The sequence below is a fragment of the Ostrinia furnacalis genome, unplaced genomic scaffold, assembly GCF_004193835.3.
Source record: "Ostrinia furnacalis isolate ACB-3 unplaced genomic scaffold, ASM419383v2 OfSCF6699, whole genome shotgun sequence".
NCBI classification, from domain to species: domain Eukaryota; kingdom Metazoa; phylum Arthropoda; class Insecta; order Lepidoptera; family Crambidae; genus Ostrinia; species Ostrinia furnacalis.
The window spans coordinates 172,453-244,541 of NW_021136938.1; the positions used below are offsets into that span (position 1 = coordinate 172,453).

The 72,089-nt window shown below is 37.3% G+C and overlaps 3 protein-coding genes and 1 non-coding gene across 5 annotated transcripts; 3 read left to right on the forward strand and 1 right to left on the reverse strand.

Annotated features, from left to right (window-relative positions):
* Positions 1-26,068: 26,068 nt before the first annotated feature.
* G6P (Glucose-6-Phosphatase) lies at positions 26,069-34,452 on the forward strand. Of its 2 annotated transcripts, XM_028318260.1 has the most exons (8): positions 26,080-26,245; positions 27,118-27,282; positions 27,723-27,844; positions 27,974-28,043; positions 29,249-29,379; positions 30,834-31,030; positions 31,933-32,054; positions 33,619-34,452. In XM_028318260.1, the coding sequence occupies exons 1-8, from the start codon at positions 26,193-26,195 to the stop codon at positions 33,851-33,853; spliced, it is 1,095 nt and encodes a 364-aa protein (XP_028174061.1). In that variant the 5' UTR covers positions 26,080-26,192; the 3' UTR covers positions 33,854-34,452. The 2 variants fall into 2 exon arrangements, with proteins under 2 accessions (XP_028174062.1, XP_028174061.1); XM_028318261.1 differs by lacking the exon at positions 27,974-28,043 and having other exon boundaries at positions 26,069-26,245; positions 27,723-27,914.
* TRNAA-GGC (transfer RNA alanine (anticodon GGC)) lies at positions 31,738-31,810 on the forward strand. Its single transcript has one exon. It is a non-coding gene; the product is annotated as a tRNA-Ala (tRNA).
* A 5,940-nt stretch (positions 34,453-40,392) lies between the features above and the next one.
* Positions 40,393-41,728, forward strand: LOC114362716 (uncharacterized). The gene is made up of 3 exons (XM_028318230.1): positions 40,393-40,458; positions 41,134-41,274; positions 41,489-41,728. The coding sequence occupies exons 1-3, from the start codon at positions 40,393-40,395 to the stop codon at positions 41,726-41,728; spliced, it is 447 nt and encodes a 148-aa protein (XP_028174031.1).
* A 7,611-nt stretch (positions 41,729-49,339) lies between these two features.
* On the reverse strand, positions 49,340-54,920 carry CPH1 (cuticular protein hypothetical 1). Its single transcript, XM_028318256.1, has 3 exons — positions 54,856-54,920; positions 50,084-50,265; positions 49,340-49,618 (listed from the first exon to the last, which is right to left on the reverse strand). The coding sequence occupies exons 1-3, from the start codon at positions 54,868-54,870 to the stop codon at positions 49,540-49,542; spliced, it is 276 nt and encodes a 91-aa protein (XP_028174057.1). The 5' UTR covers positions 54,871-54,920; the 3' UTR covers positions 49,340-49,539.
* Positions 54,921-72,089: the final 17,169 nt, after the last annotated feature.

The window sequence follows — 72,089 nt, forward strand, 5'->3', positions numbered from 1 at the left end:
GATTAACAAAATTAATTATATTAGACAGAAACAGTGTCAAGGACGGCTTAAATATTACACTATAGTCACGCTACACCATTCTCGCAACATAAACTCATAAAATAACATAATACTGGACGGTCGGAATTTAAGAGTCTTCCTGCGACTTGGCCCACTTTTAGCTTGGTCCACGGGCCAGGTCGCCGGATTGTATTTTTAATTTTTGTTTCTTCTAGCAACTGGGCCAATCTAAGGGGCCAAGTTTATTTATTTTTCAGATAAGATAAGATTACATTTATTTCCAAGTCGCTGGAAGAGTCGAATAATGACTAAATATTTTATTTGATTTGTTAAATTAAATTGGTATGATGCGGTCTTCATAAATGTTTATTCCCCCGCATTCAGTACTGAGCCTGGATTCATAAATATTATAGAACAAAGGTACTTATACTAATTGGCTTTTACCCGCGACTTTCATCATAATCATCATCATTTCAGCCACAAGACTACTGAACATAGGCCTCCCCCAATGATTTCCACATCGTCCGGTTGGCAGCAGCTTGCATCTTTGCCCACATGAATTTCAGTTTCTATAATAATAATATGTTATTCTGGTGTACTGTAGTTTTTGTGTGAAAGAGTAACAAAACAAACATTACATCCATTCTCACAAATTTTCACATTAGCAGGAAGTAAGGCTTATTGAGGCGATTGATTGGTTGAATTTCAAGACTTTAGTTAGACCAATCACAGGAAATCTATGACTGTAATGAAATCGGGTTTTGATTGTTATGAAACATAGACTTTACGTTAAAAGGGCGTTATTGTATTTAGGATTAGGACTTCAACTTACATTTTTTTCAATAAAAGCATATCGGATTAAGAATTTTATCTTGTCATTTGGTTTTGACTTTCAACCAGCCCCTGAATTATGTGTATTCTCTTATGCCGGCCTTGCTCGTACCTTCTCCTGTGTTGTTGCGTACTAACGTTTCATTTTTAAGGCTTGGCTTTAATGGCTATGACTAAGCAAGGTGTATGTTGTACTGCTATAGTCGAAAGGTAAATAAGGGAAACTCTAGAGAATAATATTATGGGGTTCGTTACAATCATAGTGTGTCTTTGTCTCAAAAACCATTTTAAAAATTTGCTAAAACTTCACGGGCTTATTAAAAAAAAGTTAAACGCGCGTTGAGCACTGATTTAAAATGACATTTCCATATTAATTTAAACATGGGCTGAGCGCGCATTTTACTTTTTTTGTTAATAAGGCTTCACATGATTCACGGTCAATTCCTAAAAGGTGTATCAGTTGGAACATCTTCCGTTAGTTTAGTTCAATTATTAGTTTAGTTGAAAAGTTTAACTAAACAATTCGTTAACAACAGACTCCGCTCTTGACCTGTATCAGTATGACGCGCTCCACGTAACGTCTGCGCCCCAGTTTGTCATTGTATCACCTTACAAAACCCACATGTATCTAATTTACATCTGTTCAACAGCAAAACAAGTAGTCATTTTGTTTCTGAACCGTCCAAAGTATTGTGCAAATAAAAAGGCAGATTGATTAACACTTTCTAAAACATCTTTATGACAAGAGCATAAAGAATTGTTTGTTTAGGTTTTACCAATGTGAGTCCTCAATGATCAATAATGTCAAAATTAGCATACGCAAATCATTAGCCACCACATCGTCTGACTCATCCTAGGATACTGACGCCCGTATTCACAAACATTACTATGAGGTCTCACAGTGCGCGTGGATGCACAGGGTGACACACGAACCAATCACAGAGCTCTATTCAACGCTGTGCGTTCGATTTGCTGCTTCACTTAAGCAAGCATCGTATGTGAATACGGGCGTGAATGTCCTTGATAGATCATTACACCGCGTAAAAACATTAGATCTATATCATCAAATTCTATTCAGGCGTCCAGAACGAGGAATAATAGGTATCTGTATAAGGCACGGTGCTTATATGGACTCCGGGCATTTGTTTGGTGTGTAATAAATATCGCAAGTCGGTTTGTGTGCCGGCAGCCGAGTTTGTGCGCGTGGGAGAACGCGGTGGACCTTTCGGCAATTCTACTAAGCACGTGTGAAAATCGTTAAAGAATTAATCAATTAATGGGTGATAAATTACGTAAAGATCTACGGGGAGAAGGGGAAGAGAGTGAATAATTTAATCTACCCACTAATAATAATGGTTTAGTGCCGCGCTACATACACCATAATGGCAACAGGCAGCTATATTGTCAAGCCAATTTTGTTCAACAATAAGTTGTTGTGTAAACTCTTTGCTAACTTGCTAGATCTGATTAAATATTTTATGATCACATTATGTTCCTAGATTTGAGATAACATTAAACGATGCTGGGGTAAACTACCATCATCATGTTCCGTTACGTTGCACTAAGGCCATTGAAAAGATCGCCCATCGAAATAAGCCTACAAGGGTGATAATGCGCGGAGTCACGCATTAGGTAAACTCCTAAATTGGAGGCTGAAGCTATGTGATTTTAGATGGAGTTAAGCCAAATTAGCTGTACGCCGATGTCGATACGATCGAGAGTCGGACTCTGTGGGTGAGGGCCACGAGCTCTCGATGCCTGAGACTGATAGGAGGGACTCTGCAGGGATCAACTTTCGGCCACGTTTTGTTGCCTTTTACGTTTGATGTCAGATTTGACCCAATGATACGTATAGTAGATTAACTAAGCCCATTCCGTATCTGCTTTCAAGAATTAACAAAAATTACCAATTAAATTTCAATTACTGAGATGTTAAGCAAATGGACCTTGCTCTAGATTTTTCCATGGCAACAAACGTTTTATTTAGTCACTTTATATTGAAACTGCCAAGTTCGCGATTGAAAAATGAATAAACTATGATGTTCTCTGGTGTTTAAACATTCAATATTATTACTTTTCTTAGAATACAGATGTGAATCAAAAGTCGTGATAGTAAAGTAGGAAAGTTTCCGAATTGTGCGACAACATGCCACAAATGAGACGCGAAGTCACGAACGCCGCGAAACGTCTAATTGATTGCACTGGACGTGGCTGCCTTATTATCATTTCTCTTCTTAATCACAAATGCTAATAGAAATACCAATAGTAATTGTTATAAAGTCTATAAATCACAATTATAGATTCTATAGGCTACTTTTATGATTCTAATTGGGATTATTCAGTCCCAGCATCAACGTGTGTATCGACTACAATGGCTTGTGGCATCTTGAATAGCCTTCGAGCTAGTTGACGTCTCCCATCATTAATGCAGCCTCGTTTCTCATACTGAATACAGCCCTATTCAGTTCCCTGCATGCTCCGGCGCTCACGACTAGCGACTAACAATGGTGGATGGCATCCGACCTCAGATCCGAGCCTTGACCGACTGCTAGAAAAACCACGTGCAATGAAAAGGCTGCGTACTTTTTGCTTTTACTTCATTGCTAATTGCTCAAAGTTTATGTAGCTAGCTAGCACTAGGAAGTGAAGGTTCCCATGATTTGGCTTACTTTGATGAGAAAACTCTGTTTCTTCTTCAACAGGTTCCATATCGAGCCTCATTATTATGATATTCTCATATCGAATCAACAATTTATCAGTTTAAAGACGTGAAAGTAAAAGGTTTATGGCCACAACAAAGTGGTCTGACCGAGTAATCACCCTTCGCCATAGTTTTTTGCGTTAAGTATTGCTGCGGAATTATTTATTACTTTATGAGGGTACATTAAAAAGTAAGATTGAGCATTAATGTGCGACGTCGTAAATACTTTTACTGATTTCCACGTCATTAGAAACTTCACTGGAGATTGCTTGCGACTTTGTTCACGCTTAGGCTTCAGTTTTCTATTATACAGAGTTTACTGTCAGTAGTGTTTTGTATATTTTTTATTATTGTTTTAGTTTGAACAACATTTTGAAACGATTTGACTTCAGCACAAATAATTTTAGAAGCTACATGACAAAGAAGATTCTTTAATTCTTCATACTAAAATTAATATACACGAATAGTAGTATTAATTGTATGTGTATCGTGTGTAAAATTACTCTTCATACAGGCAGATGGTCCGTTCTATGGAAAATTATCGTTGATCACTGCCTGCCTTAAGGCCTATAACCTGAAATACCAGTGGCAGTTAAGATAAGCACTTACTCTTATGGGAGTCTTTTTTCAACATCATTTATAAAGTTAGATACGTTGAGCCTAGTCCCGGGCAATTAGCTTTACTTAGAGGTAGGCAGGTGATGCAAATAAAATTTAAATCATAATATTCATATTACTTTGCCAATGCGTTCTTTGTTATAGGTAGATAAAATGTACTTTACTACTAGGTGTAAGTACTATACAAAAATCGATCAAAACATACAATTTAGTATGTAGACCGATATATCTGCCTATAACATGAAACATCTCAACCTTTCCTCAGTTACTCCGTGACCATGGCGCTTGCAACAGTGCCGAAATATCGGAAAGTCAAAATTAAGGTACATGGTACGAGTAGCAATCCCGTCAGTAATAATAATTACAATTTAGTATTCTTAGCATATAGGTACGAGTAAAAGTCATGTGTAGTCTAAATTCGATGTAATAGTTCTCTCGTACATATCATGTTATTCATAATGGCCATAATATAAGGACCAGTTATAGCCAGAATAGAAGCAAAAGGTACTAGACGTATTTTATTATTAAACGGTGTGCGTATTACTGAAATATGATTTGTTGTTATTAGTATTTATGACCAGTCAGTCGGTTAATAGTCGTATCACCTTTCAAGGCTGCTCGATGGAGCCGTCATTATTAAACAATGCATATGGGCCAGCCTTTCCTTACAGGGCTCCAACATAAGACATGCCTTCTTAGGCCTTCTGGGACATGCTTTCGCCGTGATTTCTCTATTTATTTCCATTGATTAATTAATTTAATCAAGGATCTCTTCGGCTCATTAGACTGATTGATCGCTGTCATTAATTAACAGTTAAATGCTTCTTCTAACGAAAACGACGTAAATTAGCTATTTAATTCAGATATGGTTACGAAATAAATGTGTTTCATTTTTAAATTGATCACGATTTATGACCGATTGCAAAAATGAAAATGTTATGAATTTTAGCAATCATGTGTTATAATGAAGTTTCTTGCAAGAAGTGAATATATTATAATTTATTGCACAGGTAGGTATGTAAAAGGCAACATATGAAAGAGTAAGTAGGAAATTAATTTGCCTGATGAAAGTAGGTAATAATGAACAAAGGCATACACAACGGATGCGTAAGCAAGTATCACGTAAGCGCAAACTTGTGCATGCTCAAATCCTGAAAAAAAAAAGGAAAAAATTTACTCGGATCTAGGTCAAAAATGTGTATAAAAGAGATCAAAGAAAGAAAAAACATTTATTTGATCAAATAAAATCAGTCTAAGTCACTGACCGAGTCACTCATCATGAAATCTCAGAAACTACAAGTGCTAGGAGTCTCAAATTTTGCATGGGGGTTCCTTTTAGAACTTAGGTGCTCACTAAGACGGGATTTTAAAATTCAACAAGTAGTGGAACTCAGCGTGCAGCGATTAAACCGCGACCCAAGTGTAGTCTAGTAGTTACGGGAACCACCAAGCAAATGCAACTAGATGCTGTTTTCGAGTCCAGTCAACAGCTATTAATATTAGCACAATATTAGTCAATATTGCCGCAACTCCGGCGCACGCATAAATCTGCATGGCAATCGGGCGCATATCAATGCATACTCACGATAATGTTCCACTCCATCACCTATGCAACTGGGTTATTGGGAGCAGGTGTGGGTTGCGCCTTTCGAAACTATTTTCACGAACAGACCTACCATTTGGAATTTTATATACAGGCTGTGAAAATATATCGGCTCAAAAAATGAACTCCGACAAACGTTACTTCGACATTAGTTACTCCGACACTACTGAATATCGACATGACTTTACTTCGACACTACACTACACTACTCATACAGGCGAATATCCTTAAGGCGTCTATATTAAGTAGTATCGGAGTAACGTAATGTCGAAGTAACGTTTGTCGAAGTTTACTTAGGTACCTAGCCAAAATACGATATATCATGCAGCTATCTGCATGTCATAGTCAGTCAGGGTGATTCATTAGTAGGTGATAAACAAAGTTTTCCTACTGGACCAATATCTAAATTCTCAAAAAAAGATGTCCCCATAAAAACGTCGGATTCCTGATTTAGTTTTAAGTTTCGATTTCGTTCTCTTGTGAAAAGTTGATGCGTCGTTGCGAATTGCGTAAATCTTATGTACCTACGCCTGAACAAAAATGTTTGTTTTTATGAATTTTTAAAAAATAACAATAAAATTCATGTTTATAAAATTTTCTCTCTATAAACAAGCTGCAATGCAGCTTCTGCGGCTTCTGTTAGCTCCGAACAATGGCTTTGATTCAACCTCTCGCTGCATTGTTGCACCACAGAAGACAATTGAATTGTTTAAATTATGCTTAGCAGCGTTATGAATGCGAGGCGAAGCTGAATAAGCGTGTGTCTAGGGTTGCCAGGTGTCCGGATTTAGCCGGACATGTTTGACTTTTTAGGGACTTAGCTGTCCGGCCAAATATTATCTTGTCCGGCCTGTCCGGCTTTTGTTAGGCATTTTCTGTGGCTGCCCCGCCAGTCGAAAGCCGAGCCACAGAATAATATCGAGCACACATAGTCATGGGATGTTGGCTACCCCGATTCGAAGATGACATTCCCCGATCCGAATCATATTAAGTAAGGTATGTCCGACTTTTAGGGTTAAATGTCCGGCCAAATGAAGCACCGGGTCCGGCTTTTGTGTTTTTTTACCTGGCAAGGGCAACCCTGTATGTGTCACTGTATTTATGACGGCAATTTGAGAATTCCAGAAGTTTGATATGCAAAGCGCGTAGATCATAAGTCACAGCGCTGAATGGCTGTATAATGACGTTTTTATAACCATACTAGCTTTTTCCCGCGGCTTCACCCGCGTGAAATTTAGTTTGTCACATATCGTCATATTGTCATAAATTATAGCCTATGTGTTATTCTGGGTTATAAACAATAATACTGTAAAGTTTCATCAAAATCCGTTCAGTAGTTTTTACGTGAAAGAGTAACCAACATCCATTCAGACATCCAAACTTTCGCATTTATAATATTAGTAGGATTTGCCTCCTATAGACCCCCTTAAGGACATAAAACCCATAATTACCTATGTTTATTGTGATTTTGATATGTTTTTATCCACATTGATCATTATTCTAAAATATATTTTTCTTTTGCAGGTAAAATGCAACGATTCATTATTTTATTCTTCATACGTAAGTAATACTTCTAAAAATATTGTTTAGAGTAAAACAATAATACTCAAATCGATAGACTAGTTTGATCAATGAATAGATAATAGTTTAAGCCATTGAGCCATGGCTTTGCCCAAAGACCGTAGTTCCTGACGGTGGTTCACTGATTTTATTGATCAACCTTAAAATTCCTTTGAATTATCGTCTATCTGATAATCGTAGGTACAGTTAGGGCTTGTTCCCACGGAGTCATCCCGTTTTTTGCAGGATCCTATAAAGAAGTATGCGTGTTTTAATAATGTTTATACGAAAATCCCGTTTGCAGTGTCGCGCAAGAAACCGATCCGTTCGAATTTGTAATTTGAAAATACACATTGTTTGTTGACACGATAGTTCAGTTTTGCAGGATTATGCATTACTGGATCCCGCAAACCTGGATTGCAGTGGGAACAAGCCAGTACTTATATCTCATGTGTTTTTACATTTTCTAGGACACCCTGTTTTTATTAACTAAAAGGTGTCCTGTAAACAACTCTCCATAGATCGCCAAAGAGCCAAGCAACAGTTAACCCGGAAAATAAATCAATGATCGACTACACGGATTCTGTCAAGGAATCATTCCTTGACTCAGAAAATAGAATACTTTATTACTCAGGGTAATAAATTAATTTACTCTTACTTCTCAAATGAACATTTTCTTTGACTTCCCTTATCATGGTTATTTATACCACATCCAAACGGATCCTAGTAATGACAGAGCGCTAATTAATTCACTTACTCGAACTCATTAGCATTACTACATAAAACCCGATGAAAGCACGTGGGAAAATAACTATGCAAATATAATGCAAAAGTTGACCGTAATTTAAAAATTGCAGTTGACATTTATTGAGAAATGCTTTATTTTGTCTGTGTGCAAGTCAGATGAAGAAAGTACGAGTCAAGTCAGATAAAAATTTAATCAAGAGACTTGGCCCACTTTTAGCTTGGTTCTCGGGCTAATTTTTAAATATTTTTTCTCCCGGTAACTGGGCCTAGTTACTAGTACTTGTAATAATACTCTAAGATTCTAGAGTAAATTTTTGTTGACTTTGTGTTATGGTGTTTGATTTATTAATAAAACATTGAAGGTGGGTCCAGTTGCCGGAAGACTCTTACATACTCTATCAGGGTTCTACGAAGATATTATTATTAAATAAGGTCAGGATAGATAAACACAATAGATTATTATTTGAACGTTATTTGCCTTCAAAATACAAAACACCACGTTTATTCTGTCTGCAAAATTTAATCAGAAATGCAAAAAGCGTACAAAGGTCATGGCTGCGAAATTGTTTTAATTATCGCACGGTTCGTGGCTCATGTAAATTCTGTTCGATTCGTGAGAGGTGCAGGATTAATATGCAACACTGTCCTTTGTATAAATTACATTAGCATCGGATTTAACCGTTAAATGTTTATCACGTTTTAGTTGTAGCTAAAACGGTCCAACGAATAGTCTTATTCGAATAGACGTTCCAGTGTTTTTTAACCTGTGATCCGCGGACTCTTATGGGGCCACGAGCATATGTATGAAGATCCACATCTTTTTGGATCATTTAACAATCATACATAAATGCCACCAAAGGACTCGTGAATATGCATGAACGCATTNATTTCGATCATTGGTTCGTTCAAATCTTGAATATTGCACTCAGGTTTGGTCTCCCCACTACGATGTACAGTCGCGGAATGAAAAGGTTCGTCACCTTAGTGTCGGTTTTTGCTTGCACTAGGTACTGTAAGAGTCAAACCTGCCAACATAAGAGTGCAAGAAACAGTGCTGCTAACATTTAAATAAATATGACGTTTGCTAACGAATAAGGTTTTGCTTGTTTATTTTTCTATCCCATCAGTGCAATGCAATGATGACATTGACCAATTGACAATAGTTTTTTTTATTTAAAAGAAATTATAATGGTAGGTTGAACCAACAAGAAGGTTTTAGTTTATCATTCATAATCTTCTTGACAAGATAAATCGTCAAACAACTTTGATCTGAATAATTTTGAACCTTACTGACGAACAGTTAAAGATTATTTTCTCTAACTCAAGATTATTCTGTAACATAGTTTCAAAAGGTAATATGTGCTCGCGATTCGTTGAAGGATTCAATTTGAAAACTGACGAACCTTTTCATTCCGTGACTGTACATATAAAACGCATTGAACGTATTCAAAAGAGATTTCTGTGGCACCTCTCGTTCCAAACACATAAAGTGAAACAGCTTCCTTCATATGAGGAGCGACTAGCCCACTTTAAACTAGATAGTCTAAAGGACCGAAGGCTTTTGCTTGACCTGGTATTCCTTTATAAAATAATTAATGGTATTGCGGACTGCCCATTTTTGCTAGAATTAATAAATCTCAATGTTCCCTTTAAATTGGCACGTCGCGCTAGGTATGTTCCGTTTTATATTAAAGGCTGCAAAAGCAATTTAGGTCACTATGCCACCATGAACGTATACATACATAACGGAAAATCCATAATTTTCGCAGATGATACAGTCCTATTATTCAAAGCCAAAACATGGGAAGAGGTATACGGAAATGCTCAGCGTGGAATGAATCTAGTAACGCAATGGCTAAAAAATAATGTGCTGACCCTAAATGCCGACAAAACCAAATTTATTTCTTTTACTATAAAAAAACAAGTTGACTCATCACCTAATCTTGCTCTGACTGCCCATTCCTGTCTTATGCCAGGACATGGTACCTGCTCCTGTCCTTATCTAAACCGTTGTGAGAGTATCAAGTACTTGGGAGTCTATATCGACGAACATCTCAGATTCCAGGAACACACCAACTCTCTCAACAGTAGGCTCAGAAAAATGATTTATGTTTTTAGAACTCTGAGACACGTTGCTGATGAGTTCGTGNAATTTATCTAAACGAAATTAGGTAAGAAATTTTTCACAAGTGAGATCAATGGAGAACAGTACAGTTTTTATTTAAAAGGTAAAATCATAAAAACATCCCGAATTTCCACACAACGTAGCCATCCTAAGGCTCCACCGGACGGGCGTTTACGACCGGGCCGGATTAAAAAGTAACCGGGCATAGGATTATTGAGCCGGTCGCTGTCAACACGTACGGGTTTGCACTTGCGTCGTTTTGCACCGCGGCCCTTTGTTAGGTTATAAATAACAAAGTAATTTAGGAAAAAAAAAATTTTTTCTTAAAAATAATTACGATTTGGAAGCTAGAAACATTGAATTTTTGGATAGGTCCAGTTAATTCTGTAACGTTCCGTTTGATAGAGCTCGTGTAGCATTTTCAGGATCAGTAACCGGATTTCGATGTTTTGTTTAAATATTGTAGAAATCGAGAGATAAACCTTGTCTTATAGTTTCTACCCTGTGTAGGCAGGTATTTTCTACATAGATCTATAGAAGAGAGATCGTGATTATTCGCATACGAATAAATTCAATAAAACTTAAATAAATCTATACTAATATTATAAATGCGAAAGTAACTCTGTCTGTCTGTCATGCTTTCACGCCTAAACCACTGAACCGATTATGATAAAATTTGGCATAGAGATAGTTTGAGTCCCGGGAAAGGACATAGGAGTTTTTATCCCGGTTTTTGAAACAGGGACGCGCGCTTAAAGGTTTTCTGTGACAGACAAAATTCCACGCGGGCGAAGTCGCGGGCGGAAAGCAAGTAAATAAATATTTATTGCCGTATACTACCTATACTCTACTAGTGGAAGCGATTATCTTGTGAGTAGTTACTAAAAGGACCGAAAACCGAATCACAAACAAAAAATCTACCTATAATATTGCTACTTAATTTGTAAAAAATGCCTTCAATATTCACAATAAGGTTGACAATCGCTCCAACTCATTTCAATACGACAAACGACAAACGATAGCTTTAAATGTTCCTTTACTACCGAACAATCTGGATTCAATTATGCACTGGGATTATATCCCAAATTATGTTATAATCCGTCCCTTTCACTCTCCACAGGTTAAAAAGAGACGGGACGTTTAACTGTCAAAACAATAACACGCAAATAATCTGCGCCCGCGGTGTACAGACGGACACAACCAAAGTATTGTTTTATTGGTCGAAAAGCAACCTTATACAGTGGGGTTAAGGGTGAAGATTTGGAAGTGTAGCTGGAGGGACTGTACGGACTGCGCCTCGCCTCATTCAGTATTGATGAACATACGGCAAGGAGGGAGAAGGGATTTTTGGTAGAGTTCCGTACAACAATTTAGTAGCTCTACCAACATTTATTTATTATTATTTATTATTTATTTTATTATTATTATTATTCTTTATTATTATTCTTTCTAGTTAATAGTAACAATAATAATATCGAAATCAAAAGAAAGAGAACATAATAGAATCTGGGTTAAGTAAAACTGCTCTAAAATATTTTATTTCAGCCCTGAAGACCCAATTTCCAGTAAGTTAGTTTTTTTTCTTTACTCTACAAAAACTAAGAGAGAACGGGTTTTGACAACTCATAAAAGTATTGGATATTCAATTGTATCGACTGCCCAAAATAAGGACTGGAAATATGATAACAAGATAACAGAGAAAAGTTACAAGTAAAAGTAATTGTTGTAGATTTGACACTATCTTTGGAATATTCTGTTGGCGTTTAAAAAAAAAGCGAATTATTTTATAGAACTAAACCTTTTCATTTTCCCGTGGCTTAGTTATAAAATCAGAGGAAACCATGGTTTCCGTGGCCGAAAAAAAGTTGGTGGCTCGAATTATCGGGTCAGAATGACTTGCAATTGTAAGTACTTATTGATAACCCGATTATTTTTAAAGTGGAAAATATTTAATGTATTTTGATCGATTTTTTTAATTATAGTAAAGAACTACAAATAAATGCAGTCCGTCGAGGGCTAGTTTTATAAACCGTCTTCAACAAAAGGGGAGTTTCTCAATTCGGTCGGTTTTGCGTTGTTTTTAATAATAATATCTTTTTAAAACGGTTTTAACATTTTCTCACTTAACCCCTTCAGGGTCGCATCAATCGCGTCCCACGACACTCATGAAAATAAAATCATGGCCGACCCGCGCGGATTGCGCCGAAATTGGAATCAAAGACAATCCTTTTTTTTTTCTTTTTTATTGCGACGAACGCCGATCGGGCCGGTGACGGCCGGGTCGCCAACGTTAAATTTTATATGACTGGTCTGTGGGGGTCGGTGAAGAAAAGTATTAGTTAGAAAAAAATTTTTTTTTTTCATTTTAAGGAGTCTAACATCAGACAAAGATTCATACTCATTAGGATTCTTTAGCTAGGTCTACGAAAATTTGAAAGAAAGAAAAAAAAAATTTTGGTTCGAGCATATACGGGTGTTAGGTAAAGGAGTATATAAGCAGACACTAGCCCATGTTAACATGGGCATATAAATGGTATGGTGAAGTCGGAAAATTTATATTTTCATTTTAATTTTCATACAAATCGGATTTTATAAAATGTATTTTGTATGAAAATTAAAAAAATGAAAATGATGATATCAAAATTTCAAACATCCTGTATGTATAATCGAAAACTGATAAAGAATTTTCAACCACAGAACGTCCACTGCTGAATCGTATAGTTAGTCCGAGAGGGGACCGTACTTAGGACCGTAAGATACCCTACGTCACTTGATACTAATATAAGCTCCATGGCACACGTTTAAAAAAGTTGTGATAAGCTTGGAACAATTCATCTGTCCATCTTGTTTCTGGTGAAAACTATGCAAATACAACAATTTTATTGTTTTAATTTATTTATAAATAGCTGATTTACCGAATACAGAACCAGCTATTTGCAAACATGTCTTCCTTGACCCCACGTAGATGGCGACAGGTTTATTACCCGAGCGCACGTGCCGGGCCGCGCCTTATCTAGGATTAGAGGCAAAAATGTCTGTGCCTTAGCTAGTATTTGATGTAAAAGAAAAAAGATGTCAAAACTTTTTTGAGGAAATGAAGAACTTCTGGAGGCGGGAAAATGAAGCGTCTTTTTAGCAGTTTCGTTTTGTATTTTATATTTTTGCTGTCCGAATAGAACAAGTAATGTTTTCGTCAAATGAAACAACATGTCTTTAGGTTCTCTCAAGAAGTCCGCGTGAGATTTCAGTAAAGTGCCACATCACATCGTTGACTGAAAGTTATGGGAAAGGGGTTTTATTTAATTTCATTAATCTATCTCTATACGAGGAAGCTCTAGTATCTCACCTGATGGTAACTGATGATCAGGCCGAAGGTGGAAGCGAGCTTCACCCGGAATCCTCAACCACGGAGGAACTGGCTATCTTACCTCTAACTGCCGGAACACAACAATGCTGTTAACATCGCCTACCACCAACCAAACCGAACAGAAAAATCTGCCCCCACTGGGAATCGAACCCGGGACCTTTGGGTCTGAAGCAGGTGGTCTTGCCATTAGACCACAGAGGCGGTTTATTTGACAGAGGCCATAAATAAAACAGAAAAATACTTAAGGCATGGTAAAATAAATTGTATCAATATTAAGATTACAACCACGACATACAACTATAAAAGCTAATGTTTAAAGCTCATAATACACTATATTGCTTCCTGTAACCTCAATAGAAACTCGTCAAAGTCAAACCGCCATTTTAAAAGCTAAAAATATGACGTTCAAACAAAACTGTCCCAAAGTTATTGCGGTTTGTCTCCAAATTAAGATACGGTCGCAATAATGTACTACTGTAAAGTGGTGAACTCCAATAAAACAATAAAATCGTTTTGTGACAGCCATTGGAAGAAAGGCGGGAAAGGGCATAGAGTCTATGCCACAGACAATGTGTTTGTTCGCGGCCTTGGGCGGCGGTGTTTGACCAAAAAGGTTTGTTAGGATGACAAAATATTTTGGGACGTATTGTTGTGCGTCCTTGAGTTATGGACGCGATGAAAAGATTGTGGGGTGTCCACTAAATGAAGGACATTAGAGGATTTCTAGATGTTCTTTCTCAAAATAGAGCCATGTCCTAAAATACCGCGCGTGTCGTCTTCAGTTTAAAAACATAGAAAGATATTTTGTTTCCTTATAATTTAAAGCATTATGTGTTATGTAGAATAGAATTGAGTTAATTTACTTTAAAAGTGGTAACAAAAGATGGGACAGCTAATCATTCCATCCAAGATATTGTATGGATGACAGAACATCATGGTAACCAATGTTGTAACATAGCTGATTTTTTTGTTATACCTACATAATAACAGTTCCAGATCTGGACGAAAAATATGTCTCAAAAAGTCCCAAAAAGCTACTTCAATGTGGTCACATTACTACTTTTTTCAGTTCTATAATGGGGTGGTAAACTATTTCCCATCTGTGGTTAACGACATTTTACTAAATAACGCAATAACATTGTTTTATGGCTAGAAATTATGGAAATTATAACTTTACTTTTAGGACTAACTAACTTTGTTTTTTAAATAAAACAAAAAAGTTAAAAAAAACTCCAAAGTTACTGTATACCAGAACTCACGGCCAATGGGGCAGCAAGGTTCTGGAGTGGAGGCCACGTACCGGAAAACGCAGCGTGAGACGTCACCCACAAGGTGGACTGACTACCTCGTATAGGTAGCAGGAAGACGCTGGACGCAGGCCGCTACCAACCGGGCGATGTGGAAATCATTGGGGGAGGCCTATGTTCAGCTGTGGACGTCCTGTGGCTGAAATGATGCTGATGATGAACTCATAGAAATTGTAACATGAGATTTTGATCAATCTCATGCAAAAATTTTAAGTTAAAATTTGCTTTTCCTAAACAATAAAACCGCCCAATCACTGCACAAGTCGCCTCTCCGCTCATCGAGCACGCTAAACCACTTAGAACGTGTTAAATCCGCCGTAATCCTGTTAAATCCGGCTAAATCCGGATTAATAGTCTGTCAGATTGCCGCCGGGGGCGCCACCTGCGCCCTCGCTCACCCTTTGCCCTTTTTTGCAGTTAATCAACAGCTGTTATTCTGTTAGCGATGAGATGTATGATATCGGGTGTAATTGCTGTTGGGTTTGGGCTTTGTCACTCGTTATTGAATTTACACTGACTAAATCTTGATTTGAAAACGCCATGAGTTGGAGAGATGTTGGAAAGTCATGTATGAGCTAAAAACAGCAGACTGGAACTGTGTTAGTCAAGTTGCTCTATAAAAATAGGTAAAGTACCTACTTTTATATTCATTTTACAGGTTAGTATATATGTTACGGTTAATGTGATAAATTGAAAATTATTAATAATAACCGGTTATTATGAATAATTACCGACAGTCGCGGTAAAAGTGATAAATTAATCACATTTAACAGTGATTATTTAATAATTCAACCTTAGTACTAACACATTTCATAAAATAGAACAACATCTTGTAGTATACGTGCTCGTGTACAGCCAAACTTTTGAACGTTTTAATATCATATATTAATATAATTTGGCATAATGAGTTTGGAATGTTTCTTGCATAATATTAATTTTCTATGATGCCTATACCATAATGTTTTGATTTAAAGTGAAAAATAGGTTAAGGTGCGGCGGGGGTGGCCCTTGGGCCACCCCTAAGCCGCCTATTTAGTTTTATACACACATAAATGACCTCATATTAATCACATTTACCAAATCATGCGGTAATTATTCATAATAACCGGCGATTATTCATATTTTTCACATTTATCACTTTGACCGTAACATATACATAGTCATATTTCATTTTTCAGGCTAAGTTGTCGTGAGGAAGATTCAAGATCAATAAGAAGTACCCGTTCCTACGAATTTAAAAGTTAATGTATTCCAACGGAAATCCAGATTTGCTGAATCCAGTATTAATGCAGGATTCTGCAAAACTGGACTTTCTGGATATTCGAATTACAAATTCGAACGAAATCCTGCAAAAAACGGGATGTCTCAGTAGGGAACAAGCGCCTTACTGATTCAATTTTAACATGACGAAACCAACTGTACGTAGTCCCCTTAAAAAGGTTTTTGTTGACTGCAAACTGACTGCCAAGCGTGCAAACAATAGTTAGTTACGGTATGTTTACCTAAATTAATCAAATAAAACTAATCCATATAATAAAATTGGAATGCCAAATTAAGCTTCTTTGTGGTATTAATCTGCACCACAAACATTTTAATTTACAACCAAATTGCTATCATTGATACACTCCAAAATCAGCGGCCATAATCGTAAAATACAACAAGGAAGCAGCAATTAAGACTATTTTAATTTCAACTTAAATCCATTAGCTAACTATCTTTGTAAATGCCTCGGCTTTTTTAGTGAACAAGGATATCCAATTAGAAAGAGACAACCCTAATTTCAATGGTTGTCAAACATTTTTGAACACGTTTTTTATTATCTTCATACTTAAGATTGTAAGTTTTAATTTGTAATTTTAATGTGTTGTGCCAAATAAACAATTTTTTATTTATTTATTTAATGACACGGTTTTTGAATTGAGATTTCCAGCTTGAGCGTGCTTATCTTCTATTGAAAGATGAATTTAACTTGAAAAGTTTTTATTGATTAGAAGATTAAGCACGCTTATATTATGCAAAAAATGACACTTCAGAAACCGGGCCAATCTTCCTAGACAATAATTTAACGTGAAAGTTGTATGAATGTTTCCATATCTATAGCTCTCCAGAATATGAATAACCATAGTAAATCCACAAAATTACACGTTAAGATTATACTCTTGTTTGTCATCCATCTGTCATCTAGGTATTTTGCACGGGATGGAAGCTAGCTTCTGATTAATGTAGCTAGGTTCAAATTTAACTTTTCTCCTTTAAACTAGGCCTTCGTTAGTAAGTATAGCTTTTGTCATCTAGTTCTTTCACAAAACTAATAATAATATTTTGTCATTTTTCATTTGAGGCTTGTATCGCCTATGCCAGCATACAAGCCTCTTCAAGGCGAGAGTGAATAAGCACTTACAGGGCAGATATGTATCATCCTAGACTGCATCCCACTTAACATCAGGTGCGATTGTGGTCAAATACCTGCCTTGTTATGCATAAAATAAAATAAAAAAACAGTTTGAGAACCACTGCCCATCTATTTGCGTTTAAAAAACTCCCGCTAATTTCGTGTTTATTGGGCGACTGTCACCGTGACGTATTGGTCCGTTTACGGGGCTCGTTTGAAGTTGAGAGCGCACTAAAAAGGTTATGCGATGTTCTATTAATAGCTGATGGGAGTGGGAACGGAATGGCTCTTATGATTTGGTGACAAGTGTAATGGTTAATCTATATATATAAAAATGAAACCCGTTTCGCGTTGTCACGGCATCACGTGTGAACGGCTGAACCGATTTCGATAATTCTTTTTTTTTAATGTTTGTGGAAGTCCAAGGATGGTTCTTACGGAAAAAAATATTAAGAAAATCTCTACGCTAAGGCGGTACGAAGTTCGCCGGGTCAGCTAGTTAAGGATAAAAATATGGTAATGGAATATAATGTATGTGTTCAAAACAATAAAAAAGTGAATTTATGAATAATCCGGCTCGAAGGACCATTATTTCAAATGGAATAAACAAGAGTAGGAAAACAAAAACAAAAGTTATAAATTAAAATAAAACCTTTGGTTGGATTAGCGTTCAGCGGATAATGATAGGAATAGGAAATCACTAACTTGGCAAAAGAAGTCTAATATCTACCTACTTACTGCCTCCCTTGAAATATTACTAATGCTCGCCCATGGCTTGTCGTCGTTTCAGCCGAAACGCCTCCGCCAAGCATTTCCACAAAGACCGGTCCTGTCTGTCTTGTACTTAATAACAATTAAAATATCATTCTGGTGGCCAATAAAAACGCGAATATCAGTGTCATTAAAAGAGAACAAGAAGAACCAAAGTAGACAAACTCAAATCGATAAGTTCCTTGTGATTCGAATAAACGTATATCTTTTAGCAAAGTTTCAGTTGATTTTACAAATAATGTGTGTGGCTGTATGTACGAAAAAAAAACCGCCAATCATGACGTTTCATTTCCCGCCAAAAGTCAATGATTTTTTTTGAAATTGTAACCACAGATAACATACTAGTCTGTGACTAAACTTTAACCCCCACCAAGAAGAGTTGAAATAGGTCGCTCTAAAGTAAGAGCCCGTTAGGCCCCCACCCCCACCCCGGGGCGGGCCCGATTATACTTTAATGCAATAATTTTGCGTGATCATACAGCGTTTACGAGTTTCGGTATACATTGGAGGAGATATCTGAGAATAAATCTCAAGGTGTAGGGATAGATCTCTGGGATCGGGATAGGAATCTGCCGTGTGGTGACGGCAGAGTAGAATACATTTGTCACCAACCCCTACTCTTCCCGCGGGTGTCGTAAGAGGCGACTTAGGGACTACACATCAAACAGAGAATGGGCAGCAGCGCTCTCTGAAAAACATCAATCTTTTAAACTGCGATCTCCAACCCGCCTGCCAAGCGTGGAGATTATGGCAAAACCCCCCACTTTAGTGGAGGAGGCTCATAGTCCAGCTGTGGACTGTAAAGGGCTGTTGATGAGAGAGGGATAGAGCTCCTAAGATGTAGCAACCCTGGTGCAAAGGCTCACTAAATTTTTTAAATTGTTTTTACCTGTGGGAACCTATAAGTGGTTTACTCGTTGCCTATCTTATGTCATTATTACACACTGTAAAACCCTGGTTTTCCTAAATAAATAAATAAAAAGACCAAGTCTGCCCGCGACCATGACTCGTGCAACCGAGCCGAAACGTCGGGAGGGTAAATATTATTTACCGTTAAAATAGATATTGTTGCAATAAATCCCGTGAAGTGATAATTTTATAAAAAGACCAAAGTCAAAAATGTTTATCAAATAGAGAATAGAGTAGTATGGTAGAATCGAAAAAGGTCGTGCCCACTCCAGAATCAGATAATCTTAGAAATAGTCACACAATCGCACCTCTGATGGAAAGTGATGATCAGGTCAAAGGACTGGGAATCGAACCCGGGACCTGGGTCTGAAGCAGGTGATCTTACCATTAGACCACAGAGGCGGTTGTTATTTTGTATAGACCAGGGCTCCGATTACGGTAATTTTTAACGTCTACAATCCAGACACGCTTCTCGATTCTGCGATACGATTGGTCGTTCAACAGCGTACGTCAGCTGTTTTGACCAATCGTATCGCAGAATCAGAAGCGCGTCTGGATTGGAAACGTTAAAAGTTACCGTAATCGGGGCTCAGGGCTCCGATTGCGCTTTTAACTGCTACGCGACTGGACGATGAACGAACTTCAGCTGTTTGGACAAATCCGTATCGCGGTGTCCTTTTGACAACTAGTTCAAACGAAGGTGTATAAAGTATATGAACGGGCGCAACTGCGCCTTTGAGTAAAAGCTGACAGAAAGCTACTCTCACACTCAAGTCAAACGCTCCACGAATTTGCTGTGTTTTAGTGTTTTTAGTTTAAACAATAACTTTTAATGAAATAAATCCGTTGTTTCGTCTTTGTTTGCGTGTGAATTGCACATCAGTTGGAATGAAAATTGAGCGTGACTGGAGTGTAGACTGGAGATGAAACGTAATGAATTGGAGACAATAAAAATTAGCGCAATGGGGGGCCCAGGATAGTATGTCTAGCTAGTGGTACCTAGACCACAGAATAATAATAAGTACTTGCCTAGACTTTTTTTTTTTTGGCTTTCGCGGTTTGCTTGCCTAGACTTACCTATAGGTCTTGATATGTTCAGATCCATGCCCGTCAGTTTTCCCGCGTGCAGCGGTACCGCCCGGTCGGCGCACAGATTAAATTCTCCCAAATTTTGGCGCGCGCTTATGCTACGTACAGACGGCGGCGGAGGTTTCGCTCTGAAATAATATTTTCAGAAAATAAGCGTCCATTATTTGGTACAGTTTTAAAGCTTCGCTATTAAAGGAGCGGAAGACCGCAGTTATTTGATATGGTCTACGTTTTAAAATTTTATTGGGCAGTGTAGGAAATGGGAATTAATAATGCTATTTTGTGTTTTTGGGCACTATCTACCAACGTCACACTGAAATTAAGTTGTTCATGATACTATAGGTCTAAGACGCTTAACTTAGTCAGTGTCTGATATATGGGAGCGGCACGGGAGCAGTGGCGGGGCAAGACCTAAATTTGATGTGGGCAAGACAGATTTCGCGAGGCCTTGTTCTGTGGCGACCTGAAGACGGATTTTATGAAATAATAAAAAAAAACGGGTCAATGGTCTATTCATTGACAGTTTCTGATTTCTTGATTTAGTGATTATTTTTAAAGGAATATTGCGCCAAAGAATAATGTTCGTCACTTAAAACCGTGTTGTTGCTTAATTTTGAGTCTGATTATGGCTGAATTTGTTTGGAAAAAAATATATTTTTATTTTTAACTACATTGTTTAGCTATCAAGAATTTATATTTAATAGTCAATGTTTAAAAAAACGGGACTATTCCCACCTCTCGTTCCCACCACTGCAACTCCTGTGTAGCCAGGATCTACAGCTTGACCGCCACAAAAACCCAACCAATGAAGGTCAAGTTTGTCCCGGGGGAAAGTTAAACTGTCATTGGACCCGCAACGAAATTAATCAGAAGAACATAGGAGGAGTTCGAAATTAAGGTTCGACTTCCCTCCATTGCAAAGCGGATGACAGGTGACAAACAAAGGTTTAAAAACCTTTAAGAAAAAGATTATGCACCACGGACAATAAATTAAATTAAGGGGGCCTATCTTATGAGCAATTAGCAACTACCTGCCAATAATATTTTTCACAAAATCGCTTAAAAGCACGGAAATTTTTCCTTGTCGCGACAAGATCGGTGTAATAAATTGCGGAAACAGATGTATGTTGTATTGAATTAAGCATTATATCACGTTCATGTTTCCAAAGATCACACTCCCACAAGATATGATGGGCAGACTGCTCATGACAGACATCATCAGTGGAACACTCGCAAAAAGGAGACGGAACTAGTTTGAATTCGTGAAGTTTATGTTTAAAGTTGCCATGTCCCGTGAGGAACTGCGACGAGCAATGGTCGATTTCTAACCATCGCCTAGTTAGACGTTCGCGTACATTCGGGAAGAATTTATATAAGTGACGTCCTTTGACTGACGTATCCCATCTTTTAGTAACTGATCATAAAATGTTTTTCCAATCGCTCAAGCTCCCGAGGATCTACCGATAGGTCGGGTGACGTAATCTTGAAATTCTTTTAGCCGGCGCGGAACTTCCGGAAGGTCGGGTGACGCCACGCCTCTTTGAACCGTGTTTACTTTGGCAGTTATATTCTATATTTATTCGATTCTAAAATATATTCCCAAAAATTTTGAAAGTTGTTTTAATTTGTATCACTTGGATATGATTTGTATTAGAAAGTGCTGTGAGTGTGACGCTTGAACGGAAGGAAGTCAACCTAACCTAACCAACTGCGTATTTCTAAACTGCGTATTTCTATACTGTGTAGCCGCGAGAGCTCTTTGGCGCGCTGTCTTCGGCGAAGTATTGCGCGCGCAGATTTTGACAGCGCGAAATACCTACTTTAGCAGAAATACCAAGCCTTAAGTGTAGACACTGTTTATGTATAAGTCCACTATTGCATGCCGTGGCAACCTATAATTAAGGCAACACTTAGATTAAGTTAAATACGTTGTAAATATTGATTGTCTTCCAGTGTATGTCTTGTTGGTTGTCCTATTAAATAAATAAAAAAAATAAATAAAAATTATATTGATACCTTCAGGCACCGATCCAGCCTAAAGATTGTTGTGGTCACATTACACGAAAATCTATTCTCGACGACCTCATATTGATTACTAGAAACTTAGTAGAAACTAGTCATTAAACATTAATGTTTTTGTTGTTTTGTAATTATAGGGTGGCGTAGAAAACATGGAATTGGCAAAGACATACTACTGCTCTGCTCTGAAATTGAACCCAGATAACATGCGAGCACTTCTCGGCTTGTTTTTGGTAAGTTACCCTACTTCTACCTATTGATATTTATTCATCGTTCGTTTCAGCCGAAAGACGTCCACTGCTGGACAAAGGCCTCCCCCAAGGATTTCCACAAAGACCGGTCCTGCGCCGCTTGCATCCAGGTACTTCCCGCGACCTTCACCAGATCGTCGGTCCACCTAGTGGGAGGCCTGCCCATTTATTCATAACAACAGTATAAGCTTGTGGGATATGATGATCAACCACAATAAGGAAGCTAGATGTTAGTGCTTCCTTCCGAGCGGGTGTTGTGCTCGGGGACCAAGGTCCGATTTACACCATCTTGGTTTGCCTATATATACTTGGCAGGATATAAAACTCCGTCACCGCGATGCAGGTTTGTATGAGCGGCGGAGTGTGCCATAGTGAAGTAGTAACAGCGCCATCTGTTGGTCACTAGTTTGTAGTGGGCGTCGCCACACCACTCCCCCCGGAAGAACCGGAGGTGGATGACGTCAGGATGAGCTCAGCAGTCTGTGCGTGATGAGCTTACAAGTGCCAGTGTGCTCAAGTCTGCGGTGAGTCGAGACGAGCAGGTTGCGGTGCTCTATCCACGGTGAGTCGGGATAGTGAGCGGAGGCGTCTTCGATGGTCGGGCGTGGAGCTGGGCCAGAGCTGTACCCGTGACCAGTGAAGTGACGGTTGCTTGCTGCCGAGGAACCAGGAAGGTCGGTTGCGATCTGCGATAGTCCCTGAAGGCTGGATGCTGGCTTGTTGAAGACTGGAGCTGATGACGGAGTGGCGGAGATGGTGAGGATGGCGGAGGCTGNGGAACTAGTTTGAATTCGTGAAGTTTATGTTTAAAGTTGCCATGTCCCGTGAGGAACTGCGACGAGCAATGGTCGATTTCTAACCATCGCCTAGTTAGACGTTCGCGTACATTCGGGAAGAATTTATATAAGTGACGTCCTTTGCCTGACGTATCCCATCTTTTTTGCCATTCATTAAGTAAATCTTCTTCAACGACTTCTCGGGAATCAAATAATCGACTTATTTTAGAACGATCGCGGCTATTTAAGAAATCGGAGGTTATATTTTCCCTTGATGTGAAGTACATAGCCGCACGCTTCTGTACCTCTAAGTCTATGTATAATAGTCAATGTTTGCATTTATTGTCGTATTGTGATATTGTCATCTCCACCTTGTATACATTTTTTCAAAATTTTTGATGCGCGAGGCCCCTTGTACCGCGAGGCCGTAGGCGGTGGCCCACGTCGCCCACGCCTTACGCCGCCACTGCATGGGAGAGGTGTCAGGTGACATTTATATTAAGACGTGACAGAGCATTCAAATCTGAAGCACATTCGAGGTTTTGCTGATGTTTTACATTACAAAAACACCTTCCCGTGACGCTTCCATACCTCATGCAGGCACTGACCTATAGGTAGTTTAAATTACGAGTACAATATGTAGGTACATTTTCCTACCTAGTAACTTTTACACCCAGTTAGTTACTTTTACTGAGTTTACTTTATTCTTTCATCGCATGAGTAACACCTAAATTCCACCACGGTGTGTTAAGACCTAAAGAACTGCAATGTCTGACATCAAAATCAGACCAATGCGATCCTTCCGAAGTAGGTTAGCATGTTTTCTTTCATCTATACTAATATTATAAATGCGAAAGTAACTCTGTCTGTCTGTCTCGCTTTCACGCCTAAACCACTGAACCGATTTTGATGAAATTTGGCATAGAGAATAGAGATAGTGAGTTCCGGGCAGGGTGAAGAAACTTCCATACAACGGTCATCGAAGTGAAACTTGCTTCCAAACAGCGACATCGGTGAATAAATTCAAATACTTTTTAACTACCCTAAAACGCACTAGATGTCGCTGTTCCTGTTTCCTTCATATTTTCATTTTTTTCTTAATTAAAATATATTTGAGAATATTGTTAATTACAATGTGAAAACTTTTTTTAAATGAAATTAATTTGTTTTAATTTAAAACTGAACATTGACATTTTTGTTATAATTTACATAATAGAGTAGTAGAAATTACTATTTAACATATGGCAACTTTGTTTTTCCTCCAAAATGGCCGGTGTTGTTTTTGTTAGGTTGAATTGAATGCATTATTGTTTTCTTAGCCATCGTTTATGAGTTCTGTGGCCCTATTAAAGTATTGAAGAGTCGAGTCAAATTCAAGTTCATTCCTTCGTACCTGCTGCTGTTCTGGTTCATCGGAGTTTTGTTCGTTCCTTCGTGAATCGCGAAGAAACTTTCTGTTATGTTCACAAGTGAAATTCAAGTTCATTCCTTCGTACCTGCTGCTGTTCTGGTTCATCGGAGTTTTGTTCGTTCCTTCGTGAATCGCGAAGAAACTTTCTGATATGTTAACAAGTGATCTGAGTTTTCTCAATGTGCAAATGCTTTTTTAGTGTTGTTGAAAACTTTGCGAAAAGACGCTTTTGGTGTATAATATTATGTGTGTTCATAAATAAAGTAAAATTATTAAATTCAAAAGTTTTTGTTTACTTATTTGCATTTCCATGTGCAATGTAGAATTTTTCCAAATACATTGTTTTGAAAATACGTACACCATAAAGATAAATATTTTCAAAATAATGGATTTGAAAAAATTCTACATTGTACATCATAAAAACAATAATTCTTTGAAGGTTATTAGGGCCTATGTGTGCGTGAACTGTGTGTATGTGTGCGTGGACTTTATGTATGTATGTGTGCGTGTACTATGTATGTATGTGAGCGTTACGTACGTAGGTTAAGTACAGGGAATTTAACACCAGGCTATCAATTAGTAGGCTCAAAAATTTGACAGAGAGGGTTCTCTATTTCCTATGTATTACTTTTCTCTATGGTTCCGGGAAAGGACATAGGAGATAGTTTTATCCCGTTTTTTGAAACAGGGACGCGCGCGATTAAGTTGTTCTGTGCTGTGACAGACTAAATTCTGCGCGGGCAAAGCCGCGGGCGGAAAGCTAGTAAATTATAAAACTCTACATTTTCAAAATGTGTAAAATAATTTATAATCTATTAACCTACGGTTTAATTTCAATTTTGTCTTAATAAAGCGAAGAGACACAATCTGCTGCCGCGACTGTACGCTCACCATAGTATAATATTCAATTATTAAACACACAATCCTCCCTTATTCGACCTGAGTGGCGCCACCTACGTTCTCTATCGGTAAATTTAATAATGTTAGAATTTTGCTTAGCTTAGAGATGAACCAACCAAGTTAGAAGCTTGGTAGACTCTTTCAAAATTGTTCTAGTTGAATACGTTTTTTAAAATATTCATTAAATCAGAAGCAAAAAAAACATAATAATTAGATTTTGTTAAAAGGTAGATATTTACTAGTTTATAATGTTTATCAAACTCTTTCGGGTAGATACCTGAATACAAAGCATTGCGCAACTATTTGATTTTATTAAAAAAATTGTCAAAATTAACTGAACAAATTAAATAGAATAATTATTTAAATGATGAAAACAAGATTACATTTTAACGTACAGTACCATCTAGTGGTCTTCATATTGTTTACTAGTTTTGCTATTAGATACTAGATGGCAGTACTGCAATGCTATAAAAAGCATGCTTTAAATAGTTAATCTACTCACTAATAGATGTCATTGAGTATGCAGTGAAATTAAAATAAAAATAATAATGATTATTTGTTTAAATTGTTTTAATGTTGACTTAATTATTTCACCTAAGGCGATTTTAATTAAATTATATTGTATATAGTTGTCGTGATAGCTTGTAGAATTGGAGCCTTGTTAGTGAAATGTCAAATCTGTCAAAAAGTTTGACACTGACAGTTTGTTATCAGCAAAATTTGTTATGGTTTTTCGAAGCAAAATTACCGTGTTTTATTAATGATTTGTTAATTAAAATGATTGTGTAAGTCGTTATCATCCCACTCGGCGCACGATGGACCGGCTGTACGCACTCGGGGTGTCTTGTATAGAGTTTCTGCAGGATTGGTAAGTACGCAAGTTGCTATTGATTTTTTGTAATAATACTGCATTAGCGTAGTTTTTTTGAGTTAAAAATTGGTTTTTCACACGCAACTAAGGAATTTCTTAACTGAAACTGTAAATTAAACCTTAAATTAATTGGTATTTTATATAATGAGTACCTAGTACCATTATGTCCTTGTAATATTCTGTAGTTAATAATAATAGTCATTGTTACTCGACTTTTTTATTTGGTAACAGGTATTCTATTAATATAAATTAGTCACGATTGTATTTTGGCTTAATAACTTTCCTCTGACCTTTTTACTCGTCTGACTTACAGTAGATTTCCTTCATTCTATTAACCTACTAAATATTAGTAGGATAATAGGATAGGAAGTTACAAACTTTCGCATTAATAATATATTAATGCGAAAGTTTGTATGGATGGTGTTAACATGTTTGTTACTCTTTCACGCAAAAACTACTGAACGGATTTTGATGAAACTATACAGTATTATTGTTTATAACCCAGAATAACATAATTAAGCTATAATATTGATCCAAAAGCTAGTCATTAAATAAAACTTATTACAACTTTAAAGGTTAACCTAAGGTAGACTGGAGGAGAATGTCGAGTGGCATTAAGTTCGCCTTATGTTCGCCCTATGTACTGTGATTTATGTGCATAAATAAATAACTTTCTCATTATATTTTCATGAGCAGATTTTTCAATTGTTGGATAACTTTTAACTAAAAAATAAGTTTGGCACATTGACAGTTTCAGCATGGGAAATAGTATGTCAAAATGAGAAGTTTATTCTTCAGCTAAAAGATAATAATTCTACCGATTGAAAAATCAGCCTTTATTAATTAAATGAATAAACATTGACTACCAGGTTTGCGGACTCAGAAAACTACTTCGAGTGGGTGAACGACCTGTCCAACCCGCACTATGTCATGGAATACCTGTTTCCGTTCGTGTCCACGCTGGATTCAGTGTTTGCAGCGCAGTTACTGCTCTGTATGTCCTTTGGGGGTTGGTTGAACTCTGTTATGAAGTGGTAAGTTAGTAATTGAACAAATTGTAAACCCAGAAATTGAATGGGCAATTTTAATACTGTACTGATTTTGAAAAATATTATGTAGGCACGTTAAGGTAAACATTGGCCTCTTAAGTAGTTGTATTAGGTGCTATTTTGAAACAAAAAGTCAAGCAAATAAGGTTAAAAATTGATGGGAACTATATTCCCACTTTTTGTTCCTAGCACAAGCAACATCTGTTGCTTAACAGGAAGCTCCAACAACTTGTAACAGAACTAGGCTAATTTAAAGAAATAAACGAATTTGAATTTGAATATACTATAATCCCACTTATCTCCTCAACTATTTTAACATCCACATATTTTATTGTCTTTTATAATCCATATCAAACAATTGGGCAGTTGCAGTTATTTAGCTTGTCTTCTGTTCTTATCAGTATTTTGTGACCATACTTTCCCAGGTGGTTGCTAGAAGACCGCCCCTACTGGTGGGTCCGTGAGACCTCATTCTACGAAGGCGCCCGTCGCCCGCAACTGAGGCAGTTTCGGCAGACGTGCGAGACCGGCCCTGGTAGCCCGTCAGGCCACAGCACCACAGTCGCAATGCTGCTACTGCTAGCTATCATGTGGATATCACATATCATGAACGACAGGTGAGCAGTTACCAGTTGACATCATTAGCTAGATCCCATATAGGTCGGGAGCCCGGCAGGCCACAGTACTACTGTTGCTATGCTGCTACTGCTAGCTATCATGTGGATATCACATATCATGAACGACAGGTGAGCAGTAACCAGTTGACATTGTTAGCTAGATCCCATATAGGTCGGGAGTCCGTCAGGCCACAGTACTACTGTCGCTATGCTGCTACTCCTGGCTATCATGTGGATATCACATTCATGAACGACAGGTGAGCAGTTACCAGTTGACATCATTAGCTACATCCTATGTAGGTCGGGAGCCCATCAGGCCACAGTACTACTGTTGCTATGCTGCTACTGTTAGCTATCATGTGAATATCACATTTATGAACGACAGGTGAGCAGTTAGCAGTTGACATTATTAGCTAGATCCCATGTAGGTCGGGAGCCCGTCAGGCCACAGTACTACTGTTGCTATGCTGCTATTGCTAGCTATCATGTGGATATCACATTCATGAACGACAGGTGAGCAGTGAGCAGTTAACATTATTAGCTAGATACCATGTAGCCATGTAGACCGGCCCTGGTAGCCCGTCAGGCCACAGCACTACCGTCGCTATGCTGCTACTGCTAGCTATTATGTGGATATTACATGACATGAACGATAGGAGATACTTCCTTTTTTACGCATGGTTTTACTTGCGATAAGAAACATGTGTAGAAGAGGCTCCTAAAAAGCAAAATATTTGATGATTTATAAGTACGATTTAAATAGTCAGCTACGAAACCAGGCGAAGTTCGTCACCGAGGAAACGAGATCAGTATGCCCAGCAGGATCGTGTGTTTAGCTCCACCCCTATAGCAAAACCTGGCATAGGTCTTAGTAAAAAAGACCAAACAACATGGTGAGAAGTAGTTGAGGAAGTTTCGGCAGACGTGTGAGACTGGTCCCGGGAGCCCGTCAGGCAACATCGGTACCGGTGATATTGTTGGCTATTACGTTTTTTTTAATGATGATGTAAAAGAAAAAAAAAATTACGGTTTGGCTTCTTAAAAAAAAACCCTTATAGGATCCCTTTTGTCACTCTGGTTTTTTTTGTACATCCATTATAAAAACTCATAAAATTCATTTATTTATGCAAATAGGCTTTTAAAAAGCACTTTTACACGTCCCAATATTAACCCTACCACTGCTTCGGGACAATAAATGGGCCAGTGCTGAGAAGAAGCAGCGCAAGAAACTTAATCACTATTTTTGTTAAATAAATCTTTAACTTTAAAATAGCCTTTGTTATTATACTAGGTAGGTACTTATAAAATGTTTAAATTTAATTTATTTTTTCCAGAAAGTGCTACATCTGGTGGTGGAAGTACATAGTGTACCCAGTGTTCGCGTGCGCGCTCGGCTCGGTGATGCTCGCGCGAATGTTCGTCGCCACGCACTTCCCGCACCAGACGCTCATGGGCGCTTTAGTGGGTGAGTGTACCCTTTAACCTACTCGTAGGCACAGGCACAGACCACCGATTTTTAGTTGGCCGATAGTTTGGTCGGGTTGTTGATCAGTATGGAGATGTATGAAATTGCGCACATTACACCGATTTGGTATCGGCCGATTCTTCATACAAATACATATATTAGAATCGGGCGCAACTATCGGCCAACTAAAAGTCGGTGGTCTGCGCCTAGGCTTAACGATCAACACCAGCTAAATTTTCCGTTGTTTTTGGAATTTGAGCCTTATGCTAAAGTAATAGAGCACAAGATTTAGCTTGCATCTCAACTAGTAACTTTGTTGGCGTACCTAATAAATAAATGTCAAATATGATGTCAAAGTAATATACAAAAATCATTCTCTATGATATTGTACCCATAATAAAATTTCATATGTTATGGGTACAATATCATACTTAACAATCATCAAGACTCAAGATTTGATCATCACCAAAATGTCATCACACAACCATTATCAAGTAAACAAACTGGTAAAATCTAGTATGTACTGATATAACGCCCGGTATAGTTCTTGAGCGTCCAACCATTGCCTTACCCGTTTCCTACTGACACAATGTAACGTAAAATCTCATGGTAATACCACCTCAGTGCGTCGCCTATGAAAACCATCAGAAACCGCGTTATCGCGCGTGTCTGAACTAGATCTAAGACTAGGAAATTTGAATGTCTTGCCTACGAAATCAAACCAGGTAAAGGACGTAGCACACCTATCAACCTGGAAAGGAATCGTAGCCGTATCAACTCGAGGCGGTCAGTATTTTTTGTATGAAACTCCATACTGCAACGCACACTTATCCGAACCGTAACGTAAACGCCTTGCCTCGCGGTTAATAGCGCGCGAAAGGCGATACGGTGTTGATCCCTTTCAGAGTTGATAAATGTGCTACGTCCTTTATACGTCAGTCCTAAAGCGCCTTGCTTTGACTGCCTTTGGTGACTTTTTCCTGTTTTGCGGATTTTACACGCACGCGGACAAGAGGTGCTATTGTGTAAAGCGATCGTATTCATTTGACAGTTCAAAACGTACGATAAAATCTGTTTATACACAATAGGGATGATGACTGGGTACCTAATGAAATCAAAATTCTATTTAGTCCGTCAGACAGCAAATAAAAAAATTTTGGACACATTTTTAATTTTTTTCACAATCGAATAATTACAGTATTATATTGAGTTTAAATGTCGCGTGACGTCACTTTTGAATAAAAAATCTACTCAAGCGTGACGTAACGCGCCATTTCAACTCGATGTAGCACTGTTATTTTTTAATTAAGAAAGAAAATAAAAAATATGAGTCTAATATTTTCTAATTATCTGTCTGACGGACAAATAATTGAAATTTTGTCATCTAGCCTCGCGTGCCCAAAATCCGAATCACAGGAAAAAGTCACTTACAGTATCTTAATCTGTCTTTCCAGGTTCCCTCTTAGCCCCAGCGCTTTGTATATACGTATGCGACCCATATGTCTGGGGCTTCGGTCCCCACGGGCGCTCCGACACGCGGCGCGCGGTGGCTTGGCACGTCTTCTCGGCGCTTGTCACGGTGGCCATTAGTGTGGTCACGTACTTCAGCTTGACATTATGCGGCTGGGACCCTCACTGGACTGTCAAACTGGTGAGTAAGAGAGTTAGTTGGATTGAACAGGTTGGGTAGCCACAGTGGCCATCAGACAGTGGCTATCTGAGAGCCACAGAGGCTAATAGCGTGGGCTCTAGTCGCTCATTAATAGCCATCAGATCTTAAATACACAGTGGCTATCAATGTGGGACTCAGTGGCTATGACAGTTAGCCACAGTGACCATCTGGGAGCCACAGTGGCTAATAGCGTGGAACCATTAGGTGTCAAATAGCCACAGTGGCTATCAACGTGGGACTTAGTCATTATTACGTAGCTATTAGATAGCCACAGTGGCCATTAGATAGTTACAGTGGCTATGATAGCTACAGTGTGTTATTAGCGTGTGACCATGGGGCTATCACAGAGCCACAGTGGCTATTACAGAAGGCTTTCTTAAATACACAGTGGCTATCAATGTGGGACCCAGTGGCTATGACAGTTAGCCTCAGTGGCTATCTCAGAGCCAAAGTGGCTATGACAGTTAGCCTCAGTGGCTATCTCAGAGCCACAGTGGCTATCTCAGAGCCACAGTGGCTATCACAGAGCCACAGTGGCTATCTCAGAGCCACAGTGGCTATCTCAGAGCCACAGTGGCTATCTCAGAGCCACAGTGGCTATCTCAGAGCCACAGTGGCTATCTCAGAGCCACAGTGGCTATCTCAGAGCCTATCCTTCAAAGAAAATTTCGACGGGTTCATCCAGTGTCTAAGTAGCTCAGTTGGAAGAGCAGTCGCCCGGCAAGCGATAGGTCGTGGGTTCGATTCCCGCCTTAGGAAGTTTGATTTTTTCAAGTTGTTTATTTAAAATATTTCAAATCTCTATCCTTTATAACTCTATAGGTTTTTTTTAATTGCAATTAGGCTTTTTAACCGTCGTTACACTAAGCCGTTGTCCCCAGGCCTTCCGCTGGTGCGAGAACCCTGAAGACATCCACGTGTCCACCACTCCTATGTACGCTCTGGTGCAGGCCACCGCTTCGATGCTTGGCTGGGCGCTCGCCGTCACGCCCGCTGTCGCTCAGTGAGTGATCATCATCATCATTATCGTCATAATCATCAAAACTGTCAAGGATTTGTCACACTGGATACTTCTTCTTCTTTTCGTGTCGACAACAAACCTACACAGTGTCAGCCCAAAACTTCGCCACAAGAGTGGCGTTGTCAGTAACACTCATCAAATCCTCCTGAGTGCAGTTGCTTGGGCACTCAGGGCATGACATCAGGTGCTTTATCGACTGGGGAACAAAACCGCACCCACACTCAATGCTCAAGCCATCCAAGAATCCCTACCTGGCCAGATTGTCCTTACTACGGCCAACCTGCGTCCGAAGTCTATTTAAAGACTAGATACTGATATACTGAGTGCAAACAGCACTCTAAAGTACGGCCAACTAGCAGCGATACAAAAGGTCGATTCGACTGTCGAACTGACAATCTATTCTGTCTCTTCCCATCTCGTGTATTTGTCGTAATGTCTCGTTCTCCCGCCAAAATATAGAATAGAATAGAATAGGTTTATTGACACATTAAAAGACACAATACAGAAAAAAATACACAAAAACAGAAAATAATACATAAGCTATAAATAAATATGTCAAAGTCAAACCCCTGCTATTCCAAATGACCATGACATTGGGTTTGTTTACATTTGGTATCGCTTCTCGTTGGCCGTACTTTACATCAAATTGATAACCGTTTGCCTTGCCTCAACCGCTGAACGATTGCCCTGACCGACAATGTTGTTCATACATGATGCGGGCTCGGGACTATACCCACCTCTCGTTCCCACCGCTGCAACTCCCAGTAGCCAGGATCTAGATCTATCATCAGTGCATGTCAAGTTTGTCCCGGGGAAAAAGGAGTTGTCCCAATTTCGGCCCGGAGGTTGTACGCCATATCAAAAATCAAGAAAAATCTACTGATTAAGGGAAAAATATAAATAACTATATCTAGCATATAATTTAGCCGCTCAAAATCAAAAACTATTCATGAATTATCATTCTCAAATGCATACACAAGATGGCGTATGGCGTCAGATAAAAAAAAAAGATGAACCATAGACTAACTAAACGTCAGTCGCTGTCAGATTTCATCTGTCACTCCACCAAGATACGACTTAATGTCAAAAGTGACAGATGTCATCAAAATGACATTCGTCCACCATGATGGTTTTTGTGGTTGAGTATTGCTATTTTCTTAACAATCTTTTGTTTTAAGCGAAAAAACTAAGCCATTTAAAAGAAATTGAATAATAAGAAACTGTTGTACATTTAAAAGCCCTTCTTTTTGGTAGGTGTACAGGTTGTGGGCCTAGGCTCCATACATTTTGGGACAACTCCTTTAATTGTCTTTGGACCCGCAACGACATTAATCAGAACATGATCAGATGACATGATGAGAGGCTGCGTTCACTTTGATCTGACCGCAGAACTTATCCAGTGTGTTATATCCTTTATATTATAATCTTCATACATTCTATTCTCTTTCTTCTCTTCATCAGATCGTTTTTTAACATACAAGAAGATTAAAGTGCCACTTCTCTGTTCTATTATGTTTAATTAAAATATATTTCAATTTCTTTCCAGGTTCCGTCACTACACCAAAAACCGTTCGCTCATACTGTCCGGTTTGGCTATGTACCTACTCTACTGTGGCACAAGACACCTCCAAGAAAACATAGACAAAAACAGCACCCTATGGTTCTACTCTATGCAGTTTTTACTAGCAGCTGTCAGACCGTTTTTGTACCTTCGAGTTGTACCCACAATATCTATGTTACCGTACCCTAGTGTAGGTACAGGTAAGCACAAAAGGGAATAGGCAATTTTTAGTATAATAGTCCATTTTTAACTTACTCAAATAAGGGGTTTTTTGATTCGGTTGTATGTTTTATTTAGCTTAAAATAACAGACTAAAATGTCTTTTTAGATTAAAAATATTGCGGCAGTTTTTCAAAATGTTGCTTTTGTGCTTTTTCACTATTAATTTTTATTGATAAAGTGTATTGTAACTTTATTTTGATTGTTATTACATATTTAAGGTTCGTTATTGTAAATGATAGCAATAATGATTTTATACCAGTAGCTTAGTTGTTATTTCATTTTATAGTATATGCCAGTCGACGGCATCTCAATTTCAAGAATTTTGAGCCTTTTACGCCTTTAGAATAATGCTTAAAATCAAATGACAAAAATTTGGATGTTACATTTATTTATTGTTGACTGTATAAAATAATTTTATTAATATACTCACGCAATTTTTTAACGGGTTCTTTGGTACAAATTCTGTGATATTTATAATTATTTTATGATTTTTATGTAAATATAGTATGCATATGGCAATATAAATACAAAGATGTTGACTTCTTACTACTAGACAGGCTGTGCTGAACTGAGAAAGAAAGAAAAAACATTTATTCGGTATCAAGACGAAAAATTCAAACAATTTTTTAGCGTTGCATCTCCAACAGTTTTTTTTATAATTTAAAAAATCTAATTGCCCAAAGTGGAAATTGAATGCACTAAAACTAAGTTGTTGATTAGTATCAAATTCACGACTTCTTTCTTACGCTTGTTATCGACTATGATGTTGGTATAGCCTGACCAGGAACATAAAAACCCTGGCATAGAGGCGCGTCAGTTGCATTGGAGAGTGCAACACTGAGTACAGTCGTACCTGTGTTAAATTAATAGGCTAACTTTATGTATCAGGATTCAGGATTACGGGTTAATTTGATATTTTCATAAATTAACGAAAACATATTATTATATGTAACCTGGTTTAAATAAATTAAATAAAACCATCAATCGAGCTAGTAGGATTTATTTTATTATTCATCAATAATCAAATTCAGAACTTGAATATTCAACTGCAATATCTGCTCATGAACGCTTCAAACTCGGTACTTCTTTCCCAATTCCATAAAATTCAACACAACAAAAGTGACAAAAAATTTAAAATAGGTAGTTGAAACAAACCACAGCTAATTTTCATAGTGGACTGTACTATACGATAAACATGTCAGTCAATTTGACAACCTTTGTCGGAAACATTATTCAATGAAAATATTGTCCGAATCCTTAGTATTTCTCTTCGACAAATACTTTAACACATTGTGAACCACTTTTCTTTCACGACTATAAAAAGATTTTAGCAATTTAATTCACAAAATCAGTTGCGTACATTTAAAATAAAGTTTGTTTACACTTTGACAGCAATAGACTGACGTGCAAGGTGACATGTCAATGAAGTTTTCAGTTACTGTTGCCATTAAAAGAAATTAGTACCATTAGTTTTCCGCAACATGGCGAGGGTTTTTATGTTCCTGGTCGGGCTATACCCTGTATTGTTGTACCCATAATATTTGTACCTTTGTGCATTATGGGTACAACAGAACTGATTTGAAAATTTCCTTAGATAGGTACTTATCAATAACTGAGCAAGATTTCCGTTCAGTACAGCCTATCCAGTAGTACATAATCCCAACTAATATTATAAATGCGAAAGTAACTCTGTCTGTCTGTCTGTCTGTCTGTCTGTCTGTCTGTCTGTCTGTCTGTCTGTCTGTTACGCTTTCCCGCTTAAACCTCGCAACCGATTTTGATGAAATTTGGCATAGAGATAGTTTGAGTCCCGGGAAAGAACATAGGATAGTTTTTATCCCGGTTTTTGAAACAGGGACGCGCGCGATAAAGTTTTTCTGTGACAGACAAAATTCCACGCGGGCGAAGCCGCGGGCGGAAAGCTAGTGTACTATAATTTACATACGGTATATGTTTGTGTTGTTCCTTTAAATTTAAATGACAAGTATTGAAATCCAAAGAATAAAATGGTAAAAATGTCACAAAACCTTAATATTCTGCAATCGTTTTCTGCCTACACAAAAAAGAAGAAGATTTTTTAAAACTTTTATTGGTGCTCAAGGATCATTCCTTATCTATGTCACAGATTTTTTTTCCATGACGAATAATTGTATTGTTCTGCATTTGCACATAAAAACAGAAACCATTTTATAATAAACACTAATGTTGTTAAAATGCGTTTTATTTTTACGAACTTTCAGCTTTCTTCATTTCAGTTGTCTTGTCATTAGGTTATGTTAGAATTTCTGTAAATTCAGGCAATGAGGATCATTTCGATTTTTAGCTGTGAATGCAGATTTATAGGGCTAAGAAATCCTTAATACACAGTCCAAAAATTTTTGTTCTACGACAAAAATTGACGAAGTTATGGCCAAATTACTAAAAAAGTTCACAGCCCGCCCGGCGCGGGGACGATGACGTCATTATATCCGATCCGAACGCTGCCGGCGTACTGCGTGGATAGAAAATATTTTTTTCTAGCCAAACTATCAGTTTTAGAGAAAAACTTGTAATGACATTTATTCATCAGAATAAAGTAAGCTATCGATAGGTAATTTTTAAAAATAGAAATTGTGAAAAATAACGCAAAAAATCCATACGCTCATACGATTCAATGGAACGCAGAGACGCGATTGGGGTCTCCGCGGTGGTATATTTGGCGATTTATTCAAATAAAGTGTTCATAAGTGTTGTTAGAGTCATATCTTCTTCCAAGTAAAATATAAAAATGTATAAGTATTAATTTATTTACTTCTAACAATAAGGTATAGCTGAGGCAGATACACTCTGCCTAGGCTACAAGACATTGCTATGAAGATCATTTCGATGTACACGCAATACCTACCTGTTATTTAGTTTTTCTGAGTTAAACCTACGTACCTACCTATCTATTCGCCGTTCCCATGGGCGGGCCAGCTGCTGCAGGAAAGGACAGCTGCTCCCTCCTGGAAATCTATTTAATCTTAGCCTAGAAGCTGGGTATGACTCCCCCGCCCCCCTCCTCTCCCCAGGTCATAAGCTGGGCATGACTTCCCCCTCGGCCAGAAGTTGGGTATGATTTACCCCCCCCCCCCCCCCAGGCCCGAAACTGGGTATGACTTGACCCCTCCCCCTCCCCCCAGGCCAGAAGCTAGGTAAGGCTTGCCCCTACCCCCAGGCCATAAGCATAAGCTGGATATGACTCCCCTTCGGCCAGAAGCTGGGTATGACACCCCCCCCATGCCAGAAATGCCAGAAACTGGGTATGACTTGATGATTATTATGTTCAATACCAACAATCATTAAGTTACACTCACCCCAACCGCGTCTCCGCATTGCATCGAATCCTATGAAAATGTGGTTTTTGGACATAGCAATACTTATTTTTCACAATTTTTATTTTTAAAAATTACTGGTCGATAGGTTACTTTATTTTGAAGAATAAATGTTATTAAAAGTTTTTTTCTAAAACTGATAGTTTAGCCGGAAAAAAATATTTTCCATCCCATTAGTACGCCGGCTGCGCTCGATTCGGATATAATGACGTCACGCGGCCTTGCGTACGTTGACTTTTAGCGGCAAAAACGGCCTATGTTTATTACTTAATATCTTCGTAAGTAATGGTCCGATTTGGATAATTCAAAAAGATATATCTTTCTTATGTCTTAAAGATTAACGTAGATACTAGTTTTATTGAATTTTCTACAACAGTACTGATCCTCATTTAGAAAAAAGCATGTAGTGTATCTGTACCTTGTGCATTGATTCTTTATTGTTCAAAATTACCCAAGATGACTGTATTATTATTAGTGAGATTAAGATTCTGCCCAGAGATGAATAAAAACAAGTAATCTGAAAAACAATAATTTATTTACCCCGACTGTTCACGTTCAAAGTAAAACGACAATTTAAAACCTTTCCTTTTCCTTGATAGAGAAAAGACATCACGTAAAATGGTCAAACATTTCCAAGAAATATTCCTTGCTTCTCTGCAAAGCAGAACTCCCATTTTTGGACAAATTCCCATTTCGCGACACGTCTGTGTCGCTAAAGATCCTTTTTGTAATAAAAATGTTTTTCAAAAACTCCTTTTTCTGTTTCCTTTTACTCTGTGGCGTGTGGATGACAGGTGTCACTTTTTTCCCGCCTTTTTTTATTTTTTTAACTCTCAGCCGCTCGATTCGGACATTGGAATCAAATTCTGTGTCCATTTCAGAAAATATTTTGCTCGATTGAACCGGCGGTTTTGGCTTAAAATTCATGAATTTTGGAGCTCTAGCTTTGGATAATTCTGTGGATAAATCCGAGGGCTTTGTTTCAGTTAGTCCCTCACTGATTGGCGCTTGGTTTCGGCTTCCACTGATTGTTTTTGTGATATCCGAAGATTTGTGTATGGGCGCAATCCGGTCTAATGGGAAACAACACATAACTTTTGTACAAATCATGACTCTGTAGACGAAACTCTTGAAAATTTTGACCACAACAGCACTTTCATCGGACATTTTCTAATTTTAATTTACATGTTTGTAAAATATTGAAATTTGACATTTTGAATGTAGAGTCAAATGATTGACACTGCTAGATAGTGTGACTGATTTTTTTTTCAAACCAGTTTTCTTTAGAAAGAAGGTTAGCTGTAGCATTTTTTGGATTAAATATCCAGGGACTCTTATCTCTAACCATCCATATCGGTTCAGTGATTTACCTAGTGTGAATAGGTGCCTCTAACAATTTGTTATAATATTTGTATGGATTTAAAAAGTGAGTCGACATAAATTATAAGTAGGTATGTAAGTTAGGGATGTTTCCCTTTTCCTTCTTAGGCCTGGTTTTCACCAAGGCGTTGTGGAGAGAAGTGGACATAATGAAATCTGTTTGGTTAAACACTTCTCCGTTCTGCTCCGCTTTGGTGGAAACCGGGCCTTAGTATGGCCTGGAGCTGGACTTAATAATAATCGGCTGTAGGAATCATGATCAAAGGCATTCGAGTGGACATTCGATCCCGATGGCGCATTTAGGTTATCATTTGATACGATAACGGAAAAGCTTCCAAACTTAATTAAAATTGTGTTTTCATAATCAAACTATGACTAGTTCTATAGATTTGCTTTACTTGCTAAAGTTAAAGCCATACGTTTGGATGTCAGGCACTTTTATAGGTGAGTATTTCGACTTACAAGAATTGTCCATAGAAAAGTCTAAAGGAGATAGGTATGCAGTGGTAAAGAGAAAGTTATACTGGGACGTGTAAGTAAAAGTGATTTTTAGAAGCCTAAAGAATTTTCATTTTCGGTGTATTTTTTAAATTCCCTGAATCACAAGAGGGAAGGGAGGATAAAGTTCCAAAATTTACAGGAATGGCTAAGTACCTAGGTACGACTGCTAGTTTAAACAAAAACAAACCATCATCATCATCATTACGGTTCGGAACAAACTGCATTGAATCTATATTGCATGTTGTGTCAGCCTATAATTGTTGTTGCATTGTAACTTTGTTCATAATTGTAATTTTTAAGTGTACATGTTGTAATGCTTAGATTAATAAAACCTAGATAGATAGTCAGTGCACGAAAGGTGAGGCAGATTTTAGTAAGCCAGAATGGCTTACTCGTAAACGTCACATGAACTGTCAAAGTGAAAAATTGGTAAACACGTCCGACGACTTTTAATTAATTAAGACGGTTTGTGCTGTGAAAGGGTGTCTAAATACATCAGAAAAACTAAAGAAAGTGACCAGTGTTACATTTCATAAGTAAGTACTACGATTCGACGCGTATTTTGCTTGAATTTGGCTTTCAAAAATTAAATACGGGAATGATACCAGTAACAAGAAAATTTATTTCCCAATTGTTCGCCGTACAAATACACTTCCTTTTTTTATGAAATCGAGACTTTTCAGTCGATTTATCTTATTGTAATTAGGTAGGTACTTTGAATTCAATAAATAAGTAAGTACATGATGCGTTTTGTTTTTGTTAGTTATAAAATAATTAAAAACGTATTAAAAATTTCCCTACTTTCGGGAAAATCGCCTTCACTGTCTACACTCCCCAACAAAATTGACACTAATGACATAAGATTTTTGCCTCACTCTTGACGAAGCGTTTGTATGAAGACTATCCATCTAGGTTTTATTAATCTAAGTTGTAATGTAACAATGTTGGTAGACCTAATAAATAAATAAATAAATAAATAAATTTCAGCTATAGGACGTCCACTGCTGAACATAGGACTCCCCCAATGATTTCCATGTTGACCAGTTGGTACCGGCCGCGGTCTGCCTCTAGCGCAGAAAATCAGAATTCAGGATCAAGGATTCTACAAATGCTGAAAATATTTTTTTAAATAGGTCCAGTACTTTTAGAGCCTTCAATTACAAACAAACAACTAATCCCTCTTTATAATATTAGTGTAGATTTAGTACTTTTATAGATAAAAATAATGATAAGTGCGATTTCCGTTCTGCCTAAACAAATCGTCATTTTCATGGAGTCGACCCAATGAGCTGTAAGGTTCACAATGTTCTATGAGAAAGTCGTGGTGGGACCCCCGAAGTCGTTTTCTTACTCTGATCTATTGGAATATGTAAGTAAAACCATATTTAACATGTTTATTTAAATTATTTATCTATTGAGGCTTTGCACTGAAGGGAAGTCGAACCTTAACTTAGAACTCCTCCTTAAGTTCTTCTGATTTTCGTTGCGTGTCCAATGACAGTTCTTTCTCCCGGGACACGTTGCGTGTCCAGTGACAATTTAACTTTCCCCCGGAACAAACTTGACCTTCACTAGTTGGGTTTTTATTGGCGGTCAAGCTGTGGATCCTGGCTACACAGGAGTTGCAGCGGTGGGAACGAGAGGTGGGAATAGTCCCGTTATCTATTAAGGAAGAAGCCTACCTTGGAATTATCATCAGGTCATTTTAGTCTCCAAGAGTAGTTACCCTCCTAACTTACCAGAGGCAAATGGAGGATTTGGCCTACAATCCTCACGCTGGCCAGACGGCTAGTTCAGTTTTGTAGGTTCCACTAAAACTGGACTGTCGAGTGAACTCACTCACAATATGTGCGTTTGAAATTCGAATTAAAAATTCGAATGGATCGGTTTTTTGTGGGACACTGCAAACGGGATGTTTGAGTGAACTAAACAGGATCCTGATAAAAACAGGTCTGCAAAAAACGGGATATCTCCGTGGGAACAATGGTTTCATGTATTTGTTTTGCGGTATGCAGATATGCTAAAGACAATTTTTCGACTCTAGGTAGAGACGCTCCTGAAAGAATCAAAGTCATATGAAGAGAGATCGATGGGCAAGTCTAACTACAGCTGGCTGCGGTCCAGGAGTCTGGAGGTCTCTCCGTACAGCCAGGAGCTGGAAAAGTTCAAGCCTGTGGTACGGAAGGTGAGAAGAACTATGTACAGATTTAATTCTTAGTAAAGTTTCGGAACCTGGAGTATGAAACTTGAGTACCTAGGTACTTAGTACTGAAGTAATTTTGAAGCCTGTAGTACGAAAGGTTAGTTCTTTGTACAGCTATGAGTTTGTCCTAAAAAAGTTTTGAAGTCTGTTGTTATACATGAGAGACATACTGAGCCAGTCATGTTTGCTTTGACAGATGTCATCCGAGAGCTGCGCCGTTATAGCTGTCAAACTTGACAGCATGGATGTCAAAACACCCACAGAAATCCTGGTGGCGTTCAAGAACATTCTGGAAGAACAGTACAGCATCCAGATGTTTGAGGGAAACGTGAAGCGTGCGAAAGAGACGAAGAATAGTAAAAAGAGAAGAAACAAGGTCCACCCTGAGTTGCTGCCACCGGGACGACAAGCCACAGTGTCTTTTATTTTGAACTAGCAATCTGCTATTTTAAACTAGCTATCCGCCATACTTAAATTTTGAACTAGTGAGTCGCCATTTTGAACTAGCGATCCGCCATTTTGAAAGAGTGAGTCGCCATTTTGAACTAGCTGCCCGCCATACTTAAATTGCGATCCGATATTTTGAACAAGCGATCCACCACTTTGAACTAGTGATTCGCTATTTTATACTAAGTACTTATTCACCAAATTGTATTACCTAATTAGATAGTATATCTGTCAATTTCTTTATGTAGGTATTCGTACTATCTACGTCGATTTCTTATAACTTAACTTAATACACAAACTTTTTTGTTTCCAGTAACTTAGGTTTATGTAGCTACTTAAATATGGTCTACCTTTCTTTAGTGCAATGCGAAATCATACCAATCCATACCTAATTAAGTAACTCGCCATGTAATTACCTACGCAGTAGTTAGATAAAAGATACACTTGGGAAAGATGAATTACTTATTATTCACCCAGTTTAACCCTTTCATCAGCATAAACCTCAAGTTATCCCAATAAAGTTCAAAATAATAGCAATAATCTAACCACTGCCTGCCTAGGATGCGCGCCGCGATGTAATCTTATCATCGATTTCAGACGACAGATGTATGGACTTGTCGTCTAGAATCGACAAAATGCCTCTACAAAACGACATAATTCACATTCTAGGCTAGTAAGGGTTAACTAATCCTATAATTAAACAGTAATTTCCAATTATTTCTCGAATAATCCACGTGTGGAGCCCCGTGACGGCGATTAGTCGACAAGCGCGTGCGCAACACGCTGCAATATTTGGGGCGTGAACTGTTTCACACTTACACTGAAGAATGGATGGTTCAACTACACTGGGCTGCAAAGAAAAAGGATAATAAATGTCAAATAAATAATAATAAATAGTTTTACCAGTATGTTTTGTTTCATAAAGCTAGGTCAGCATGAACAACTTTCGTCTTCGAATCGTTTGCGTATTCGACAAAATTCGATACTCAACCTTCGAATTAAACGATAACGTGACAATTTTGATTCTCAAAATAAGTTTCGTGCAAACATTTCTCATACTAAGTTCACTTTACGACACGTTCACAAGGGCGCTGTTGTAGTTTTCGTACTAAATCTTTTGATGGCGATTCGAATACGCAAACGATTCGAACTCGAAAGTCACTTTTAAAGAATTTGAGATTTTCTTAGGTTCGGTGTAATTTTTAACTGACTTCAAAAAAGGAGGTTCTTCAGCTCTATGAATGACATGTCTTGTCTTAAAATTATGTATTTCATTAAACAAATTGGTTTTCAGTTATTTCAGTAAGGCTGTTTTTCGTGCATAAATCGACTCTATTCTTTGCTAAGAGCTACTAATTTTGTTGAAAAAAATTGTTAGCGAGTCTAATAATTTTAATTTCAAACAGCTTGTCTTATTACTTGGGATTCCTTCACATATTGTTCAATCTAGTCATGAAAAATATATTATTATTTCATGTCAACTTAGCTCAGAAATAAATCTTACCTACATATCGAGTTTCAATAACAATCTTCCACAATCACCTCATCGAAAACATAAATCAATTTGTTGATAACTCGTTAAAAATATTTATTAAAATCTTCAGATTAACTTTTTAAGCTGTCCTTATTTAAAATGAAGCTATCATTTTGTGTTAAGTGTAAATAAATCAATATGTTAAGTTTTTACGGTCCATTAAAATGGACGCGGTCGTGCATCACTATGGACATCGACAATATCGACATGTCGCGGCAGTAGTGATGTGCAAGTGCAAAATATTGTGGGACAGATTTTTGGAAAGTAACTCACATTTAAACACAATAGGACATTGGGACATCTACATCTGTACAAACGACTCTACTTTTAATTATTTTTAATTTAACGACAATTTGACAACACACAGTTTCAGAAACAGTACGAAAAATTATGAAAGTAAACTGGGCAGAGGGACTCAAATGCAGTTTTGAGGTGACCCAAAATAACGAAGGCTCAATAACCGTAAAATAAATATGAGATCGATTTACTCAATTATGTTTGCGAACAAGCGACCTAAGATATTTAAAATCTACAGGCGGAGTACTTGTGGTAAGTGTCAACTACCGGGCTACCTGTGTCCAATGAGACCCAAACATTAGCATTTTTAAATAAAAGACCACAGTATTGTTTTCAGAATCAATCAAAGATCACTTCCAAGTGACAAGTTCGCATATGGTGCTATTTTATTGAGCCCCTAGTTATTGTTACTTTTGTGTTGTCTCAAATCTAAAAATTCTTTTACAAAAACGGGACGTCCCAAAAAGAAATAAGAACAAGTTACATCACTACAATATTGAGCCCATACGTTATCATCATTATAGCGACCATAAAGATAGTTATTACACCGCAATATTCGCGTCAAGGGTGTCCGAATATAGCGCGGTCTCGCAAATTGCCGTCCGGGTAGGGTTGCCACTTGGTGCTTAATTTGGCCAGACATTTTACCCTAAAAGCCGGACATTCATTCGTAGAACAAGGCTTGAATTCGCAGAAAATAATTTTAATGTGCGAAATTTTTGGTCCTTTTTTTGGTATCCCCCGAGGCCCTCAACACGTTAGCACATAAGGCCCTGCAGGTCAATCCAAGTTATTCAAATTTATGTATGCGAGTCATTTCTACTAGTATCTTAATATGTAAGATACTAGAATACAAATCCCATAAGGGCTACCTTTTTCTTTTTTTTTATTATTTTCTATTGACGTTCATAAGTGCCACTTGTGGTCTAAACTGAATAAATATTTTTGATTTTGATTTTGATTTGTAAGTCTAGATATTAGCACGTCACTACCTTGTTTAATATACCACGCAATCTTGTATACCCATTCTTATAAGATACACCATACAAGAATGCATGGTAAATTCAGTGAACTGCTCCTGAATCGAATGTACCTACTACTACTATTTCTATTTATTTATATTAGCCGGCAGACAGTGGTGACGTGACTGAGTTTGTTGCGGCGCTTCTTCTCAGCACTTGCCAAATGTTGGTCTCGAAGCGCTGGTAGGGTAAAAAGATTATGAGACATGTAGAGGCTCCTTAAGAGCAAAATGACGATTTGTAAGAACTATTTATTAGTCCAAACAAATAAAGAAATTTTGACTTTGACTTTGACTTTGCAGCCACATAAAAAGCCTAACAAAAGCCGGATTTGCCGGACGAGAGAATATTTAGTCGGACACGTCTAAAACCGGACATCGGGCAACCCTATGGCGACAGAGAAGAGAGGAGTGTCTTTTCAAAAGGGGATACCTACATTCTATCTTATTTTTCACAAAATGGGAAAAACTTATATGGGAAATATTGACAGACCTACCGAAAAGCATTATTTCTGTTATGAAACTATTTCATTACAGTGTTCTAACTACACTTTTTGCCAAAAAATATGACTTGTTAATTTAAAGTTACAGAGTTCAGAAAAATCATAATATCCTCTTTTGACACGGATCTTTTATAATATCCCCCTTTGTTCTGTACTTACTGTAAATATCCCCTTTAGTTGAGCCTACTATTTTGTAAGCAAATAAATGAATATGAATATGAATATGAATATGAATATGAATATGAATATGAATATGAATATGAATATGAATATGAATATGAATATGAATATGAATATGAATAAATATCTTATTTTGTATTGTACATCTCAAGATTTTAAATGATAATAAAACACAGATTATTTTTTTTTTAATAATAATAATGACCAAAATTAAAGACGCTACTAAACAGAATTATATTTTTTTAATTATTAGACATTCAAATCCTGAGCCCCGATTACGGTAACTTTTATAACGTCTACAATCGAGACGCGTTTCTGATTCTGCGATACGATTGGTCAAAACAGCTGACGTACGCTGTTGAACGACCAATGGTATCGCAGAATCGAGAAGCGTGTCTGGATTGTTGACGTTAAAAATTACCGTAATCGGGGCTCTGATTTGTCCAATATCAGGTGTCAGACAATCACACAACATAGATTTCGTTTTACGTTAATTTTGCGTTCCGTTCTACAGAGTAAAATGTCTAAAAATAAATCCTAAAGCATAAAGTTAAAGGAAATAAAACACTATGTAAAAGTAAATATCCCGTTTTGAGACGGCTAATTGGTATAGTGTAAATATTTGTATTGTAAATATCCTCTCTTGTTATGAAATGAAAAATAACTATTATTTTTTTAATTTTGTAAGTGTAAATATCCTGTTCTGAAATGAACACTCATATTTGAAGCTGCTTTACTTGGGAGAATATCCCGTTTTGATTAAGATTCAAGTGACGAAAGTGAGTATTCAGCACTAAGAACAAGACTGCATACTCAGTTTAATAAATAATAAAAATGTAAATATCCCCTTTTGAATAGACACTCCTCATAATGACTTCCCGATCTGTCACATTTTGATAAGTGGGTTTACACACGTTGTAAATTAGCATGAAATGGGATGAATATTTGCGGTTGCGGCGTAAACGAACTAAAGTCGCTGACATAGCCCGACGGATAAGCAAGCTGAAGTGGCAACAGGGCACATAGTACGCAGAACTGACGGCCGAGGGGCAGCAAGGTTCTGGAGTGGAGGCCGCGTACCGGAAAACGCAGCGTGTGACGTCCACCCACAAGGTCCGACGACATCATAAAGGTAGCAGGAAAGCGCTGGACGCAGGCCGCTACCAACCGGGTAACATGGAAAGCATTGGGGGAGGCCTATGTTCAGCAGTGGACGTCCTATGGCTGAGATGATGATGATGATTTGCGGTTGGTTACGGGTTTAAATCCTGCTGGGGGCAGTGAGAGCGAGAGTGAATAAATAAATAACCTAAGACATTTTACACTAGTCCCAAACTAAGCAAAGCTTGTACTATGGGTACTAGACAACGGATATAAACATACTTAAATATTTTTTTTTGTAATACATACTTATTATACATAGAAAACACCCAGTCCAATACAAACAAATATGTTCATGCACACAAATGTTTGTACAGTGCGGGAATCGAACCCGCTACCTCCGGAATTATAGTAGTCCGTTTCGAACCACTACACCAAACGGCCGACGAATAAACACTTACAGGGAAGTTCCAAGATTACCTCACTTAACACCAGGTGCGATTGCGGTCAAATAGTTCTGCATAAAAAAGTTCCAATCATGGATGTACAATATTTAATTGAATAGGTCTAGCTCTAGCGCTTAGTTCCTGGTATGGGAGCGGTATGGGAGGATGTTTAAAACAAAGATCTAAGATAAAAATAATAATCAGAATCGAGTGGTCCTGTTCTACTCAGACTCTGCCGGCATCACACGGCTATAAAATCGGTTCTAATTTTATTAATTTAACGGTACTATTCCCACCTCTCGTTCCCACCGCTGCAACTCCTGTGTAGCCAGGATCTACAGCTTGACCGCCAATAAACCAACCAGTGAAGGTCAAGTTTGTCCCGGGGGAAAGTTAAACTGTTAGGTATTTATTAATCTAGTTAAAACACTATAAAACTCTTTTTTTCCTCAATTAAATACCTAGGCAGCCTATAAAAATCTTGCGCACATTAGCACAGTAATTTTTCGGACCGTAATGACATCTTAAAAATACTGGACGCATAAACCTTTCAGTAATGCCGAAAGCCATATATTAAAAGAAAAAAGCGTTTTGGCGGGAAATGTCAAGTTTTTTTTTAATACGATGGATGGAAACACAGACTTGGCCTTGGCTAAAATATCAGATATGGATATCGGGCAGGACGCCACTTGTTAATGTCGTTGCATCAAAGAGGTTTATGCTGAAGAGAACCAAGATGCAAGGTATTTTTTGGTAACAAATATTTTGAAGCCTTTTTTTGGAACAAGACCGTGGAAGTGGATAATTTCTATCGACTATTTTGTATTATCATGTTTATGAGCAAATAAATGATTTATTATTATTTATTTAAAAGTGATTTTAGTTTATCATACGTCTTTAAGAATATTTTTGTCTGTCATCTGTTCGACAGTCATAAAATTATAAAGTTTTTTGATTCCTAATGGTGCCCATAATCTTTATTAATTTCACTTATTTCTTGATAGGCTATTTTTTTTACTGGCTTCATTTCACTCGATGTTAATTAATTAATTAAAGTAATTAGCAATTGCTAAGGTCTCTGCCATTGAATCAACCTTCCTGATGGTGCTGGTCTCTGCCAAATGTGGCGGTTGTGATAGTTCACCAAGCCAAGCTATGTTAGGTAGCATTCCGAACGTAGCCAACTGCCAAACGTAGAAGGTATTGATAATTTCAAAAAACATTATATTGTATTGGATGTTGCTAAGCTCACTGTTGATATGGGCTCTTTTCCCCGAGTTAACTGCGCACCTGGCAGCTATGACGTCACATCGACGCTCTGGTACGAACGGGGCGGCTTGTAGTTTACATACGCTTATTTAGTAACTTCTATGTCTTTTCGTTCTCTACATAGCACTTTCATTAGTGTGGCTTTTAGATCTAATCAATGCTGATTAAATCGATAATTAATTAACGATCTGACAAATTCCTTGTCAATCAGCTGAGGTATTAAATCATTTACATAAGAATTGACAGTAAACACATTTATACCTACAACCAAGGATATTTAATTCCATTAGCATAATAATTATGTATTTTTGTCATTGATTAAGATTTTCATTGAGTATTTATATTTTTATATCATTAAGTAGCCGATGACTTTTAAGTACCACTAAACTAGCTTTTATTTAGTTCTAACAATTGGAGCTAGTTCGTTGATTATTGATCAGAATTAAGTATGATTGTTAATAAATAGTACCTACTTATAATCGCTGAATAAGTAGGCCTCTCTTAACTACTGTACACTTATTTTTAGAGGATCCCTAAGGAGGTGCCTTTTTACCAGTAAAATAAAGGATTGATTATGTTAATTTGTTAAATAATAAATTCTTGCTTCACTTCAACATTGCACATCCAATAAAAAGTATCCGCAAGTGACGATCCATTTCACAAAGCTCAATTCGAAGAAAAATTCACATCAATTTAATGTATCCTCGCAAAACACATAATCCACCTTATCTCCTCAAGTTAAGGTTACTTATCGAACGCTCAGAGCAATCTTGCCAAGTATGGTGAAGTCGATTTTTTATTCTTTTTTATCGCTTAATTAAAATGCTTCGAGTATCAAGATCGATACAGCGTCGTATTAAATTCATTGGTAAATAAAGTATTATTTTCTGCAAGCAATACTTTACTTTGTTTCTTGTGTATCATACAGGGTATCCCAGAATGGGTTAATCAAACTGATAGGGGAGGTAGCTCTACTAATGTAGGTACTATCCAGCGTTGCCAGTTTTTTTTTTCGCGGGATTTTTTACAAACAATAATGCACTGTTAATAACATACTCGTAAAGTAGGCCTAGTAGATCAATCATCATTATTATTGCTAGTAGACTACTGTTATGTAGGCAATTAATGTTAGGGCAGTGGTAATAAAAGTGGAATTACAAAAAAAATGTTTATTTACAATTGTAATTTACAAGTTTTTACATTCCAAATGCAAAATTGCTAACATCAAACATCAACGCATTTATTTACATTTCTTTGCAATCATTATGGCAGTGGTTTTTTTAGAAACATTTGCTAAAACAGATTTCACTAAGCATTTTGTTATCTATGCGTTAGGTTTTAAAAAAATAATATGTCAGATTGACGTTTGAAAAGGCGGGAAAGGTCTGGCATTAGCGAATGTTTCTTTTTTTTCAAATCTGGAGAGACGCGCGCTTTTTTTTTTGTTGTTCACCAGCAGTAGGGGTAGTTAGGACAGAGAGCCGCGGGGAAATCGGCCGGGTAGCGGGGAGCGGCGTTGTGGGCGGGGCTGTGAAAAAGAAAGAAGTTTGGTTATTTTTTTAAACATGTTTTATACTTTTTGCGGTACTGCTGAACGTTATTTGCAATCTATTTTGGACAGGAACCTTCTTAGCGTTAAATCTACTGCGATGAAGTCAGTATTAGATAAAACTGTTGTCTCTACTGTAGAGAATATTAATGTCGTGATATCTATCTTCGCTAGTAGGAATAGATTAGCTAGATTTTTGGGGCAAATAAGACTCAGCGGGGTAAATGAACCAAAGACTCATTTCAAAGCCCCACTGGTAGGATACTGGTATCGCAGTAGGGGTAGTTGGGGCAAATGAACAAAAACTCACTCCACACGGGCAACCGTTAGGATGCTGGGGTTGTATATGTATGGGGTTGTATCCATTCGGTGATGGGCTGTCCGTCGGGCGTGTGGCGGGCGAAGGCGGTAGTATCACAGTTGGGGCAAATGAACAAAACTCACTCCACAGGGGCAACCGGCAGGATGCTAGGGTTGTACACCCATTCGGGGATGGGCTGTCCGTCGGGCGTATGGCGGGCGAAGGCGGTAGTATCACAGTAGGGGTAGTTGGGGCACACTGCTGGATGCACTCCAGCCGGGTACTCGCGGCACAACGCTACCGCGGCCAGAGCGAGGAGGGCGAACTGGAAAAAAATATACAGATTAAAAAAATTGGGCAAGTTTAAAAAAGTTTGGGGGTACTTCTCATTTACACTCAAATGTGATGGTCACACAATAATAGTTCATAAACGGTATAAGTTAGAACAATAACTTTGAAATCAGATGATTAAATATCTATTTAGCTACATACAAAATAAATTTTATCGTAATAGAAGCAAAAATAAAAAACGGGGTCATTTTTCGCGTTCTCATCGTGTCACACCTTCGGTTGCAATGAAACATTTGGTTACTGCATTCACAATTTTCATTCAATTTGTGTGCAGCATATACCAAAATCATCGTAATTAAATTAGCTTTCCACACAATAGTCAAAAAAATATCTTCTTATAATTATTTTGAATTGGGAAAGCGAAATACGTTGGTCACACGATTTTAGGTACCTAAAATTTTGAGTTATAATACAAGATTGCCGTTAAACCGAACACCAGCAACCAATCACAGCGTTCTATTCGGTTAACGTAAGTCGCGCTTCGACCATTGGGGAGGTGAGATAGGTCGATCGTCGCTCCGCGAAAAAAATACGTAACTTTTTGTGATTATCCATAGACATACCGTCGCTTGCTTGAACAATATTTTCTACCTCTAAAATTTAAACAATTTAATTGAAACTTTGCCATTGAAAACTTAACATGTTAGACTTATTTGTGTAGTATTCAACTTGAACCGTTAAATTCAAATTTAAGGATAATTCATAAAAAACTAAAATTTTCGTCACGTTCGTGGCATCACCTTCGTGGTGTTTTATACACGAAGGTGATTTTAGGCCACGAAAGTGATTTCTTGCTTTGGTTTATTTTAAAATATAGTGACTGGTGTTTATGTTTTTACAATATTTTAATAACTAATAATAAATTATACGTGGTAAGTAGAGATCAGTACATCAATAAATAAATAAGGGCCTCGTATTTTTATTGTCTGTTTGTCTGTGTGACTGTATGCATGTCTGTATATGTGACTGTGTGTGTATCTGTTTGTAAGATAAATTTAATCTGAAGTTTGACTTAAAAGTTGTATAACAAAAATACGAGGCCCTCTGGCCTAAATAAAAAATATAATTTTGTTGAGGGACTGATAATCAGTTAGAGTTCTTTTTTTATTGAGGTACTGATAATCCGTTTTTTGCTTCTTTAGCATTTCAGAATGCCACCAGTGTCACCCTTAAAACCAATTGCGTAGAATCTTGTAACTTAGTAGGTGGCGTAATCGGTAAAATTTTATCTTGTATTTAAGTAGGTACCTATTTATATTATGTTATTACTATTTATCTATGAAAATAAGACAAAATATATGTTTTATAAACACTTAAGAGTCATTTACAGTAGTAAAGTTTGAAAAAATTATTGCTGTGAAATACAGAATCACTTTCGTGGCATCAAAAAATTCAAAACGTTAAAGCGTCCAAACGAGACTCACTATTTGCCTGATTTACTGAGAATACAATCTTCACATCAAGCGCTACAATTTTTGTTTACAAAAAGTTGAAATAAGTTAGAAATAAAATTCGCCACGAAGGTGACGATGAGAACCGTGGCGATGAGAAATAGCCTTGGAGTTTTTGAAAATAAATCTATGATTCTAATTAATGGTTACAGATTAAAAATTGATTTTAGGGCTAGTTTTAAAAAAGTTTTGGAAAAAAAACTTTTTTTAAACTTTTTTTGGCAAAGCGTGTCAGTTTCACAACGTCGGACATAAAAGTCGTTATTGAAAAAAAAACTGTCGTTATTGAAATTGATAGTTGTCACATGTTATCTGCAGTAAGTTCTTTATTGTTAATTTTATACATGAAATAGTAAATATTTAGCTGTGTAAACAATACAATCGTTAATTTTGCGGTTAAGAAAGTCGCACCTAAACTATGTCAACTATGCCCAGTAGCTGTGGGCAGGCTTCGATCCCGCTGGTCAGATAGCATTCTACGACGCTAAGTATAGTTTATTCCAATTACAATACGATGATTTGGCAGAAATAATTAGACCGACTCAATATTGGCACAATAAATATGCAAAAAAAAAGCAACAACGCAAAAAAGTTTTACTCCATACACTAAATTATCTAGGGACATCTTAGTGCCTAGATTTCACATGAAAAACTCAACTATTTAAGTTGGACGTGACCTTCCATTTCCCTTCAGCTATAGCAGATGCTGGTACGAAAGGTATGGGACTATTCCCACCTCTCGTTCTTACGCTGCAACTCCCGTGTAGCCAGGATCTACAGCTTGACCGCCAATAAAAAACCCAACCAGTGATAGGAAAGTTAGACTGACATTGGACCCGTCAGATAATTTTAAGAAAAGAACATAGGGGGGCATTAGGTATTGCATAAAATTTCCTAGTACTATCCAGAGTCCATTTATTCAATTGAAAAACTCAACTGTCTCTAGTGAGACACGAATTCCTAATTTTGCGCTTCCTAGAGTCTCTCAGAGCGTTCTTTGATAAACGAAAGGTCATGATTTCAATTGTCATTTTCAGTAGATTTTTTAAGTAAATAAAATAAATTAGGTTATTTTTCTGTTATTAATAATAATTATGCGGAAATTCCACTAAAATATGAATGCGGACTGTAGCTAAACCTTGCTTCCCGGTTTGATAACTAGAAAATTCGGCCCCACCTTGCTTAGAAATTTCTAGCTAGTACTTGTTTCTTTCAACACAATGCAAGTGGGCGCAGTTATGCACCGATCGCAATGCAAACAATTGCAGTTTGCTAATCCGTTTAAAATTTTAATTGATCGCTTAAATCATGACAAACGCTGTTTTGTTAATTGAAAAATGTGTAATATTTGTGTCGGTACACTAAATTATTGTTTACTGTTATTATACCGGTATTGTGCATATTTTTGAAAAACTAGTTTTTTTTTCTATTAAATAAGTATTAGGTACAACTATTTTTTCTTATAGTTAATAAAATTGACTGTGGTAGTGCAAAAGACTCCTTTTAAGCAAAATTTGTCGACTTTCAAGTAGGTACCTACTCATTTAAATAAATGAAATTAAATATTTCTTTGGATTAATAGTCCAAAGAAAAACAGTTTTGATTTTAATTCTCGATTGTTGAAAAAGCTTTTTCAAAACTAGATATTTTAAAATTCAAGTTCAATGTCTCAATGCCATAAAAGTTTTAAAAACAAATCTGTCAAATGATTTCCCGCCAAAACATTGGCCACAGACAAATAACAGCCTCGATTCTTTCTCGAGTACAACATCGATTGAATTTCAATTGCTCGATTAGCAATTCATATCACAGTATGTGTTGTATTGTATGTCATAATTGAAGGCATGCAGCCTTGCACCCACAGACTTAGCCTTAATTATGTATCACATAGTTTGGGTTAATGATTTATGGTAGATTGGTGATATAGTTCCAAAATACTGGACTGTCCTGTCGATGACATTGACAGTGGGGCGCCACCGTCAATACCGGATCGCTGGTTCAGATTTTTGCCATGTTGGAAACCATATAGTTGAACGATGGTAGCGCCCCCCTGTCATTGAGTTTGGCGGGACAGTTCAGCGTGGGTCATCTATAATGTTGGTGCTTACGCTTGACAAAGGGCACAAATAAATATTTTAGTTGTGACAATGAAATATTATCGTATACATGGTTAAGAAATTATGCATTTGTACAATGTCACATGAAAAATAGTAATAAAATAAAGGAAGATGAAAAGTAAGTGGCTTACGATACCAATGAGATGTTCAATGAGCGATTTTAAAGCTGAAAGCAATTTCTTTCAGACAACTGGACACTGGAAGGAAGATTATTAATCAAGTTTGATTCCCGGTTGGATCACATTTACAAAATGTGATTATTTATTTAAATTTTTAGCTAGCACACATACTAACAATGCACTGTGGCGGACTTAATGCCGGATTTATCATTAGGTTTTAATAATAACAGAAAATTGTATTTCTTGAGCAGGTTTATTCTTGATCAAACAAATAACTTTTGCCTTTGACGTTTATTTCAGGTCTAGGTTTTAGCCCTAGCTAATATTTACATAATGCTAGGAAATTAGATAATAAGTTACTTTCTTGACACTGTCTTAAGTTAATTAATAACATAAATTAACAGTTCTACCTACTATAAAATTGTTTTTGCTTGTTTTAAGTAAAAAAATAGCTATGGTGTTTTACTAATTAGCTATACTTATTTTACTATTAATTTGTACTCATTTAAAAAAATGTCAAAACAATTTGTTTAAAAATAATATTTGTATGTATTTTAGGTAATTTGGGTTATTTTAAAATTACTATTTTCATTTTTAAATCCAATGAGGTTCACAATTTTTGCTATTCTATGCAAATCTTTGTGTTTAAACTACCAATTGAAAATTAAATTAATTTAACATGACACTGGCACTTATTAACAAAAGCTAAAGAGAGAAAAAAGACAACTAAAATTTTCAAAATTGGAACGTTTTTCCCACTGGCGGGAAACCACTGATTCTGACATTGACAAGTGACAGATGCCTAATAAAGGGTGTGTTTGCAAAACCCACTAAGTATTATTCGAATAAAATAATTAAAAAATCGAATAGTACTCACCAATTTAGCGAACATTGTGCCTGAGTTTGTATCCTCTCCAGTTTATAACTGAGACTGATAACTACGTAGAGCTCGCGTTCGTTTTTATACGAATCGGTGCAACTTGAGGTACACCAGTCCCAAACTCTACCTCTATTTTTGACTCGTAACACCATACACATAGAGGTGATATTCTTTCAAGAGGTTCATTGTACAGCATGCATAGCGTGATAAAATACAATACAATTTTTCGTCATTTTTGGGTATTCAATTTTGACGAAAGCACTAAGTGTTAACTGTAACTCCAAATTAACTTGTGAAACTAATTTGTAGTTAAATTAAAACAAACAGTTTTATTTAAATTGTTTCAATTCATTTTTTCTTGTTTCCGGGGTTGATTCAGTGACATTTTGACATGAGAGACAACAAAGTAAGATTAAAACCTGCTTGTACGCAAAGAAATACCTTCAAGAAATTGATCCATGAAGAAGCGATTCAAATTCAAATTCTTTAGTAGTTTGTAGGCCCTTTCCAATAAGTAAGTACTTGTGCAACTTCTAATAAATTAAATAATTTTCAAAGCAAAAACAGTAAAAGATAAATACTAAGTCAGGTGTACCTTCATAATCATTATTGTTATTTTTATTTGTATTTTAGAAATAACTTATTTGAAATAGAACTAGGGAAAATATTTATTTCGCAGATGACACCACTTTTCTAACAAAACAGTTAATTTTAACTCTGAAATTCAATTTTAATAACTACAACGACTATAGGGTAATTCCAGGATACATGCCCCAGTGGGATAGGTGCCGCGATTTTAAGTACACTATGTTACAATACAAGCAACTTAGCCTAAGGTTATAGTACGTATAATAGAAAGGGACCTCCCCGTACCACTTTTCGCTTCGCAAACCATCAAAGAGTGCGTTTGTTTAGCCAGTGAGAGCAAAAATCTTCCGCGGCCAGACCTTAGCGAGCGTCGAAATAATATTGGTAAGTATTTTTTAATGGATAATTTTTTTGTCAGCTGTAAAATGAAGCAGATTTTTATATAATTTGATAGACTATCTTATAAATTATACGGGATAGATATGTTTAATTCGATTTTTAGTGTTATTATATTTTTTATTAAAAACGGCACCTATCCTATGCTAAAAGGATAGTTGCCTAAATTTTTTTGGGTATAGATGCCCTTAGGGCCATGTCCCATGCACCTAGGGGCATCTATCCTAACCTGCTCTTTTTGTCACAGGTAGCAAGTAAGAAGAAAAAAACAATGTAGTACGGCTAACCTTAGGAAAGTAATAAATAGCGTGCCCTTCTGATCGAATTACCTTTTTACCCGACTGCGCTAGAAGGAGTAGTATTATTTTTAATAAAAAATATTACATTTCATTTTTAATGCATTTAATAACAAACAATCTTAAATAATAATACTTGGCTTATTTGATTTGAAAATGCATTTGATCCTTAGATTTCATAAACTGTATTAACGAGTCATCTATCCCTGCATCAGGCATCTATCCTTTGAAGCAATCATACTGTGAGTCTTCTATCCCCCACATTAGGCGTCTATCCCACTTTTTAGAGGTCAATTAAAATGGTATTTACTCAGAATCGGTATAACTTAAACTAAAAAAATTATAGTAATATCATAGATGAAAGACCAAAGTTTACAGATACTAAGGTCAAATTGTTGATAAAAAATTACTGACTGAGTTACAGAGCTGTTTCAAAAAGTGGGGCATCTATCCTGGACTTACCCTAACTTTCGTGTAAACGTCGAGAGTTTCTTTCTGTACAGAATATCGTATAACATGGCGCCAAACTGGCAAAAGCTAAGGGAACTAATTAATTTTTAATCAACTCTTTGTGGGTTTTCACTAAGAAGGTTACAATCCTAGAGTCAGACGTCATGAGATACCATTTCATACCATAATATGCATCTGATATGGATTCAACAGTTCAACACTTAACTCAGTCAGTGCCTGAGGTATGGAAGCGGCACGGGAGGGGGACATTGACATAATGACGTCACAGAGAATACAAATCTGAAGCACATTTGAAGTCTCGATGACGTTTGATGTCTTAAAAACACCCTCCTGTGCCGCTCACCTCAGGCACTGACTGGACCTATAGAATATGCTATTTTTAAACATAATATCTTAATTTGGAACAACAGTAAGCTTGGGCGCAGACCACCGACTTTTAGTTGGCCTATAGTTGGAAGAATCGGCCGATACCAAATCGGTGTTATGTGCGCACTGTCATACATCTCCATACTGATCAACAGCCCGACCCAACTATCGGCCAACTAAAAGTCGGTGGTCTAAATAAAAACACAACGATTTTTCAATTTGTGTGACCCATTTAGGAACCGAATTCAGGACCTAAGTTATGCTCATTAAAGACACCCGCAGACTAACAGACCTTTAGTCAGCCGATAGTTATTGAGAAATTGATCAGTATGAACATGTATGGTAGTGCGCATATTACACCGATTTGGTATCGGCCGATTCCTCATACTAATTGGAAGCCAATCAAACTCCACCGATTAAGCCTAGGCGCAGACCACCGACTTTTAGTCGGCCGATAGTTGGGTCTGGCTGTTAATCAGTACGGATATGTATGAAAGTACGCACATTAGGTACACCGATTTGCTATCGGCCGATTCTTCATACAAATTAAAATCGGGCCCAACTATCGGCCAACTAAAAATCGGTGGTCTGCGCCTAGGCTAACGTAGATTTAACCACAGATTACAAAATACTTAGATAATTTAATAGTCAACATGTCATTAAGCTATTAAAGGGTGGTTTTAAATACCTTAATAAAAGGATTTTCTACCTGAATAATGTGATTAATATAAATCATAAATAACTACATAGTTATTATGTAATTATAATTTGTCTAAGTGCGAAACGATCAATATAAATATTTGCATTTATATAGCTCACGTAATAGCAACTTTTTATCTAGATAGAATACAAATAGGATTGGTGTACCAATTAATTGAATATACACCTTGTCCCAAAATTCAATAGTCATGACCATGTCCACTACGGCGCCGGCTTATCGTTGAATTTTGGGACAAATTATGTATCACCCACAGATACGATGTCCTGGGTGATCAAAAATGGACTTCAGTTAAATTATTATTTTAGTGTCCTTTGATCACCTACAAGCAAATCACACCTCCTCTGAATAGTCACATCACTCACATGTCCAATTGTTGTACTTACATATTGTGTTTTGTAACATTTTTGATATTTTCTAAAAACCACAACAAACAAATTGGACATGTATGTGACTATTCAGAGGTATGATTTATTTATAGGTAAACTAACACATACATTAAATTGTTGCTGGAAGTCAACTTTGATCACCTGGGTCATCAAAGCCAGGTGATCAAAGTGGAATAGACCAAAAAAGCACGTCAGACGATAGGTGGTGTCAAGTTCTTTATTCAGGGGTCAATACTTTCTCGCTCTACCGCACACCGCAGTACGTTTGGTGTGAGTCAAGGACTGGTGTCAGTTACAGTAATGTAACGGAACCACAAAATATAACAGAAGGTAAACTCATGTATGTACCTCGCTTTGCATACCTCTCTCGCTCGCACGCTCGGCCGTCGCGCTAGGGTTGTCTTGTCATGTGTTGCGTTTATTTCGTTATTGATAGAAAAATGTTACTCTTAATACTATGCAAGAAAGACAATAACAGATATCCACGTATACTTATTTATATTTAGTACGTTGTTATAGTAAGAGAAGGAAGTAGGATTTAGTTGAGTGGTTGACACTATTATCCAACTAATATTATAAATGCGAAAGTTTGGATGTCTGGATGTTTGTTGCTCTTTCACGCAAAAACTACTGAACGGATTTTGATGTAACTTTACAGTATTATTGTTTATAACCCTGAATAACATATAGGCTATAATTTATGACGATCTGTGACAAACTAAATTTCACGCGGGTGAAGCCGCGGGCAAAAGCTAGTTTAGTTATCCAATAATTCCTAAAACCTCTCTAAAACAATTCGATATTCCTAATAATTGAGTTGGCTTTCAATTTCAATTGAAATTCAAATAAATAACTTACTTACCTCCCCGAATGAACTGGTAATTAAAAAAATGAAAATTCGGTATTTAATTATGAGTTTAAGCAACCAAATACCGAACAATTATAATACGACTTTTTCTGTTCACTCATTTTCGTCAATTTCGCAAAACAAAATAATATCACAGGCGGTTGACCGGCGCGTGACTCAAGCGAACCACAGCGAACGTGTGGCGAACGTCTGTCGCGCCACGTCGCGCTCGCATTCGTCCAAGACAGTCTTGCTCGAGCGGTGTCTGTCTATGTGTGCGTGACTCGAGCGCGTTTAGTATGGAGTTTGTCTTCTGTTATATTTTGTGACGGAACCTTCTCGAATTTCGGCCGTGACACCCTTGACTAGTTACATAGTAAAGTAAAGGGACGATATTGGTTTAGATCAGGGGTTCTCAAAGTGTGCGCCTCGAAGCTCAAGTGCGCCATAGAAAATGAAGAGGGGCGCCGTACGTGAGTCAATCCTTTACGTAGCGTTGGCGCTTGAAAACCGTTGATAACCTACCCTCCCACGTCTTTACCCGCCCATCTTTCGACTGTTTCTTTTTCGAAGGGTGTGCGTCGTGACAAAATATTAAAATAAGTGCGCCGCCGAGCCAGGGTGAAAAAGATTGCGAGCCCCTGCTTTAGACGATTCTATTTCTGGCTTAAGGCCCGGTTTCCACCAAAGCGGGGAAGAGGTGACGTGAGAAAGTGTGCGGTGAAGCTGGCTTGTCATTTTCACTATAGCGGAGAGGAGAGATAAGAGGAAACGAGAGGAGCGGAGTAGAGATGTGAGTTGTATGTAGCGGAGATATGTATTTTAGAACAATCAGGCTAATTCAAATGTGATGTCTTTACTAGAATCGAACTTAATTCATAAATACTACCTACTAACTGTACAATCCGACCACTCCTCCGCACACCTTTAAAACCACTAATTACCGTCCACCGTTAAAGATAGCTCAATTAATTTTGCTAATTGTTTATAAATACCGAATGCCATTTAAATTGAAGCAAACCAGGTACTTACATGGCTGGTATGTCAGTTTATTTATATTGTTTTAATTTAATGAACTGTTTCATTTTTATTGGTAATTAATTAACCCTACAATTAACTGTAGTAGAAATTTAATTGTAGCTCACAGAGACGATGGCCATTTGGGGCAGAAAAGTTCTCAAGTGGCGACCACGGGCTGGAAGAAGTAGCATGGGCAGGCCTCCTACTAGGTGGACCGACGATCTAGTAAAGTTCGCGGGATTCGCGGGATGAACCTGGATGCGGGAAGCGCAGGACCGTTCATTATGGAAAACCTTGGGGACGTCAATTGGCTGAAACGATAACAAGTTAATTGTATCTTTCTCTGGATCATCTTTTGATTGCATTTTTGATTAAATAAAGACGACGAAATTTGGTCAAAAATAATTAAAATTGCTGCAGCCCTTAGCACGATTCTTGTAATCGTATAGCAAACGTAACTGCACTGCTTTGCTGTTTTATGTATGAAAAACAATTTTCATACAATAAAATCAATTAGGTAGTTAGTTACTATACCATCCCGAACACGATTTTTATTCGTGCTCAGGGCACAGTCAAACTTGAAAATGTTACAGACAAGCAGATTATTATATTAATATTAGTATTCTAGTGGCATAAAAAGCTTGTAGACTTCTCGTTATTTTATACATATAATAACAACTATTCTTTTGGATTACAACACGCCTTATATCCCAACTAGTCCCAATCCCAACTAATATTATAAATGCGAAAGTAACTCTGTCTGTCTGTCTGTCTGTCTGTCTGTCTGTCTGTCTGTCTGTTACGCTTTCCCGCTTAAACCTCGCAACCGATTTTGATGAAATTTGGCATAGAGATAGTTTGAGTCCCGGGAAAGAACATAGGATAGTTTTTATCCCGGTTTTTGAAACAGGGACGCGCGCGATAAAGTTTTTCTGTGACAGACAAAAATCCACGCGGGCGAAGCCGCGGGCGGAAAGCTAGTTTCCCATAAACGCGTAATTAAAGCAAAAACACATACAAAAATAGGCTTTATTGGAGTAGATATAAGAACTTCAGAAAAGTCCTTATCAGGAAACCATGATTTTCAATCTAATTGGAACTTAGAAGTATTGCAATAGAGTACTATTTGAAGTGATAGAAAGTTAATTAATTTGTTACCTGACTCTGTTCAAAATACAACGGTTTTTTTAGTCTAAAACAGTAGTTGTAACTAGGGTTGGCTCTTACAGGTAATAGAGCAAAAGCCAGGGAACGCCAGACCTTCGTTTAAATATAACTCAAAGGTGACTGACTGACTGACATAGTGATCTATCAACGCACAGCCCAAACCACTGGACGGATCGGGCTGAAATTTGGCATGCAGGTAGATGTTATGACGTAGGCATCCGCTAAGAAAGGATTTTACGAAACTCCACCCCTTTGGGGTAAAACGGGATCCACGCGTACGAAGTCGCGGGCGGCCGCTAGTTATTTTATAAAAGCTGCTTTTACGGTATTTCATTACACGTTAGGTATTACGGGACTATTCCCACCTCTCGTTCCCACCTCTGCAACTCCTGTGTAGCCAGGAGCTACAGCTTGACCACCAAAAACGCAACCAGTGAAGGTCAAGTTTGTCCCGGGGGAAAGTTAAACTGTCATTGGACCCGCAACGAAATTAATCAGAAGAACATAGGAGTTCGACGTTAAGGTTCGACTTCCCTCCAGTGCAAAGCTGACAAACAAAGGTAAGTTAAAGGCTATAAGTTTGTGATAATACATTATTCCGTGAGTTTTGTTTAAAAGTTGCTGGTATAAAACTGGCACGTAATAAGATGGTCGTCGTCAAAACATCCACGCATAATAAAACCTTTTTTTACAACTAAATAAAATCCCAAAGTGTTTACCTTATTGTAGGTATTACAAGTTCTACTTCTGTTATTATCAATAAGCCTTATTTGCGTAACTTAAATATAGTAGTTTGTATTTCAGGAAGTTAGGTACTTTAAGAGAGACAAATTCGAGCAGAATCGGGGCCAAGTCACAAATACAATGAAATGAATGAATTATTTGATGTTACTAGGGGCACAGGCAACTAAAGTGTATTCAATATTGTAGAATACGATATTGGGACTATGGAACTAGCTTTACGCGCGCGGCTTCGCCAGCGTGGAATTTTGTCTTTCACAGAAAAACTTTATCGCGCGCGTCCCTGTTTCAAAAACCGGGATAAAAACTATCCTATGTCCTTTCTCGGGACTCAAATTATCTCTATGCCAAATTTCATCAAATTCGGTTCAGTGGTTTAGGCGTTAAAGCAAGACAGACAGTCAGAGTTACTTTCGCATTTATAATATTAGTATAATTATGTAGATTACTAGGGGCATAGGCAACTAAAGTGTATTCAATATCATAGAATAGGGTATTGGGACTGTTTGGTTTACGTATTATAGAATATCTAAATAAATAATAGGAATGTACAGTTAGCCTATCTGTTCAAATGGTAATTGACATTGTGTTATAATAAAATATGAAGACATTTACTTGTATTTCTATTGTCAGATTTGTGTGGTGTGCAATAAATATCCATCTATTTCCATTAACAAGTTGGGCATCTAAAAAGTTCATTGAAGACCTCTTCTACCTAAACTTAGTAGGGTAAAAAGATTATGAGACATGTAGAGGCTCCCCTAGTACCTACGCAGAACTGACGGCCGATGGGGCAGCAAGGTTCTGAGGTGGAGGCCGCGTACCTACTGGAAAACGCAGCGTTGGACGTTCACCCACAAGGTGGACCGACGACATCATAAAGGTAGCAGGAAAGCGCTGGACGCAGGCCACTACCAACCGGGCAACATGGAAAGCATTGTGGGAGGCCTATGTTCAGTAGTTGCCGTCCTTATGGCTGAGATGATGATGATGATGATGAGAGGCTCCTTAAGAGCAAAATATTTGACGATTTGTAAGTACTATTTAAATAGTCTAAACAAATAAAGAAATTGCGTACTCTGACTAAAAGTTTAATCCATGGCTAGGGGTTCCTGAAGCCCTAGAGGGCCGTATTATTGACACAGCTGATGAGGCAATAGTGCGACTGCAAATACAAATACAAATACAAATACAAAATCATTTATTGTGAATCATAGGTAAAATGGTGACATGTTACATTAGGTAGTATCACTATGTTCCGCTCAAAGAGCATACAATTTGTCAGACAACAATAAAATTTGGCAGTTACATAAACTAATTAGATTTATCGTCAAAGAATTCAGATAAGGTACTTGATACAAATAAGGCCTACCTAACTTTAAATGCTTATATTTCAATAAATATTAACGCCAGTCAACAAAAACAAGGTTAATTAACTTCTTCCATCCTTTAATTTTAGCAATATTACAAAAAATAACCCAATTTTTAACTTGAATCTATTCAAAATAAGCAAATTACGAAACCACTGATTTTGGCTTTATTAAATCACCTACACGGAATAAGGCCTATATGATTCAAATGCCTGTAGACCTTAAAATTGAGGTTGTATTAAACAAAATGCGGTCTTATAACATTAAACACGTCGATTTGTTAGCGTTATCAAAATTTTACATACCAAGTAAACAGAAATATACTGTATATCTCTAGATAAACTTAAATTCCACTTATTAAGAATAATACATAAATTATAGATAAAATTAAATATTCATAGTAACAAAGTAATGATTCCTTACTTAAGTTATCAAAAAAAATATCAAAAACAAATAATAATATTTTTTTGTATACATAAAACCTTTTAAATAAATCAGTTTAGGAACATCATTTAGTCTTGATTTTTTGTTGGTGACATGTTACATTAGGTAGTATCACTATGTTCCGCTCAAAGAGCATACAATTTGTCAGACAACAATAAAATTTGGCAGTTACATAAACTAATTAGATTTATCGTCAAAGAATTCAGATATATTATAATAACATTTATTAATTAAATAAGTCAGTAAAGTTTTTTTAAATGAATTTAGATGTTCAATTAATCTAATGTCTTTTGGTAATTTATTTATAATCTTGGGTGCCATGCCTACAATATTCTTAGCAAAAAAAGTTGTCTTATAAGGATCCTTACATATTAAATTCTTGTCGCGTGATCTGTGATGACTTCTGAATAATGTTGGGTTTTGTCTAACGAAGACCGCAACTTCATAAATATACATAGATGGCAAAGTTAGAAGGTTCAACCGTATAAAGTGAGGTTTACATGTATCTGTGGGTTTTAGCTGGCAGATTGCACGTACGCATCTCTTCTGTGCTCTGAACACTAGCTCTCGGTCAGTAGCATTACCCCAAAAGATTAATCCCGTATCGTAAGATTGACGCGACGGTTTTACAAGACGGATTGCACCCAGTAGCAAAAATCATAGAAAAAGGCAGTTCAGTTTTTTCCGAATTTTAGATTTCCGCGAAACTTTTCCAGTTTTCCAGCAGTTAAAAGTGGGATTTAAATGCACTATGCTGAAAATTAGCAAAATTGTAGATTCAAATTCATTTATTTTGCAAGTAGGTTTATAAAAACCTCTTTCACACGTCCCAGTATGATCCCAGAAGAAGCAGCGCAAGAAACTCAGTCACTAAGGCTGGGTTGCACCATCTTACTTTAACTTTGACAAACGTCAAAAATCTGTCAAACTCCACACAAAAAGCACAGGTCAAGTTATCGTTATACCTACTCGTAGTTACGGTCAATATTTAGGTGGTGCAACCCAGCGTATGTATTGTCACGCCCGTATTCACAAACGATGCTTGCATAAGTGAAGCTGCAAATCGGATGCACAGCGTTGAATAGAGCTCTGTGATTGGTTCGTTTGTCACTCTCTGCGTCCACGCGCACTGTGAGACCTCATAGTAATGTTTGTGAATACGAGCGTTAAAATACCTTACTAGTTTTTAAAAAAATAGTTAGTTTCTTAGCCAGCCCTGGGTTTTCTAATTGTAATGTAAGACAGCCGACAGCCGTGGCCGAGCCTCCATGTAGAGCGATAATAAAAATAGATCAGCTCCGATACAGTCGCTTTAGGCCTAATGGCTGCTAAGACAAATTATAATTCAAATCAGCTTGACAGTTGTAATTTCATTTATTATGGGCTGCATCGTCTATTGGTCTACATTCTTGTAGATCTAGATATTAGTATCTAGATCTATTAACTAATATTTTAGAAAAAAGTGCAAAACAACATCGTTTTGTCGACCTTTGAAAATTGTTCTGAACGTAAAAAAGTGCAACGAAGATAATAATATAAATATGTATGTTATATAAAAATGCGAAAATAAGTAAGTTTCTCAAAACTTCCTACCTATTATGACCGGGCCAAGCCCTTTAAACATCAGGCATCCTCAGCCAACCTGGTCACGGTCAGCGTGGGGAGTGTAGGTCAAATCTTCCTTAATAACTATGACTCATATGATCATCATCATCATTTCAGCCACAGGACGTCCATTGCTGGATATATAGGCTTCCCTCAATGATTTCTATAATGACCGTTTGGTAGCGGATTGCATCCAGCACCTTCCTGATACCTTTATGAAGTCGTTGAATGTATGATGATGTATGTGTATGAAGTCCTACTCATATGATATGAAACAGAAATTGTAGGGTCCCATTGTTCACTCTATGTGCAAAGTCTTGATAATAAAATCAGGCAAAAACAAATAAAATTTAACAACTTAATAAGTACGACACCTAAAATATCAAATGGAAGATAAAATAAAACATAAAACCAAAAAAATATCTAGATCACCTGTCCTTTTGTAGATCTGCCAAATACCAACACTTCCCTAAGTTATATTTGGCCTGTGTAATCACATCGGCTATTTTAGACTGGCCTTATTGAAATATCATTAAATAAATATATTATTTCGTCCAGTGCATCGCAAAAAGCAACCTTAAAACATGGAAGTGTGAAGAGCTTTGGATATGGCATGAAACTTATTAAAAAATGTCGACACTTTTTTTAATTTTTTCAACCTAATGAAAATTGAAAGAGATTAAGCGCGCCAAAGTTCAAAAGAAGAGACCCGTGAATGTTTTGACTCTAAGGTGAATAGTTTTCAGGGGATAGTTTTTTATGAATTTAAAAAGCCACCTGGGACTATTCCCACCTCTCGTTCCCACCACTGCAACTCCTGTGCAGCCAGGATCTACAGCTCGACCGCCAACAACCCATCAGTGAAGGCCAAGTTTGTCCTGGCCGAAAGTTAAACTGTCATTGGACCCGCAACGAAATTAATCAGAAGAACATAGGAGGAGGAAGAAAGAAAGAATTGTTTATTCAGTATCATACATTCCTTCATAGTTTGCAAAAGTATTGAAAGAAATAAAATGTATGTCACAAGATACTGAAAAAGGTGGGCAACTCAGAAAAAACATCTCACAATTGAGGCCTATGTCCAGCAATGCGACGTATCAAGGCCTATTTTGTTTCTTGCTCTGTTAATGCAGTCAATTGATTACCACATCCTTGGCAACATCACATTATCATATGTAGGTAATCCTATAATACACACTGCTCACTTCCGCATGTTTGCGCGAGGCGTGGTTTCTATAATCGCCACCATAAAGGTGGGCAGTAATGATAATGACTTTTGGTATTTATTTATTCATTTAGACGACTTTTTTGTAGGCAGTCTAGATCATCTAGATGTAAGTAGTTTAAAGGTGAGTGTAAAATACAGCATGTACTTGTAACAGAATAATGAGCCGCTCTATTAAATGGTTTTCCTTTTCACCTTTTACCTGTATTGTACCAAATGTGTCTAGTCTAGGGATAGCGAACTTTTACGTATCAACGTGCCAAATTTCTTAAAAAAAAGGTCGCCAAAGTGATCCAAAGACACCGAAGTGTCGCTTGGTCCCTCCCTATTTTTTTTGGTCTATTCAACTTTTGGTCACCTGGATCATTGTAGTTTCTAAGATTTCGTGATGACTAGGGAGTAAGCCAGTTAATCAATGACTTTTCGCTTTTATTAATATAGATTATGCTATCGAAGGCAATAAATAGGTACTTACCATCAGGTGAGATACAACAAGCCAAGAGCTTCCTCGTTATCTACTATATAAAAATAAGTCGGGTTTTCCTCCCTGACGCTATAACTCCAGAACGCACAAACCGATTTCCACGGTTTTGCATTCGTTGGAAAGGTCTCGGGCTCCGTGAGGTTTATAGGTTATATAAAAAACCGAAAAATTCCACGCGGGCGAAGCCGCGGGCGGAAAGCTAGTGGATAAAAAAATACATTATTTATTTAATTATTTTATAGTGAATTTTGGGGTAATTGGTGGCGCGCGCCATTAGTTCGCCATCCCTGCTCTAGTCTAAACTTACCTTTAGATAAGTAGAAAATCCTGTAGATTTGGCATCAGGTAGGTATATCCGTAGGTGTCAGAGTATATCCTGGCTTGATAATAAATACATAAATTGACATTAGAATTAATAACCTGTCACTTTTAACACACGTAAGCTTGTTAGCAGCTGACTAGGCCTATATCTTACATACTGTCAAACAGAATGGCACTCAACAACCATTTGCAATCATTAGCACTCCTGTCAATATATTTTCCAGTAGACTAAGCAATTAATTCCTGTATACTGTTTGTAGTTGCTGTTATTTATTTACTAACTTGAAAGTTTACTTCAATTCTAGGCTGACAATAGTAAAATCTACTTAATTACAATACCGCGAATGCAACTTAAAACGGACATTACTTAAAAACTCCAGAAAAATAGCCAGGGGCTGGACAACTCTTGTGGTCAAACTATAGTCCCGTGTGTTCCTACTACATTCTTTCTTTTTTTCAAGCAAGACCTGAAATTCAGTATTTTGCTTCTTTTTAGAGCAGTGTCTGTCTGTACACTGAGCTCTCTGCTTTTTTGCATCGCTGCGGCACACAGCAGCACTCCACCACCTTAGCGCAGGATTAGATGTACTTAAATTTGGCTATTCTTACCGTTAGATAATTCCTGGCAATAAGTGGTGACTGAGTTTGTTCCGGCGTTTCTTCTCAGCACTTGCCATAATATGTTTGTCTCGAAGCGCTGGTAGGGCCCAAAAGATATAAAAGGTAGGGACATGTAAAGTTAATACCTTTTCTTTTTTTATCATTTTCTATTGACGTTCATAAGTGCCACTTGTGGTCTAAACTGAATAAATATTTTTGATTTTGATTTTCTCTTTTTATTGATTGTAATGTAACAATTTTTCTGCTACTCCTGTGTTTGTTACTCTTACTTTTTGTGTGTAAATAAACCTTTTATTTATCTTTCTGTCTACATACACTCAAAACTTCATCTAGCTATATTGTAGGTATTACAAAGTGCGTCACCAACAACTTATGTAAATGTGTATGACATTATGCTAATTCGATAAGTAATTGGCTATGAAAAATTAGATCACATTGAATGAATACATTTGTGTTTATTAACATAATAAAATCAGTTGTTGGAGATAATTATTTCATATTACAACATTAAGGTGTTCGTAGGCCTTGTTTCGAGGTGATGTTGACTGGCAGATACCGCCCGAGGGTGTAAGGCCAGGTTTCCACCAAGGCGGAGCGGAGCAGATAAGTTTTTTGAATATCCAAACAGATTTCATTATATTCCACATCTCCTCTAAACTCCGCTTCGGTAGAAATTGATTGCGCGAAGAAAAGAGGACACTTCTGACGTGGACTATTTTTTCTATAGAATTTGACAGCTGTCAGAACAGCACGGGACTATTCCCACCTCTCGTTCCCACCGCTGCAACTCCTTTGTAGCCAGGATCTACAGCTTGACCGCCAATAACCCAACCAGTGAAGGTCAAGTTTGTCCCGGGGGAAAGTTTTAAGAACTGTCATTGGACCCGCAACGAAATTAATCAGAAGAATATAGAAGGAGTTCGAAGTTAAGTTTCGACTTCCCTCCATTGCAAAGTGGATGACAGGTAACAAACCTTTGACCTTTGTGACCTTTAAGGAAAGATGCACAACGGACAATAAATATCAATGAAGGGGGCCTATCTTATGAGCAATTAGCTGCTTGCCAATAATATCTTTCACAAAATCGGAATCTTTCACAGAATAGCTGACAGAAGTTTGAGCTGTGCCGAGTGTGTTTTCCTTTCATAGACAGCAATAGACATGTCAACGTGAAATGGGGAACTCCGTCAGTTTATAATATAACGCGTGAGATTGTAAACTAACAGTGGGTTAGGTTAGGTTAGATTGTAATCTAACTACGTCAAATTATAATCTAACGGAATTCACAATTTTACGGTGACAGACACATACATTTCCTCTCGTCTCTGCTCTATTCCGCTCCGCTTTGGTGGAAATAACCTGCCAGCTTCGCCGCACATCTCTCGTCTCCGCTCCGCTCCCCTTTGGTGGAAACCAGGCTTAAGACTGTTAATATCTCATTATGGCTTGTACGTATCATTACATGAGGATAAACTCGTTTCGAATGCAGTAAAATGTACAGGAAATAATCGAATCTGTAGTACTCGTACTTACATGAAAACGTTTCACTGTCGGATTGGGTTTATCCTGTCATTGCACCATGGCAGTAATGTTATTTTTTAACTAGCTTTCCGCCCGCGGCTTCGCCCGCGTGGAATTTTGTCTGTCACAGAAAAATTTTATCGCGCGCGTCCCTGTTTCAAAAACCGGGATAAAAACTATCCTATGTTCTTTCCTGGGACTCAAACTATCTCTATGCCAAATTTCATCAAAATCGGTTGCGAGGTTTAAGCGGGAAAGCGTAACAGACAGACAGACAGACAGACAGACAGACAGACAGAGTTACTTTCGCATTTATAATATTAGTTGGGATTAAACTTCATCGAACTTCACAATGTTAATTCGTTTGCTAAAATGCTATCTTTAATTTGCTGTAGTTATTAATGTGGGCCAACAATTAGTAGTTAATCATTTAAAACTAAAAATAGATTATGTTTGTTAAGGGAAAACGTTGTAGCTAAGTATGATTAGTTAGATTTAGTAATACTAACGGAATATATGAAATAAGTGTTTGTTGCGCTAATTAAATACGGTATTTAATAACTAAGTATATCGATTTCTTGTCGTTATTGCCAAACAATACCTACAAACATTTAACAATTTGTTATTTAAAAGCCAAGCGCAAGACTGTAGTAAGTACTTATTTAGATACAACATACTTGTAGTCACTACGTGAGACTAGGTACCGTTTTTGCAAAATAGAATCTGTTACAACTGCGTAACCACGGGCAAGAAGACGTAGCGTGGGCAGGCCTCCCACTAGGTGGACCGACGATCTGGTGAAGGTCGCGGGAGGTACCTGGATGCGGGCAGCGCATGACCGGTCGTTTGGAAATCCTTATGGGAGGCCTTTGTCCAGCAGTGGACGTCATTTGGTTGAAACGAACGAACGCCAATTAATAAAAAAACTTTTATCAAGTAAAGGTACTATTTTTTCGTAAATATTTTAAATAACGACGTTGTTAAAATTCAAAACAAGCAGCTCAATTTCTTCAATATTACGCCTCTACATTTTCGATAAACTCAAGCCCGTATAATATTGTTAATTAACAAGACCGACCGGTAATTTGCGGGTAGATTCGAAACATGTGTTCGAGTTATCAGGAATGTCGCGGATGGTCCCGGAAGGGGGCGCCCTCATCTTAGGCCGAGGGACAGGGTGCAAAAAGATTGAAATGAAATGAAATAGTTTATTCAGTACATAGGCCCTTTCTAGGGCACTTATCACGTCCCAAATATAGCTTGCCCTACCACCACTTCGGGACAACATAATATGTTGTATATTATGGGCTGAGAAGTGACGGAAGAAACTCAGTCACCTTTGTCTTGATAGATTTTTGAGACCTAGGTTTTGTGACAACATAAATGTAAAATTGGAGACATCATTATCTTTTTATACTGATAATAAATAAATTGTATCAAAAACAAAAATGTGAAATATCAGCCAATATTAAAATCTAGTCATTTAGTCGTTACTACGATCTTCACCAATTTCTCAGATGCAATTAATGGGAGATTTTCGCTCCCTAAACTACCTTTACGGATTGATTTGGGTAGGTAATGTTCGCACATTTCTCGCATATTCGCCTGTTATGACATCCATGTGAAAAAATTTTGAAAATTAAATAAAAGATTTATAAAATTATTGTGAAATGCAATATAGAATTGAGTATTGAAAAACAAAAAGATTGCACCCAGTCTCCTAGCCTGCCCTGGCCACTGCGCAAGTACTCCAAGTACTGCCTTAATTGCACCGCGCTTGCTCGGACGGCGTTATGCAACAGCGCACTATTTTGTTTAATTACTCCGCTTTAATGAACATATCTAATGTTGTTGTAATATTGGGTATTTGCTAATAATAATACTATATACAAAAATAACTGCAATTAAATGTAATTTTAACGCAAATAAAGGTAATAAAATTAGTATGAGTATTTAATTAATATACTTGTTTTTATTACTTGCTTTTCATTAAACATTTTATTTATGAATATTGTTTTTAATGCTTTATCTTATGTCGTTAGATGATTGCTACTGTCAAGCTAGACTTTTAGCACAGTTTGATAAAAGTTTCGGGAAATTCATACCAGTTAATTTTATATCATAACGGTGTGAATGAACAGTTACGTCCTTGCAAAGCATAATTGCAATAAATAGTAAATGTAAAACAATATAAAAATAAAATAAAGTCGTGTGGTGACGGCAGAGTAGAATACATTATTTTGTGACCAACCCCTACTCGTTCCGCGGGTGTCGTAGGACGGACAGTCCGTCCTAAGACAATCGTTCTCTGTTTGATGTGTAGTCCGTCACGGACTACACATCAAACAGAGAACGGGCAGCAGCGCTCTCTGAAAAAAAAAACATCAATCTTTTAAACTGCGATCTCCAACTCCGCCTGCCAAGCGTGGGGATTATGGTAAAACCCTCCACTATAGTGGAGGAGGTTCACAGTCCAGCAGTGGATTGCAGGGGGCTGTTGTTGATGATGATGATGATGAATATAAAAATAAATCTGAGTACGCCATATTTTGGACTACATAAAAAAATATTATTTCTTTCTTTCTTCCAATACTAAAATGAAAGTTCTTGGTTTCATCTCGCATAACGCCGTCCAGCGGCA

Bases quoted from the DNA above. Each gene is read 5' to 3' on its own strand.
- LOC114362716 (XM_028318230.1), top strand. From the start codon at position 40,393: ATGTTCTATGAGAAAGTCGTGGTGGGACCCCCGAAGTCGTTTTCTTAC. The intron at 40,459-41,133 runs GTAAGTAAAACC...TTTCGACTCTAG, and splicing joins ACTCTGATCTATTGGAATAT to GTAGAGACGCTCCTGAAAGA. The intron at 41,275-41,488 runs GTGAGAAGAACT...TTGCTTTGACAG, and splicing joins TCAAGCCTGTGGTACGGAAG to ATGTCATCCGAGAGCTGCGC.
- CPH1 (XM_028318256.1), bottom strand. The intron at 49,619-50,083 runs GTGAGTTTTGTT...TCTTTTTCACAG, and splicing joins CTGCCGGTTGCCCCTGTGGA to CCCCGCCCACAACGCCGCTC.
- G6P (XM_028318261.1), top strand. From the start codon at position 26,193: ATGGACCGGCTGTACGCACTCGGGGTGTCTTGTATAGAGTTTCTGCAG. The intron at 26,246-27,117 runs GTAAGTACGCAA...ATTGACTACCAG, and splicing joins ATAGAGTTTCTGCAGGATTG to GTTTGCGGACTCAGAAAACT. The intron at 32,055-33,618 runs GTGAGTGATCAT...ATTTCTTTCCAG, and splicing joins GTCACGCCCGCTGTCGCTCA to GTTCCGTCACTACACCAAAA.